The 72,089-nt window shown below is 35.9% G+C and overlaps 4 protein-coding genes, 1 non-coding gene and 1 pseudogene across 5 annotated transcripts; 2 read left to right on the forward strand and 4 right to left on the reverse strand.

The window, feature by feature from the left end:
* Window positions 1-4,329: 4,329 nt before the first annotated feature.
* Window positions 4,330-5,256, reverse strand: LOC122748047 (annotated as a pseudogene).
* A 6,430-nt stretch (window positions 5,257-11,686) lies between these two features.
* LOC122748049 (olfactory receptor 51G2-like) lies at window positions 11,687-12,691 on the forward strand. Its single transcript, XM_043993778.1, has one exon. It carries the CDS (start codon window positions 11,687-11,689, stop codon window positions 12,689-12,691), a length of 1,005 nt encoding a protein of 334 aa, XP_043849713.1.
* Window positions 12,692-33,493: 20,802 nt separating this feature from the next.
* On the reverse strand, window positions 33,494-34,480 carry LOC122748050 (olfactory receptor 51G2-like). The gene has a single exon (XM_043993779.1). The coding sequence runs from the start codon at window positions 34,478-34,480 to the stop codon at window positions 33,494-33,496; it is 987 nt and encodes a 328-aa protein (XP_043849714.1).
* Window positions 34,481-57,095: 22,615 nt separating this feature from the next.
* Window positions 57,096-62,881, forward strand: LOC122748051 (olfactory receptor 51I2-like). Its single transcript, XM_043993780.1, has 2 exons — window positions 57,096-58,024; window positions 62,836-62,881. Exons 1-2 carry the CDS (start codon window positions 57,096-57,098, stop codon window positions 62,879-62,881), a joined length of 975 nt encoding a protein of 324 aa, XP_043849715.1.
* Window positions 60,304-60,410, reverse strand: LOC122752297. The gene has a single exon (XR_006356065.1). It is a non-coding gene; the product is annotated as a U6 spliceosomal RNA (small nuclear RNA).
* A 271-nt stretch (window positions 62,882-63,152) lies between the features above and the next one.
* On the reverse strand, window positions 63,153-64,109 carry LOC122748052 (olfactory receptor 51F2-like). Its single transcript, XM_043993782.1, has one exon. The coding sequence runs from the start codon at window positions 64,107-64,109 to the stop codon at window positions 63,153-63,155; it is 957 nt and encodes a 318-aa protein (XP_043849717.1).
* Window positions 64,110-72,089: the final 7,980 nt, after the last annotated feature.

Consider the following 72,089-nt stretch of genomic DNA (forward strand, 5'->3'; position numbering starts at 1 on the left):
GTATGAAATTCCACTTTGGTAATATACTGATTTTCTACATCTGCTTTAGGCTCATTCTTTCTGAACTTGCCCTTTGCCATCTTCTTTAATTCCTCAATTTCCATGAATTTACAAATGATTCTATAATTAATCATTTCAATAAGAAATTTTGTCCTTTACAATCCCTTGCTATCTTATCACTCTGTTATCCCAACCTACTAATCTATAATTCTAGTACACTCCCACCATAAAGCTGTTCTGGTATTACTCCTGGGCTGCTAAGCACTGCAGAATGAAGCAATACAATTATGCAGAAACAGTTCACCCTAAATTATATGGCCTCATGGGGGTTCTCAGTACTGTTCCACAACCTTTTTATTTATCCTTGGTTGATTCTCCATCACATTGTACTCAAAAGTTTTCCCTAACTTTTTCGCTCCTTGATCTGCTCTCTTTTGTTCCTCTGAATTCCTTGGTCCATTGATCATAATCATTCTCATTCCTTTTCATTCCCATCTCCCTCCTTTCTTTCTCTTTCCCTCTTCCTTGCATATAAATGTGTCTATTTCCCCATACTAAAACAATAAAAAAACTAATAATTTGTGCTGATTATCACTCCCTCAAACTATCACCCTCTTTCCCCACCTTTGACACTAAAGTGAAAAGGAAAGTCTATATTTGTACCTTCAAGTTACTCATCATTCATTTATTCCTCAAATCCACGCGATATTGCTTCTGTTTCAACTAGTCTCTTGAGAGTACTTTCTCAAATGTCACTCTTAAGCTTCACATACCCTAATTCAATGGTTCTTTCTTGGCTCTCATTCTTCTGGACCTCTCTGAAAGAAATTTACACTATTGAATGAATACTGCCTCCTTCTTAATATTTTTGTCTCACTAGTCTCCCATGATACTCTTTTATCCTTGTTCTCTTCCTATAAATGTATTGGTTCTTCTATGTTTCCTTAACTGATTCTTTTATTTTATCTGTTACTCTAATTGTTTTCACATGTTAATGCCCCATCTTTGCCCTTCTGTCCCTGTATCTTCCATAGTTTACACAATATGATTTACTAGAAAGGATCCTGATCCATGAGTCACAAGACATGGGTTCAAATTCCACCACAAATGCTTATTTCTTTCTTGTGTTAGCCTGGGTATCACTTAAATGATCTGTACCACTGTTCCCTTATTTCTAAAATAAGGTCATTTGTGTGATGGCCCTCAATTTGTCTTCTATATTCTAATCTATAAGTATATGATCACATCTATTATTATAGCTTCAATTATCACCCCATTCAAACTACTCCCAACATCTTTTTTCTACCTCTTCCCTAAAGTCCAATGCTACATTTCTTATTGCCTGTTGGATATATACACTAGAATACTTGGCTAAAAGTGAAAACATTACATATTCTAATTTGAACAAATCATTCCCTTCCTAAGTCACTTGCTGCTTTTTAGAGGCCCATAGTAAAGGAAGATTTGAGTTCAAATCTAGTTTCAGATGCCTTCTAGGTTTATGACCCTAGACAAATCACTTAAGCACTTTTTTATCCCAATTTTCTAATTAATAAAATAGATATAATAATGACCCCTACATCCCATAGTTGTTCTGAGAATAAAATGAGATATTTATGAAGCATTTTATAAACTTTAAATAATTATATAAATGCATCATTATTCTTTTGGCTTCCTTGTAATTGCTGATGACACTAACATCCTGTCGGTTTCTCATGCTCAAAACTTCAGCATTATCAGTTCCTCATCTACCACAATCTAATGGTTTCAAAGTTTTATTGATTCTTGCTCTACAAAATTTCTTTATTGATTCTGTTTTTCATTCCTTACTGAAACAAAAAAGATTTACAGGCCTATAAATTCCATGATTCTGACACCCTTCACTGTATTAAAAGGCCAGTTTTAAAGGAAAAAAAAAATCCAGGCAAAGTTGGAAATCATCCATTTCTTTATATTGGCAGGGATCCCTAAGTTTGTAGTCTAAAGCCACAGCTAATCTGGAATCCTTGCTACAACATCAATGATAACTGAGCATATACCCTCTGCTGGAAAACTAGCAATGACAATAAAGTCACTGTATTCTAATGTAATCCATTCAAGTACTAGATAGCTCTCACTGTTACAGTTTTTGTTTTTTTTGTTTGTTTGTTTGTTTGTTTTTTTTGTATTTAACTTGCTTTGTCCTCCTAATTTACTTCAGTTCTTACCTCTAAGATCAGGCAAACAAATTAAATAATTTTTCTACATGATGGTCATTCAATAGTTATCATTTCCCTCATCTGACTTGGGTTGTCCCATCTACATATCACAAATTCCTTTCAGCTACTATGTGGATACATCATAAGTAGTTGGAAAAATGCTGAGTCAAATTGAATTATTGTTGGATTAAATCCAATTCAAATTGATGTATGTTATATTTAGTTTGCATTTTGTGTATATACACAAAAAATTGCTGTCTCTTTTAATAGAATGTAAACTACATGAGGGAAAGAATTGTTTCCTATTGTCTTTATATGTCCAGCACCTAGCACAGTGCCTACCACATACTAATAAATACTTATTGATTGATTGAATAGTTTTTTGGATTTTTTTCAACCAGTATCTTCTCATATTCACTTTGTATATATGTCATTCATTATTCCCCTATAACACAAAGATATTCTGGAAGCCAGAGGACTTGTTTTTTCCTTCATTACATACATCTAGTATATCATAGGTAGCCCTATTAACAGTGCCTACATTCTGTAGTGACAAATTAATATAAAGACAAATTTTCTTTAAGATAAATTTATTTCATCACTCCTGTTTTAGCCTCCCTACTCTAGCCCTTATGACAGCAGTATCATCTATTGATAGTATCACTGCAGAATCTAGAACCTAGATTTCCTGAGTAAAATTCCAATATTCTTTGCCAGTTTCCTGACATTTGACATTTCTTAGTGATTACTGAGTGTATATATGTTGCTTTTTTTTGATAAAGTTTAGTTCCCTATATACTATTCCAATATAAATCTTTGAATTAAAGTATGGTGGTTGTTCTTCCTTCCATGGCCCTCTGAATTAAGCGCTTAGAAGAAATCAGTTGGAAAGAAGATCTCAGAGTAAAATAGTCACATACTAAGAGTGTATTCTGCAAGTTGACAGAGTTCCTGTACGAAAAGCTTGGCAAGAACAGAACTGGGTTTATGCCTGCTTATATCAACTGTGTGTTTCAAGTAAATACTTTGGAAAAGGGAGTGTTCTACTGATCCAGAATTATGGATAGCAATTTGGAACTATGCCCAAAGGGCTATAGGGCTGTGAATACCCTTTGAACCAGTAATACCACTACTAGGTCTGCATTCCAAAGAGATCATAAAAAATGCAAAGGACCCACATGTGCAAAAAATATTTATAGATGATGTCTTGGTGGTGCAAAGAACTGGAGATTGAGAAGATGCCCATCAACTGGGAAATGGTTGAACAAGTTTTGGTATATCGATGTAATGGGATATTATTGTGATATAAGAAATGATGAGCAGGCAGAGACTTTAGTGGACTGATGCTGAGTGAAGTGAGCAGAATGAGGAAAACATTGTACACAATAACAGCAACATTATGCAATGATCAGCTATGATAGACAGTTCTTTTCAGCAAAACAATGAACATGGGGCAGCTAGGTGGCACAGTGGATAGAGCCCTGGCCCTGAATTCAGGAGGACCTGAGTTCAAATCCGGCCTCAGACACTTAACCCTTACTAGCTGTGTGACCCCGGGCAAGTCACTTAACCCCAATTACCTCACAAAAACAAAAACAAAAACAAAAACCAATGATCCAAGGCAAGTCCAAAGAAATCATGATGAAAAATGCTCTCCACAGCCAGAAAAAAAGAACTGTGGAATATGAATACAGATTGAACCATTCTATTTCTCCTTTTTTGTTGTTTTTTGAGGTTTTCCCCTTTGTTCTGATTCTTCTTTCAAAATATGACTAATGCAGAAATATGTTTAATGTGATTGTAAATATATAACCTATATCAGACTGCTTTCCATCTTGGGGGAGGGGAGAGAGGGAAAGGAGGGAAGGAAAAAAATTTGGAACTCAAAATCTTATAAAAACAAATATTTAAAACTAACTTTAAATGTAACTAGAAAGAAAAAATGATACTAAAATTGAAAAAAAGAAAATTACACAACAATCTCTCTCCTGATTTTATGTAGTTCCTTAATTAATTTCTCTGAAATGAACTCTGAGGTTTTTTACAGGCCTATAAATTCCATGATTCTGACACCCTTCACTGTATTAAAAGGCCAGGGTCAAAATCCTTAGAATCATAGTTTGTCAATAGTTCAAAGCCTTTTTAAGGATAACAACTTATGGATTCTTATTTTTATCCATTGAGTCTTGATACTTTATATGATGGAGTTCATAAGAGGTGGGAAGAGGATGTAGATATTGTCCATAAGTACATATACCATGAGAGAGATGTGCTTCCCAAGTCAGTGCATGATTGTTAGAACAATGATGGGGATGTAAAAGACCAGCACAGCACAAAAGTGGGACACACAAGTCTTATAGGATTTGAGCCAAATTTCTCAGTATGCAATGGCCAAAACTGTCCATGAGATCATTACTTAGAAGATCAGAATGAGCACAGAGTTGATCTAAATAATGCAGATCACTAGTGCCAGCACATACAAAGTGTTAAAATGGATATCAGAGCAGCCTAGTCAGAGCATGTCCTGGTTCATACAGAAGGAGTGAGAGAAAATGGGGATGGCAGTAATGAAAGAACAACAAGTAGTTAATGGAAGAAGTGATAAATAGGAAACTCTTTCCCAATATGACCACCCAAATTTTGATGATCATAAAATCGGTCAAAATGATTGTATACCTCAGTGGGTTGGAGATTTTAATGAAGTAATCAAAAGACATGTTGAGGAGTACAGAATACTGATAGACCATGAATGAAGAAGGTATGGGTGACACAGACATCTAGGCATATCTCTTGGCTAAGCCCCCAGAGTATCTCTAAAATTGTGTGTATGGTAGATGCACAGATCAGCGAGGACCAGCATGGCTAGGAAGTAGAACATGAGTTCATACAGGTGTTCTTCTGTTTGGATCACATGGAGAACCATCCAATTCCCCAGAAGCACCATGGTCTACACTGAGTAGAACAGAATGGCAATTCAGGCATAGGATTGTTCTAGGACAAGGAATCCCTTGAGGAGGAAGGTAGAGGAAGTGAAATTGGAATTTGAGTAAATGGACATAAGTGATTAGAGGGTCTGAGATTATGTCTATAGGGGAAACTCTCAAATAACATTTTAGGGAAATTAAACAGAAAGTCTATGTGAATGTTACTGACCCATTTTATGAATTCTGCTATTTCATAGGATAGGATTTACTTAGAAGCAGAGACTATATTACTTGCTTTATGGGTCTTCAAAATCTGCAATATTGAGACTTTCTTGACTACAAGAAAATCAGCATCCTAATTCGCAATTAGAATAATCTCCCATAGTACAGATTTATGATTATCCAAAACATTACAACAATAACCAAACTTCCATAGGAAGGATTAACAGTGAGATGTGAGCAAGCTGAAGATAGCTCAGCAAATGCAACATTCAGGAACATGGAGGATCCTAAATTAAATGAATTGGAAGGGTCCAATTTGATGTCATTCTTGGATTTGGGGTGATCCAGTCTTCAAAGGAGTCATTTGTCAGCTGTTTATATTTTAGTATAAACTGTCTATCTAAGCACAACTTTCTTGTCTATTTTCAACATATTTTTTTTTTACCAAGAAGCAATTGTTATTAAGGAAAAACCAAGGATGGTTCACCCTAGTGCTAATGATGAGAATCAACCCTGTATGCTACTTAACTTTCTCTGTCTTGGCAGAGGTGGAGATATATGAAGGAATAACTGCAACCCGTTTCACTGTGACCATCCATAATTTTCACTAGATTGCATTTCTTCTGAGAGTACCTGGTCTAATAGTACCTGGAGATCCATGTGGTCATTCCCTGAAGCACAAGAAGCTTTTAACTTCTGATAGAGTATACCTCTCCTTTCTATGGAAAGAGCTGCATACTTATTATTTGCCCCTAGATGTTAAGTGAACTTTTTTTAATGGGGCAATGAGTGTTAAGTGATTTGCCCAGGGCCACACAGCTAGTAAGTGTCAAGTGTGTGAGGCTGCTTTTGAACTCAGGTCCTCCTGAATCCAGGGCCAGTGCTTTATCCACTGCACCATCTGGCTGCACCCTCAGTGAACATTTTTTAATCCTTTTCTTACTCCTTAGTTCCACTTTGACTTGCTTTTCACATTTCTGACAAAGGTCATCTTCAGATCATTTTCCTCCCCCTCCCCTGCTTTTAAATGCTTCTATTATTCAGAGGCTTCAGAGGTCTCTTTCTCTGGCATGGCCAGGGGCTGGATCTGTGTCAATGTATCAGGGTCTGGGCTCCACTCCCACCCTGGTACAGTAGACCTTTCCTGCCGACCTTCTAAGTCATCTTTGGCTGGAAAACTATCTCACCACATCGCTTTGTGGGTTTTGCTGCTCCAGGAATTGTCTTATGGCATTATTTGGATGTTTTTGGTATAATCATGTGGGGAGCTCTGAAAGGTTACTGCCTTTCTTCCAGCATCTTGGATCCACCCCACTCAACTGACTTTTGCCAAATGTTCAATACAAACAAAAGCTGACCATAACTATTTTTTGAAAGAGGGGTAAAGGAGGGGTTAAATGTATCCTTTCTTTTTTTCTCTTTCAATTTCTTCTTCTCAAACACTATTCTCTTGGGCAGAAGGGGATATAGAACAATGCTATAAGGAGAGCAGAGTCCTAAGCCTATTTGAATCTGAAGCAAAAAAAGCCAGCAAAGAAGAATAAATGCACGCATAGGATGCAGAGTTAGTTGATACTTTCTTAATTGACAGACAGATACAATAGCCTTTTCTCAGTCTTTATCATCCTTGACTTCTTCAACATTAGACACTGTTAACCACTCCCTCTTTCTTGACATTCTTTCCTCAGTTTTCCTCACATTGTTATCCTGTTTCTCCTCCTACTTGTATGATCAAAACCTTTCTGTCTCCTTTATTGAAACGTTTCATTTTTCTACTCCTTGGTATCCACAGTGCTGTGTTCTTTTTCTAAGCTTCCTCTTTTTCTAAGCTCTTTTCTTTTTTTCTTTTTTTTTCTAAGGTCTTTTCTTTAGTGAATTCATCTCTTATAATGCCGTTTGCATTACTATAGAGTTGATTCCCAAATCTGTATTTTCATTCCTATAATCATTGTTCATTTCATAAATATATACACACAGGCAAATTTATATACACAGAGACATATATGTATGCATGCATATACACATGTTTTAAGTTATACATTGTTTATCCTATGTACTCCATTTCTGAACAATAACATTATTTGATTTTATATTGAAGTCTCAATAAAAATCAAGTTCTAAAATGCCATTTTCTTAACCAGGTATTTAATTCACAAATCTTCCCTTCTTGTTATAGGTATGTATATGTTTATGAATGTTTATGTGTATGTGATTATGTGTATATGTATACACATGTGTGGTTCACAATATGGTACATGCATATGGTGCATGTATATTGCATGCATATTGTATGCCTATGACATGTCTATGTGCATGCACGTGTATAGGTATGTGTGTGTGCATTTATGCATGCAGATGTGTTTATATGTGTATAGGTGTGTACATACAAATTCATGTATATGCATGTGCATGCAGATGTCTATGAGTGTATATGTCTGTATACATATAGATATGTATGGGCATAAATGTATGCATGCACATGCAGATGTATATTAGTACATGTATGTACATTTGCACACAATCTACATAATGCATATATACATATATAAATATATGTATACATATGCATGTATACATACACACATGCATTTACATATCTCTAGAATATTGAGGATCTCATCAAAAGTGATGGAAACATAATTTTACTTCTTCAAAAATTTAACATATACATGTGTATATATATGGATGGATGTATATGCCAGATATCATAGGAAATAGTAGATAATCCTAGTTCAAGAACATCAATGGAAAGGAATATTGATTCCCATGAGAAAATGTGCCAGTACTAATACCAAGATATACATATACATACATGCATATATTTGGTTCTTCTTTCCCATTCTTGGGTTCTTTGATGCTTGTATACTGGGATTAGAAGCAAACCCAAGAAAACAAACAAATATCACCATACCCCTCTAATCTCAATAGAAAAATCACAAATCAATGTCAAATGTTTATGAATAGGACTCTAGTTCATCAAGAAAAGGCAATTAATGGAAATTGAATGGGTGCCTATCCATTGGGGAATGGCTGAACAAGTTGTGGTATATAAATGTAATGGAATATTATTGTGCTATAAGAAATGATGAGCAGGTAGATTTCAGAAAAATCTGGATAGACTTAAGTGGACTGGTGCTGAATGAAGCGAGCAGAACCAGGAGAACACTGTACACAGTGACAAGAACATTGTGTGATGTTCAACTGGGATAGATTTAGCTCTTTTCAGCAATACAATCATCCAAAACAATTCCAAAGGATTCATGATGGAAAATGCTCTCCACATCCAGAAAGAAGAACTGTGAAATCTGAATTCAGATTGAACCATACTTTCTCCTTGTTTTTTTCTTTTTTGAGGTTTTTCCCTTTTGTTGTGATTCCTCTTTCACAACATGATTAATGTGGAAATATGTTTAATGTAATTGTGTATATATATATATGTGTGTGTGTGTGCATGGGTGTATATATATATATATATATATATATATATATATATATATATATATCTCAGATTACTTGCTGTCTTGGGAAGGAGGAGGGAAAGGAGGGAGAAAAATTTGGAATTCAAAATCATATAATATGAATGTTGAAAACTATCTTTACATGTAACTGGACAAAATAAAATACTACTAAAATAAAAAAGAAACAGCAATTAAAGAAAAGGATATTCAGTATCTTCTGTGTGAGAAGGGAGGGGCATAATCAATATAATTACAGAAGACTTCCATCCAACATTCTTAAAATAAAAATGAATAGTGATTAAAGAGATGCTTACTTATGTGAAATAACTTCTTATAATTCTGTTTTTGTTTAATTGTTACTCCTTGATGATGATAAGTTCATAAGGTAATGTGGGTGAGAACAGCTGTTAGAAGTTTTGAGAAGAAGGATATTGGAGTGAGCTGGAATTGCATTGGCTTGTTTGGATATTTTATTTTGTTATTGTTATTGTTTATTTTTCCTCTGGTAAATGTTCTCCCAAGAGCAAGTTTTGGAGCTAATGTTCCCTCAGGTAGTTGGAGCACAGCTGCCCCTCTGTTTCATCCATTCCCCATAGCCATAAATTAATTGCTTACACTCTGGTACTCTAAGTTGTGGCTCTTTCAACCCAAAGAACAGAATTTGGAGTTGGAGAGAGAGGTTCAGCAGCTAAGCTCCCTTGATCAGAGGGGGCACAAACTCCATATGGTAAGTTTTGTCTGTCTTTGAGAAAGGCAGAATTAGATTAAAACTGAGGAGCATTGAAGGGAGAAGAGGATGGAGAGTATAGGGACAATAGAAAGATGGAGGGTTTCTTTTGATGTTGGAAGTGAGTCTGTTGCTGGAGATTGCGCAAGTCTGAGGAAGTGACTAGTCAGAAAGCAAGCTAGATAAAGTGGTCTTTGTCCAACTCACTCCTAATTTTGTTTCCAATTCTTCTGGGTTCTATCTAATATTGGTTCTAAGTTCCATCTAACAATCATGGTTCTATCTAATCTAGGCTATATCTAATAAACATGCAAGGAATCCTTTTCCCCCCCTCACCTTTCTTTCTCTAAACACTCACGCTTGTAAAACACTACATGCACATGCACACACTACTGTAGTAAGAAAAGAAATCTTCTTTCTTAGGTATCTACATTTAAATGTGGTATAATCTTTAAAAAATTGTTTATTTTTTTGAACAAATATGAAGCTTGTTTCTGCTTTAGGATAAGCTTGGTGATTCGTTTAATAAGTATCTCCTGAGAACCTATTGTGAATCTAATACTGCTAGGTTATTCTAGTGGTAAAAGGAGAAGACATGGAGAATACCTTTGATATTCTGTATGAAGAAACAGAGTTAGGAAGGGTGTGTGTGTGTGTGTGTGTGTGTGTGTGTGTGTGTGTGTGTGTGCATGCATGTGCAAAACCATTCTTTTATAGACATGACTAGAATGGGGCAGCCAGGGCATTGGAAAGTAAGTGACCTTTTTTAACCACATTAACTCCTATCTTCCACCATACCATGTCTCTTCCCCATCAAAAAGGCTCTTAATCAGAGCTTGAGTTGCCAGAGTTTCCCCTCATGTAAGGGGAAGAGCATATCCCAGAATCTATTGCCCTCCAGTGCAGTAGGGGTCCCAGGATTTCTCTTTTAAGCTTCATAATCTGTCTCCATATCCATAAATTATTTGAGAGGACATTTTATATTTATCATGATGTTAGGCCTGGGTAACAAAATTGTTAATTATGGTTTTGTGTTTATTTGTAATAGCCATCATGCCTCAAATATCTTAGTATATTTTATACCTTTAAAGGAACATACTATTTAACATCATTCATTTTCTCTATGCAAAAGGCTTATGTATGTATAAAGGGATGTGATGTTCTACTGATTATCTCTCAGGAGACAGTAATAGAATTGATGGCCTGAAGTTGTAATGGGGCAGATTTAAACTGTCATATTGAGGTCTAAAATTCTAGCTAAACTGTCTAAAATATCTAATGAGTGGTCGCCAATAAATTATAAGATTTAGCAGGAGTTAGACTTTTAAGCATTTATTAAGGAGAATAAGAATTTGGTAAAGAGAGAGAAAGGCCTAGATTCCTATCTATTAAAGGGAGAGCACATTTCTAGCTCCGCTCTCCACCAGAGTCCAAAGGAAAAAGCCAGAGACCGAGCGCCAGTCTCTTCCTTCTTCCTCCCACTACCCAATGTCACTTCCTGATGCCAAAGAAAAGACTCCTGGTCTTGCCCTCAAAGACCTTGGCTTCATGGGTGGAACTCTTCTACAGTAAGTCTCCAGCAGGTGGTGTCATTCCAATCGTTACAATATCAAGAAAATTGTTCTAACAGTTAGAGCCAACTTAAAGTAGAACGAGTTGCCTCAGAAGAATTTTCCTTTACTGAATGGTCTCCAAGCAGAACTTGTACCATAATGTTTTTTTTTTTAAATGCTGTAGAAGGGTTTCTTATATAGCTACAGGTAGGACTAGGTGATATTTAAGTCTTCTATAATAACCACAAGATTCTGTGACTGGTCTTTTTGATTCCTGTAAGCCTTGGAATAACATCCCTTGGCTTGTGTTTGTGGATACTTTTTACCTCTTGACCTCTCTACCTTTGTGTTGTTTCAAAGATTTTACCCACAGATAGTCTCCTTCCTATTTCACCATTCTAAATCTAAACAAACACCCCCAATGACTGAGCACTGTTAACTTTTCTGTCCTTGAACAAGTTATAGACAATTCTTTGAATCTAGTCATTTTACTTGAAAAATACTGGAGTTTAATATTCTCTATTGTGGAGTTAGACACATGACCTCCTTCTAAATCATTCATTATGTTGTTCCTTCCTGATAGGACCATGGCCTGGCAGTTTATATGACTCAGCTCCCAAAGAGTCACTATGCATTAAATTTGAACAGTAGCCCATTCCAGCCACCCTTCTTCCTCCTGACAGGCATCCCAGGATTGGAGGCAGCACACATCTGGATCTCTATCCCTCTGTGTATCATGTACATGATTGCCCTACTTGGGAACTCAACTATTCTATTCATCATTAAGACCACTCCCAGCCTTCATGAACCTCAATACATCTTCTTGTCCATGCTGGCAGCTACAGATGTTGGCCTGTCTATATCCACGTTGCCAACAGTGCTCAACATCTTTCTTCTAAACCACCGGGAGATAGAGTTTCACTGCTGCCTAACACAGATGTTTTTCATCCATACCTTTTCTTCCATGGAGTCTGCTATCCTCTTGGCCATGGCCTTTGATCGCTTTGTGGCCATCCGAAATCCATTACACTATACCATGATCCTTACTCATACTCGAATTGTTGTGATGGGACTAGTGGCTGTGGTGAGGGGCATGGCACTGATGGTACCCTTGCCTATCTTGCTAAAACGGCTACCCTTCTGCAAAAACATCATCCTTTCCCATGGTTATTGCTACCATCCTGATGTCATGAAGCTAGCCTGTGGACCTGTCAGGGTCAATATAATATATGGGCTGGCCCTTGTTCTTTGTTCTTTTGGTGTTGACTCTGTGTGCATTGTTGTCTCCTATGTCCTCATCCTGAACACGGTTGTAAGCATTGCTTCAAGGGAAGGCCGCATTAAGGCTCTCAACACTTGTATCTCCCACATAGTCACAGTCTTTATCTTCTATGTGCCACTTATTATTCTGGCCCTAATTCACAGATTTGGTACATTCACTTCACCTCTCTTTCATGTCACTATGGCCAATCTTTTCCTCTTCCTAACCCCAGTCCTGAATCCACTCGTCTATAGCTTTAAAACCAAACAGATACGCTTTGCCATACAGAAAGCATTTATGACAAGAGTCACTTGCCCCCAGAAGTCCAGTGTTGGCTTTGGAACATAAGCAATGTACCTGGTTATCAGTCCACTGATGATGTATACTTTCTCTCTGTGGTGTATACTTCCTATATTTGAGTTCCTGAGTTTAAGTTTCATGAGTTTGCTTATTTCTTCCTACATATTTGATCTATTTAGAATATGCTGCTATTAGCTGGATGTCTAAAGGTTGCTTGTGTCTGAAGGTAGTTCTTACCTCTTAGCCCTTTGTTATGGTCTGAAAAACCAGTATTCCCATGAGTAAGATCCACTTTGAAACATGGATTATAGAATGTCTTTCCATTTAATAATACTTCTTTAAAATTCAATTAAAATATTTAAAGCAGTTAATAATTTATTAAAGACTGATACATTTTGACACATGTTCATTTTAGAGCAAGATATAAATATATGCCAAATAGATCAAGATATAATTATTTTAAATTATTTTTTTCTATCATTGCTTAATGTAATCTTGGTTTTCTTCATATACAAATTGATTATACTTGGAATGCACAAAAGAATCAGAAGACACTCAACTATTAATCAAAGTTAAGCAAACATGACATACATACATACACACAAAAAAAGAAGTTGATTTTTTACCAAACATGAAATGAATTACTACCAATAGAAAAATTATTCCTGAATCAGCTGCCCATGGATGTGAATAGAATACCAGCTTATTAAAAGGAAAATAAGAATGGATAAGAAAACAAAAAAAAAGGTACAGCTTGTTATTAAAAATCATTCTAATGTATTCAAACAAATTATTGATGGATAAAAATGAAATATGTTATAAAAGTTAAAGGACATAGATACTGACTATAATAATTTCACATAGAAGTTTAAGTTTGCCAGTATAAATTAAATTGATGTAACAAGAATCTTTAAAATGACCATGGTCATGGTAAATGTAAAAAAAAAATGTTTTCTTGCCAAGTAAGTAGATTTGGCATCCAAGGACAACATGTTAAAAGAAAAATTCATTTGTAAATTTTATAAAGAAGCATTTTGGAAGATGGCAAGCATTATTGTCTCAAAGAACACAGAGAAGCAGTGGCTGGTTAAAATGTTTATTTTTAAATTTCTATTGATATATTTTTCTTTTAAAGTTACCTTTATTTCCTAGTATATTCCTTTACCAGCAAAATATCCAGGGGGCAGCTAGGTGGAACAGTAGATAAAGCACCGGCCCTGGATTCAGGAGGACCTGAGTTCAAATCCGGCCTCAGACACTTGACACTTACTGGCTGTGTGACCCTGGGCAAATCACTTAACCCTCATTTCCCTGCCCGCCCCCCCCCAAAAAAAAAACATCCAAAAGAACACCTTTAAAGAAAGTTCAAGAAAGCTCACCAACACGTCAGTCATACATGAATTTATATCCCATCATATTTATGCAAACAATTTGTCAGCCATTCCCAATCTATGGGAAACTCCTTTTTTCCCCTTAATTTTTTTTGTTAGTAATATTATAGGGCTTGTTTACAAATTCATTTTTGACTATTTTAGGGCAACTTTGCATTGATGTCCCTCTGTGTCAAAATCCACTGGCAGAAAGGCATCATTACAGGCATGGAGATATTAGCATGTATCTGTGAAAGGAAAAGTCATGATAACTGCTATTTTTAGTTTTGGCTTTGGATCCTTGCCATTTTGCAAAGTAAATCCATAGAACAAGCATTTGATTCATTGATTAAATTTCCTTGGAGTGGAACAGACTATGTTTAATTTACTGTTTATGTTGTTACAATAAAAAAAGTATGCAAACGGAACCCATGTCTCTTTATAATTTGTCACAACACAGGCTTTTGCCCAGGATATTGAATCACTATTTGGTGAATGTTCTCAGGAAAAGAGATCAATGAATAAGAGAGTGGCTGCATGAGGAGAGCACTTGGGAGAAATTCAGTGGAGTCATAGACAGAAATGGTTTTGTCATTAGAGCACACTAAAGATTACCTGGACAGAACTGGGCAGGGGTTGTTTGTTTCACTAATTACAAACTTGCTGCAGGCAAATGATGTTGTAGTGGTGGAAAATTACAGAAATTTCTATTTCGGATTTATTCTTCATCCAAATGTTGCATTATGCTTTTAAGTTTTCTCCTTCTGTTTCATGGGTTTCTTCATGTTAATATTAATATATGTGTTCTATATAATATTCAATGCTATTCAACTATTCATTTAGGTAATTTTATATGATATTGTTAAAAATAGAAGTGTTACTTCCATTGGGATATACTACATACCACCAGAAGAGAAAAGAAAAAGGCTGAGTAGTTTTTAAGAAGGATAAGAAGCCTGACAAAGAGGCATAATTATAAGCATGAAGATGTAAACGGAACCAGACCTCTTCTGGAACTTCTCTCTGTCTTTTTATGTATCTCTGTTTATGTTTCTATCATTTTCTCTCTCTCTCTTTCTCTCTCTCTCTAACACACACACACACACACACACATGCACAGAAGCAAAAGCAAAGCAGCTCATAATTTTTTGCCTTATCTTATTGACTATTTAATTCTTCAAAAGTCAGAAGAAAAAATGATGTTTCATACCACGGGGAAAAACTGGATACCAAAGTAGGCATAATGGAAATCCTGAGTGGAAATAATTATTCTGTCATATAATTTGTGATAGAGGAAAGGAAAGCTCAGGATATCTTGACACATATCCTAGATTTTGGAAGATATAATTTGAAATTATTAAAAGAAAGGATAAGTAGGATTGTAAGACTTAAAATTCTATAAGAAAGATAGGACAAGCTTGAGATATGAACCTCTTAAGAATGAAATTGTGTAACCTAAAGATTATAATTCCAATAATCATGAAAAAGAAAGACTTTCAAAAATGTTTAGAAGATAGAAGCATAGGGAGACAATAGGTAAAATTAAGAGTATCAGGAGTATTAGAATGGAGAATGGTGTAAAGCTACTGAGAAAAGTTAAAGATATATTTTTAAAAAATATTTATTTTTGTTCTTAAAGCATAGTGGGGAAAACAATGCAGGTTGAGAATGAACTCTTCCCAGAATTGATTAAGTGGAAGTGTTCAATTTGGATATTTTATAAAATGTACAATGTTTTAAATGAGAACAAATGATTATTTTCTTTTAGTCCTTATCTTTAATATCACTTATGTCTCTGTAATTCTATATGGCTGTGGAAATTGTAATACATTGATCTTAGATGAATTAAAATTACAAATAACCCAAAAGACAGAGGAAGGTACATGGTGGTTATAAATAGGTTGTGGGATATAAGCAATAATTACACATAGCAGGGATTTTAAATTAAATTATTTAGAACACGTATAACTGGAAAATGAGGTAAATCAATGAGTTGCAAGTGAAAGATGATAGGCATATTACCTAAAGAGATATTAAAAGAAAGTGAAGTGGTTATTTATGTAAATGATGGTAGTAAATATGTTGTTAATTAGAAGTTACAGATGCCCCAAAATTTGATCATTATATTGTGTTCTTATTCTCAAAATATTTTTCTAAAATTATATTCACATGCGAATTATCTAAGTTTATCTTTATAACAAAATTAGTTTATTCATTAAATATTTGTTTTACAAAGAGGATTGTATAGAATTCTCTAACCCTTACATCTTAAATAGATCATAGGTCTAGTACTACTGAGTACTGTATGGTACATTTAATGCACAGCATAGACCAAAAGTCACAAAGGGGTCTGATGTTTTAGTAAATTTTTGAAAATTATTTTTTTCTTTATTTCCTATGTTTGTATATATCCACACATATGTATATTTTTATACATATTTACATATGTATATTTTTATACATATTTACTATGATGTTATGGTATTGTAAATTAAAAAGAAAAAATAAAGGAGTTATTAAATATTGAAACCCCATTGTGACTTTATGATATTTGGCCCACCTTGTACTTCTTGGGCACCATTAGGATATTTGGTGCAAATCCCAGTTGAATTGAGTGCATTTAAACTAAAAGGATTATACTGCATTATTATAAGTTACATGAGGGCAAGAACTACATTTTAATCACACATAGATCTTCACCTTCATTTAGTATGGTGTTGGATGCATTGGATGTGCTTTAATAAATTGATTGATTGAATGAATGAATCAATGAATGAATTAATTCATGGATGAATGAATGAATGAGAATGACCAGGGTTGAATCCAATAAAAGCAAACAGAAATTATGGCTCAGATTGGGAAGTAGATAACTATTAATAGAAGAGAATTCTGTGTGAACTCAAGAACAGAAGAAACATCCTGAGAGGCTTGAGTTGAACTAGGTCCTTTTTTACTCTGAAGTTCTGTATTTTAATAATAGTTGACATTTATATAACACTTAATATGTGCCAGGTACTCTGATTAATGCTTTATAATCATTATCTTATTTGATCTTTGCAACAACTCTGGGGAGTAGGTGCAATTATTATCCTTAATTTAAAGATAAGAACATTGAGGTAAACAAGGGTTAAGTGATTTGCCCAGGGTCATACAGCTGGTCTGAGGCTGAATTTGAATTTAGGTATTCCTGACTCTATGCCTAGCACTCTATCTACTGTGCTACTTTGATGCTTATTTAAGAATGGAAAATCCAGTCCTTCATGAGAGAAAGGGGGAAAAAGTATTAGGGGAGGTTATATACTAAACATTTCTTCACTTCTCTTTACAATACTGATCACTTTCAGCTCCTTGATACTCACTCAACATACTTTTTTGGATACTTTCCCAGGTTTTCATGACAGTTGTATCTCCGAGTTCACCTATCTGATGATTTCTTTTCAATTTTCTTTGATGATTCTTCATCTAAGTCATGCCAACTAGACATGGGTTTCCCACAAGGTTCTATCTGGGGCCCTCTTTTCTCTACATCCTATCTCACTTATTGATCTCCTTAGCTTTCATTGGTTTAAGTATTATTTTTTTTCAGATGATTCCTAAATCTAGTTGTCCAGCCCTGCTCCTTGTGGGAGCTACTTTTTGGACACCTTGAACTGATTATCCTATAGTTTTCACAAACTTAAAATTCCGAAAGGAGAAATTATTATCCCTACACCAACCTAAATATTCAAAAGTGGGAATATTTAGGAAAATTCAGCAGTCCTATGTCATATACCTCCTATAAGATTTTGAGCTCCTTGAGAGTAGGAACTAATCTATGTCCATTAGCTTTTATCTTGTGTATCTCTTCTCTTTTGCAGCTAAAATCCTTGAGAAAGCTGTTTGCAATCAGTGAATCTAGTTAGTCTCTTCTCACTCTTAACTCCTCTGCAGTCTGACTTCCAATTTCATTATACTGAAACTGATTTCTTCAAAGTCATCAAAAATCTCTTGACCTTGATCTAATGATCTTACTAAATCCTCATCCTTCTTGACCTCTGAAGAATTTGGTACTGTCCATCACTCTCTTCTCCTAGACATTTTCTCCCCTCTAGGTTTTCATTACATTGTTTTTTTCTCAGTTTTCCTCTTTCCTTTCTGATCACTCCTCAGTATTATTTCCTGGATTTTCATCCAGGTCATGTCCACTTACAATAGGTGTTTCTGTTCTGGTTCCTCTTCTGGACCCTCTTCTTTTTTGCTTATGCTATTTTGTTTAGTGATCTCATCAACGTCCATCATTTTTTTTGGGGGGGGGGGGGATGAGGCAATCAGGGTTAAATGACTTGCCCAGGGTCACATAGCCAGTAAGTGGCAAGTGTCTGAGGCCGAATTTGAACTCAGGTCCTCCTGACTCCAGGGCTGGTGCTCTATCCACTGATCCACCTAGCTGCCCCTATCATTTTTTTTTAAATTATCGCCTCTATGTAGATGATTCTTGTATCAAGGTTATTGGGATAACCTTCTGGTTTGTCTCCCTGCCTCAAGTCTTTCCCAAATCTAATCTATCCTCTTCTCAGATCGCAAAACAATCTTATAATTTTATGGCTCTACTGTGTGGAATGACAACTACATGGCATATGAGGTAAAGGCCTGGACTTAGAGATAGAAAAATCTAAGTTCAAATGCTGTCTCGTAAATTTATTAGCCATGTGCCCCTGGCTAAGACACTTAATCTCTATCTAACTTAGCTCTCTCATTTGTAAAATTGGAATAATAATAATAATAATACCTACCTTCCAATATAGTTGTGAAGATAAAATTAGGTAATATTTGTAAAGTACTTTACAAGTCTTTAAATGCTACATATGTTCTAAATATCATTACCATCCAATAAACTACACTGGCTGCCTATTATATTCATGATCAAATTTTCTTATCCCCTTTTTGCCTATTAAAGGTCTTCATAAGATTTTACCTTTGTATTTAGGAATTTTTCTGGGGTAGGGGAAGGGTCCTCCATGACAGAAAACTCAGAGAAGCAACACCATTTGACTAAGCTCTTAGCCTTAGGAGGAAATCCCTCAAGGCAGATCTCTAGATAAGAGGATTCATTGCTCTGACTTCTCTATTCTCTGAATTTTTACAGGTATTAGATGTCCATCTATACCTCATATCACCATCATTATCATTACCCACATGCTCAGATACTCCAATTCATAGACTAACCTGTTATTCTAAGGCCATATGACTTACCTTTGACCACTTCTGGCTCCTGCTAGGGTAATTTATCTTACTTTGAAGTGAACCTCCAAGATCTCTTGGTCTCAAAGTGTAAAATTTTATCCACTGGAAATTTTGGAACTTGGAGAACTACTTACCATGTCATGCCTTATGTCATTCACAAGGGAAAGGGTTGAATCTATGCATCTCCAGGGTACATATGGTAGGAGATATGAGCTATAGTAAATTATATGGAGGTAAAATATTTGGGTCTCCTGAGACAACACAGGTGTCTCCTGGGACAACTCAGGTACAGATAGCTTGTGGAGAAGATGTTGGAGGGAGGAGAAACATCACATGAGAGACTAGCAGAGAAAGGTGGTAATAAGTAAATTAATTAGTTGAAAAGTATTTTGGAACCCTATTAGGTTATGTATGAAATCTCAGACCTGATAAAGCCCCTAAGAACATTATTCCATCAGCCAACAGGCCTTCTCTAAATCTTGGTGGTTACAGAAGATAATGGGCATCCTCCCAGTAACTATCTTCACAATTAGGCATGATCTCAAAGAACAGAGAGTCACCAATTAAAGTATCCTCTTGGGAGACTAATAAAAATCAATAACTATAGAATTCTTTCCCCTTAGAGAAAACATGAGGGGGAAGTAGGAATTCAATCAAGAAAGATTCTGAAAATTCAGATCCCTGAATTAGGATCCAAAAAGACTGTGGCAAACTTGAGTAATGAAGCAAATCTACTAAGATGTCATTTAGTGGTGATAAATATAAAGTCTCATCTCTAATGGGTTATAAAAAATTCATAAGTACAAATATGGCCACATTACTTTTCATCTTTGTAAACTCAGTATGAGTCACTGGTGGTAGAAAACAATTACTACTTCAATCTTGGGCTGCTTGGAGAGGCCCAGTGTTTATGCATTAAAAGCCATACTCTTTTTTTTGTCATACCATGTCTAGAGGATTATGTTCATTTTTGTACTCTATGTTAAGTTGCATTTTACAGTAGATGTTGATAAGCTGAAGACTATGGGTTCACAAATCTAGAGCTAGAAAGAACCTCAGGGGTTATGTAATCCAAGCCCCTCAAACTACATGTAAGGAAAAAGAGGGATTTATCCTGTGTCACATAGATATTAGCCATCAGAAGTGGAATGTGAACCCAGGTCCTTTGACTCCAGAATCGGTGCCCTTCTTACTGTAAAACATTCCTTCCCTTGAGAGTGACGAGGATAATTTCAGACCTTGACAGAATGTCGTATGACGATCACTTAAAGGAACTACAGCTGTTAAACCTGTGTAGAGGAGGCTTATGATAGCTGTGTTTAAGAATTTCTAGTCTCAGGGGCAGCTAGGTGGAGCAGTGCTTAGAGCACTGGCTCTGGATTCAGGAGGACTTGAGTTCAAATTCCACCTCAGACACTTGACACTTACTAGCTGTGTGACCCTGGACAAGTCACTTAACCCCAATTGCCTCACCCCCCCCCCCCAAAAAAAAGTATTTCTAGGCTCATTAGATGGAAAAGGTAATCCATTTTTTCTACTTCTCCACAAATGAAAGTTCAGTAATACAAAATGTATTTCATTGTAAGGAAAAATTTCCTAAGAGAGCTAACCAAAGGTAGAATTGGATTTTTGCTTGGTAGTTGGTGCTCCCTCCTTAAAAGTATGCAAGTATGAACTGATGATGAATGAGATGAGCAGAACCAGAAGAATGTTATACACAGTATCATCAACATTATGTGTTGATCAACTGTGATAGACTAGATTCTTCTCACCAATCCAATGGTACAAGAAAGTTCCAAAGGACTCATGAAGGAAAAGGCTCTCCAAATCCAGAAGAAAAAAGAGGTACTGTGGAATATGGATGCTGATTGGACCATACTACTTCTTTCATTTTTGGTGCTGTTGTTTTTCTTTTTTGAGGTTTTTTCCTTTTTGCTCTGATTCTTCTCTTATAACATGACTAATTCAGAAATATGTTTAATGTTATATATATATATATGTATATATATGCATACACATACACATACAACCTATATCAGATTGCCTGCTGTCTGGGGGAGGGGGGAAGGGAGAGAGAAAAATTTGAAATTGGAAATTTTATATCAACAAATGTAGAAAAAACTATCTCTAAATGTAACTGGAAATAATAAAATACTTTTATTTTTTAAAAAAAGTATGCAAGTAAAGGATAGATAAATGCTTTGATATTTTTCTTATTCAGGTAAGGGCTGAACTAGATGATGTCTGAGATGCCTTCTCTAATCAAATTGTTTTATATACCTGTCTCCTACAGAAAACAGAAAACCAGATAAAAGGCAGAAAGGAAATCATCATACCAGTTTATTTGTCCTCAAAACAATCAGCACGATCATGGAGAGACTCCTTCCAAAGAAGGACGTCAAAGAAGACTTTTTGTGTGCGTGAAGGTATATAAACTTTCTCTGCTCACTGGTTATAGAGCTTAGTTTAGATGTCTATTAGTACAGTATGTTATCAGTTTTATTAGCATGATACAAATCAAATTAAAGGCTAACACTATGACAAGAATGTATGAAATATAAATCAGTTTAATAAACTATAACAAGATGATATGAAATGTGTATCAGTTTAACAATTTCAACTGTAACAAGAATGTGTAAAATAAAAATCAGTTTGACAGTTCAACTTAAAAGCAATCATTATGATATTATGTGATTCAAAAGGGGTTTGTCAAGGACAAGGAGGCCCAGATGTTTTTACAAGATAAAGATTTATTATGCCAGAGAAAGAAGTCAGTGATATGAACTTATCTGCTACCTAACTGGGTTCAGTTTGGAGTTCGGTTAGAGAGCATGTTGATCTTATTAATTCAAGATTTTATAAAATTATTTTGAATAATAAGACAACTCCATCAAACTCAGGTGGTTCATACATTCATCATAACACTTCCAATTCTGGCATTCTTTTTGATTCTGTGAGTTTAATTCTAGATGATGAACCTACAGAAGGATTTTTATCATGTTACCTAAATTATTTGTTCTAAACTGTACTTTCTAAAATTATTGCTGCTTGTAAATTAATGGATATTTTACCCATTTTGCAGTATTTATTAATAATTAATATTACACATTAGTAAAATATTGACCACATGTCTCCCTGACTTCCCCACTAGCCACAAGCTTATAGGCCTAAACAATTACATACCCCTAAGAGACAGAACTCTGAGCCAAGAGGCCGAGGAGAGAGAGAAAGTAGGAAAGACTCTCATGGTACATGCTTTTTATCCTCTTTTGGTAGAGGCAGGTCACCATACATTGATGTAAGCTAATAACATCATTTAGCTCTATTGATTGACATGACTTGAGGGGTGATCTAGCGAGGGTAATTTACTGAGTCTAGGTGTGTGAGGTTTTGTTTTGCTTTCCCCTAGCTAAACAAGAGATTCAATCTGCATTCCTTTTGTTCACCTGAGCTCATCCCAGGTAAGGACTCAACTTTTTGGGGTGAGAGGGAGAGAGCAACCAGACTGATGTCTGGGTTTCTCTTAGAGATTTTTTTTTCTAGGCAATGAGGATTAAGTGACTTGTCCAGGGTCACACAGCTAATAAATGTCAAGTGTCTGAGGCCAGATTTGAACTCAGGTCTTCCTGAATCCAAGGCCAGTGCTTTATCCACTGTACCACCTAGCTGCCCAGAAATCCATTATTAATAATTATTTTCTCACATTATAAAGTATATACTATCTAAGTAATTTTTGAGATGTCTAAAATCTTTCCCAGGACTTTTCCTCATGGGGATTCTTCAGAGGGAGCCATGATTACTTTTAAGGTGGCATTAAATCCTTCTCTCTGAGCTTTCATAAATGAAGTTCTATTCTAAGTAACTATTGCTTTATTTGCCACATTTCTCCATTCAGCAAAAGGCAAGAATTTGCTTCCTGTGGCAATTTCAAGTTTCCTTTTATTTCTCTTCTATGGCAATTGATTCACATCAGCTAAACTCTCTTTATGAAATTATAATAATCTATATGAAGATCCATTTTTCCCATCTATTTCTCATATTGGAGGTATTTGGCAGAATGATAGATATTATTGTTAGACTATTCTTTCAGCTCTAAATTTGACATGCCATATCAAATACACTAGTGACTATACCACTGGATGAACAATATATTATTTATCTTGGTAGTTTTACAATAAATAAAAATATTAGGTAAAAGAATGTTGAAGCTGAGTGGAAGGATGGCACAGTAGTTCACCTTTGTGGGGTAAGTAGAGGAACAGACATATTTAATTTTATTATTGCATCAAAGGGCATGAAAAAGCATTATTTCATGGAACATTTAATAATCTTGGATGACAGGGTACATGATAAGTATTTGAAAAATACCAATTTGAAAATAATTGTGGCTACCCAGCCAACATCTTTTCAGAGGATGGGGATGAGAATAAAGTGTTGAAGATTTACAATGAACTTGAAGAACAGTCCAAATTATATAAGCATATACTCTTAGATATGTTGACTTCAATTCACTGTTCTGAGAAAAGAATTATAAGGTGCTAGACAGAAGAAGCACCAGATATCATCACATTCACACACATATCAAAAAGATTCTATTTTAAGGGACAGGAAATAACTTGTTAATCATGTAGGAGTAAGTCTTGACTCAGCTGTAAGTATACAGTTAGACTACTAAATGACTAGGGCAAAAGTAAAAATTAATATCATCTTAAAATACATAAAAATGAGGAAAAAGAATATGGTCTGTATTTAATGCATCATCAATATAGCCTATTTGAATAAAGTATTGCTATTAAAAATTAGGAAGAAACCCAGAAAAAGCAAAATTCCCTAAATTTATTTAAGAATGAAAAGGAAAGAAGTATTACAAACAGGAAAAAAGAAAGAAAGAAAAAAATTTGAATTTATTTTTGTTTTGTTCTGTTTACATCATGCATGTTTATTTTTTTCTGGGTGTATGCAGTATTCCAGAAGTACAGTACCTTTGTTGTGAGGGCCAGTTGAGCCCTTTGGATGACTGTTCATTCACTTTTGGTGTCCACCTAACTCTCAGCAGAGGTTCCAAGAAGGTGGAGCATGAGCAATGATCACACCCTGGTAAACCATCTCAGCAGAAGGGTTAAAGAAGATTGTGGCTGACCAGCAGGCCTCAAAACCATTGGTAAGTTAGGGGAATGTCTACTACAAGAGTATGAAGAATTCCCTAAACAGAATGGACAGATGAGAAAAATGTATTCCAATTGCCATGAAAGTGGCTTTAGTAGACACATGGCAAGGTCAGATCTTGGTCAGATATAAAGATGCCAAGGTCATTCCTTGAATACCAGGCCATCACCAATTATCCTGACTTTTATGTTGTTACTGGAATTTGATGACTCTGGAAAAGAAAGCACGACTGATGACTTTGTGCAATTCTGTCTCACTTAAATCCAATTCACCCGTGAATCAAAACATCACTTGTGAAGTCATTGCCCCTCTTTGAAAATGAAGGAATAGGGCACAGCTAGGTGGCACAATGGATAAAGCACTGGCTCTGGATTCAGGAGGACTTGAGTTCAAATCCAGACTCAGACACTTGACACTTACTAGCTGTGTGACCCTGGCCAAGTCACTTAACCCTCATTGCCCCACCAAAAAATAATTTAAAAAAAGAAGGAATAACAACAACAGCAACTTTACAACATGTTTCTAGCTGTTGTAGATAATTTCCTTCCATTATTTTTTGCTATGAAACAACAACACATAATGGCTACTATAATGGCACAGAGGTAGCCTCATGGACAGGGAGACTGAGTTCCATGTCTTACCTCTAACACAAATGTAGGCTGTGAGATACTGGAAAAAACAAACAAACACTACCTCCCAATACCCAAGGCAAATTTCTAAGGTTATAACTAGCTGATAAAGGGTCTCTCCTTATTAGGAGTTCTGTATAGTAGCAAAATTTAATAGTTTTTGTTTTTCCTCTCCCTAAATAATTCTTCAGTATGGTATTCAGACATTTTGTAAAACTATATGACATAGAGGGGTCAGCTAGGTGGTGCAGTGGATAAGGCATCAAGCCCTGGACTTAGGAGGAGTCACATAGCTAATAAGTGTTAAGTATCTGAGGCTGGATTTGAACACAGGTCCCCTTGAATCCAGGGCCAGTGCTTTAACCACTGTGCTACCTAGCTGCCCCATTGAGTGGCTATTTTCACAGGATGTTTAAAGAAAGAGGCAGTGAGACATAGCTGATAGAGACCTGGCTTTAGAATCAGGTAGACCTCAGTTCAGGTCTTGCCTCTCACACAGACTTACTAAGTGACCCTGGAAAGTCATGTGAGTTTTAAATACTTCAGACAATTCTCTAAGATTTTAAGTTCCAGAATGGATAAAGATCTACATTGGTAAAGGAAATTTCCCCATTAGGAGTTCCCCATAGTAATGAAATCACAGGTCTGCTATAAATAAAAAATAAGTATGATAAGGGGACATATGCCCTTAGGGATGTTGAAAGGCCATATTTACATATCAAATAATCTTTGTGTGTATATGTATTTAGAATATGTGTTTGTATGTTAAGGGTTAAAATTCTAGCTAAACTGTCTAAAATATCTAATGAGTGGTCGCCAATAAATTATAAACTTTAGCAAGAGTTAGACTTTTAAGCATTTATTAAGGAGAATAAGAATTTGGTAAAGAGAGAGAAAAAGGCCTAGATTCCTATCTATTAAAGGGAGAGCACATTTCTAGCTCCGCTCTCCACCAGAGTCCAGAGGAAAAAGAGCGAGCCTGAGCGCCAGTCTCTTCCTTCCTCCTCCCACTAGCCCGCGTCACTTCCTGACTCCTGGTCTTGCCCTCAAAGACCTTCCCTTCATGGGCAGAACTCTTCTACAGTAAGTATCCAGCAGGTGGCGTTATTCCAATCGTTACAGTCCCCCCTGTTGTTCCTCAAGAAACAAAATATTTCCTTGACGGAACAGTAAAAAGAATATAATAACTATTGCTAACTAATAATATGTGAACAACAATATAGAAAAGGAAGAGAGGAAAGTTTTGTCCAGAGGGGCGATTTTTTTTTGTCCTCATGAACCGACGCTTTGACATTAGTCTTGCAAAGGGAGGGCCTCTGCAGAGAATACATGTTACAGATGGTGTATATTATAACAGAAAGAGAAAAAAAAACAACAAAAACAACAAATCAAAACTGTTCATTTAAAGTCTCTGAAAGTCTTTTCTCAGATGTCCTCTAGGTGTAGTCGTGGAATGGAAGTCTTTTCAGGGGTTGATGTGTGGATGCTGGTAATCAGCCAGGAAAATTTCCTACAAAATTGAGCTTAACACAACTTTAAAATAGCTTTGTCAATAATCAAATCAAACAATGAAAGTTCTCAAAAACATGTCTAAGGGAATTCAGAATCTTAGTTGTTATACATGAAACATATAATAAAACAAAAATTAAAACATTCTTTAAAATTATAATATTACCATAGTCACCCCTCATGGAGGGTAATTGAGAAGACAATTGCTGCAATATTAATTAATAAAAATAATTTTTATCTTTGTTTTATCACTTTTTGCATCATCTGCCTAATTATCCTCATGCCATTATGAGAAATTTAAAAATCTAATATAATTGGTAACAGGTGTCAAGGCCAAATTCAACACTGTATTTATCATGACACCTGAGATAATTATGGGGGTTACCATAAAAGAACAGAGAAATGATGGGATATGAGCATTCCCACACTTGAGCAATATATACTGCCCATGCAGTATGCCAGGTCTAAAATAGGTGGATGGAATATATGTCCATGCCACCGAACATATTGGAGGAAACTGAGTCAGACTTAATCAGATGCATGGGATTGAGATGTCCATGGCATCAGGCATATAGGAGGGAGCATAGAAGCCAGGTGTAGGAGCGAGATGGGTGGGATGAATACTTCCAGCCATCTGTACAATATTGTGGGGAAAAATAAAATAAAATATTAAACCAAGAGAATCCAACCTCAACATTTGTCAAAAGCCGTTCCCTCGGCCATACCTTGACTTCATGCATGTCTCCCCTCATGTGACAGTTCAGTGTCTGCTCTTGCATGTATTCCTCTTGTGATTGGATGGCATCTTGGCCAACTGGCATCTGATAACTCAGAATAAAGGCAATTAATGTCTTAAATGATAAGTTCCCATAATCCAAGTCTCATATGGATTTAAAAATTGAGGATAATAAATGATTGCAAAAAATGTGAATACATCTTGACTCAGAACACAATATATAATTATGCAACAATTTCAAATAATACCCCTTTTTTTAACTTAGTATACAATTACTTTTTTGAAAAATCTGAACATATTTAAATACAAGTTAAAGCACAACAGAATCTCAAAGAAAACTTTTTTTTGAAAAAAGAAAACTTTTACAAATGTTCCCCTCTTTTTTTTTTTTTTTGGAATGTGCTTATCAAAAATAATACTTCTAGAATCAATTTACACTTGCCATGGCAACCAATTTGCCAAGGAAATGCTTTAAAGAGTTTGATCAAATAATCAGTTGAGAAAAACAAAAACAAACAACTCAGAATATGGGACCACAATACTCCTAGAATTAACATTGTATTATGAAATCAAAACCATCTTGCAATTTTTTAAAATTAGATAGATAAAAACGAATAGAAGAAAATACACATGGAACAATAAAAAACAATGAAATTCAAACTAGGACTAAATGAATGTGAACTTAATATTAATAAGAGTATTATAAAATATAAACTTGATCACAAGACTATAAAAAGCTTTTACAAATATTCTCCTTGTTTTAAAAACTAAGTATAAGACACAATCTCAAAAGCATGAAAATCTCTATGAAAATAAACCCATTACCATTAATTTCAAAATGTAGATGTAATAGCATAGAAATCCTATGTAACCTCTGAACTGATACAATTACTCTGAGTGAATTCAGAACACTTTTGATTCCGATATCTAAAATCCCCAATACTCATATCAATACCTTGCTGCTTACTTCTACATTTCTGTACAATATATATCCTTCCATGCCAAAAGAAGCATTGTCTTGAACTATGTTGATGATTGTCATTCTTATTCAGCTTAAGTTTTTCTTCTTTAACCCCTCTATATTGTCTGTCGGGCTTTTCACCATACAAATGCTTTATAAGATTACTAATGAAAGACAAAAGCAGGTTAGCAAAATTATGAACAAAACGAGCATATCTGGAATTTAAAGAGTTTTCTAAGATTGTCTCAAAAGCACAGCCAGGATGGGGAAGGGCTGAGCCTGAAGCTGCAAATGCAGGTAGAAAAAATTGAGCATGCGCATCAGATCTCTGGACTTCCCAGGCAGGGGAAGCAATGGGCTTGGCCATGTGAGGAGTAGAGGGTGGGGTCTGGAGAGGAGGGGAGGGACCAGAGCAATTTGAATCAGACTTGATTTTGAACTCAGGCCTGGATTCCTCTTCCCCCACTTTGCCTCCAGGTGCTAGGGGATTAAAAGCTTCTAGAGGGTGGGTCATTGCCTCCAGGCATGCAAAATTAAAGCAACAATTACTGTTAGAACTGGGAAAAGCTGCGGGAATCTCTTCAGGCTTCTCTGAAAAAGCATGGTTGGGAGAGGGAGAGATATTTCCTTGTGTGAGTAAGTTGCTGGCTCTTTTAACAAAAAGAAAAAGAAAAATAGAAAATCCACAAAAACAAAGCATTAACATGATCTTATCTCCCATTTGTCTGGTTAAACAGACTAAAATCAAAAATAGGCTAATTAGGGAGTTTAAAAGGTCCATTCGAAAAAATTTAAAGGGAAAACACAGCCAGTACGCCAGTACTTAGCAGTTAAAGGGAGAGGGAGGGGAAATTTCTTACCCAACCAGAAGATCAGAAGACAGGTTTAGCTTTCCTCTTCGTGGTCAGCCATCTGTTAAGGGTTAAAATTCTAGCTAAACTGTCTAAAATATCTAATGAGTGGTCGCCAATAAATTATAAACTTTAGCAAGAGTTAGACTTTTAAGCATTTATTAAGGAGAATAAGAATTTGGTAAAGAGAGAGAAAAAGGCCTAGATTCCTATCTATTAAAGGGAGAGCACATTTCTAGCTCCGCTCTCCACCAGAGTCCAGAGGAAAAAGAGCGAGCCTGAGCGCCAGTCTCTTCCTTCCTCCTCCCACTAGCCCGCGTCACTTCCTGACTCCTGGTCTTGCCCTCAAAGACCTTCCCTTCATGGGCAGAACTCTTCTACAGTAAGTATCCAGCAGGTGGCGTTATTCCAATCGTTACATGTATATATATGTATATTTATGTGTGTATACATATACACATACACATATACATACATATATATATGTATATAAGGGCTTTACAAATACCATATCATTTAATATGATATACCTAATGTATACTTGGCACTGTGCTAATGCCAAAACCACCTGGTGTACCTAAAATGGAATGTGTATTGTAAAGAATTAATTGCTATTTGAGATTTTTATGCCTCAGCGAGCACTGGCCTGGGGCTCCGCAAACCGCATGGTGCTCCACCCACTGGTTGTAGCCATTGCCAGGGCTCTGGCACCTCACATCATTACCACTCGCTGACGCCTACATGGGCCTGGATTGTCTGAATATGTCTTCTGCTCATTTATATTAAAGGAGAGGAAAGACTTAGAGTTTAAACCCATAGAATCATGATCCACAGAGTTGCTTGGTAATATTTCAGCAAATGGACATTGTTTTGTTTGTAAGACCTGTAGAGCTGAAAGCTTGGGAAGTATATAGGACAGTTGTCATAATCTACGGTGAGGTCCTTGAGCAAAAGGAATGATCTCCATAGAGCAGTAGAAAGAATAAAAAAAAATAAACATTGATCAATGTTCAGAGGAAGACAACATATGTCGTGGGGAACTAGGATATTTGGCCTAGAAAAGATCTGTTGTCAGATATTCCATTAGTTATCATGTAGAAAAGAGATTAGATTTATTTGGCTTAACTCTACAGCATAAATCCAGAAGCCATGAAAAGTAGTTGTAGAGAAGCATGTTTCAGCTCTGTGTAATGACATTTTCTGAACAACTAAAGCTCTCCAACTCTAGATTGAGAGTTAATGATATTCCCATTATAAGCCACAAATAATAGAGGATGGATGACCCCTTATCAAGGGTCATTATATCTTAAATTATAACTTGGAAATCTCACAGATGATGTATTCTATCCCTTCATATTATACAAAGGGAAACTGTGTACCAGAAAGATTAAACAACTTTCCTAAGGTCACACAGGTAGCAAGTAACAAAGCTAAGATTAAAACCCAGAATAACTGACTCAAAATCCGGTGTTCTTTCTAGAATAAATTTCCCATTATATTATGGACAAGATAACCTGTGAAGTCCCTTTCAACTCTAAAATGCTATGATTCCACATGATTTTCAGGCAGAAAAGAATAATTCAAAAGTTTAGTGTATTAACAGAAATCTAATATGTAGGACGAGGCAAATGAGAGTCACCTTGCCTCCTGCCTTGGTCACACATCAAAAGTACTGTTTTTATTTTTGCTGTAACTTTTTAGAAATGAAATGGACACTAAATCATATTCAATATATGATGAAAACCATGACACTAGTGGAAGATTTAAGAAAATGAGGATGAGGGTCATGGTGTTATCTTCAAATGGATATAGAATTAGAATTTAGTTTCTTGGTCTCAGTGACTAGAACTAAGATAAATAAGGAGATGCTAATGAAAGAAAAAATCAACAATGTAAAGAAAAATATTTAACTCTTATAATTTTCTAAAAATAAAATGGAATTACTTGGAGGACAATTAATTCTCTATGATTGATTAGAATCTATATGTGAAAATGTGTTTTCTATGACTATACATGTCTAACCTATGTAAATTGCTTGTGGTCTCAATAGTGGGAGAGGGGGAGAGGAGTGAGGGAGAGAATTTGGAACTCAAATTTTGAAAAATAAAGATTTAAAATTATTTTATATGTATTTGTGAGGGAAATAAAATATTCAATAAAAATAGGGCCTGTATGATCCCATCAAGTATGAATATTAATAGGTTAACTCTTTAGCTATTACTAATTCGGGAGATTCCATATGGATGACAGAAGTGTTAACCTCAGGAAAGAGGAAACTCCTCTACAATGAGAAGGAAGGACATTAGAACAGGTGGAGTAATAAGGGAGTTTTGAAGTGAGGAAGCAGATAGGTAAAGAAGCTTACATTGAATAGCTATAATATCTGTGATATGCTCTGCTGAGAGCTCCAGGTGTTTGTAAAGGTGAGAATAGAATCTTACAAAGACTGGGCATAGTTTGTAACATTCACTGAGGACTCTAATAGGAAATTAATACAGCCAGGTCCAGAATAGTGTGAATAAGGAATCCTCTGAAGTAGTCAGATGTATAAATTAAAATTCACACTATTTGAAGTAATAATTATATAAACTATAGTCAATGATTCCAGCCCTGTAGAAGTATAGATTGTGAATACAAATAATCTAACTACTTCAGTATAAACATTATTCTCACTAATCAAGACACAGCTGTAAAATGTCTTTGTCCTAGAAGAAATGGGACTAGCTTTATTGTTTCATTATTTGATAAATGGGGCTTAAGCGGCCTATTTAGGTTAAGGAAGATTAAGTAGTGTAATCTAAAGTAAAGATCCCTGGAAAAGGTGTCAGGATATTTGGGTTAGATATTCTGGCCTGTCTAGATAAGTACTCTGTGACCTTGGGCAAATTATTGTTTTATCTGTCAGGGCCTCAGTTAATTATCTTATCTGGAAAATGGGAAAAAATACTGATGTTGCAAAAGAATAAATTAAATAATGAACAAAAAACTAATACTATTTTTTCTCAAAATGTATCAATTTATACAATGAATAAATTGAATGAATGAATAAAAAAAAATCACCAAAACATATTATGGCAATCTATCCTAGGGACTCTGAGAGATACTAAGATGAATGGGACATGGTCCTTTCATTTCAGTAACTAACAATCTAGAATAAATTTTGATTCATAGCATTGAAATTCCACATGGACATTCTAATAAGTTTTACATAGTGGAGTAGAGATGGGAAGGGAGTATGAGAAGTGTATTCTACTAGGTGAGCTAGGGTAAGAGATCCAGCCCTGAACCCCAGAACAGAGTATATGTAGTCTTCCCACTTGGCCAGTCAAATCGGTCTTCAAGCCATTTCCAATATGTGATGTGTGATTTTTTTTTTAAAGAAGTGATCCCACATGTCTGAAATGTACCCATTCCTCATCTCTGCCAGAAAGCCAATCAACCAACATTTAACAAATCTCTATTATTTAATATGGGTTGGGTATACAAGGAAATGCAGAAATAAAGCAAAACAAAACAAACAAACAACAACAACAAAAACAGTCCCTGCTTTCAGGAAGCTCACAGTCTAATGGGAGAGACACCATACAAACAAGTATATAGAAATGAATATATGGACAGAATAAAATGAGTATAATCTCTGAGTGAAGGCATTGAGATTAAGGAGAGCTGGGAATGACTTTCTACAGCAAGTAAGACTTCAGCTGAGACTTCTGGCTTCCTTCAATACACAGCTCAGTTATCTCCTCCTACATGAGGACTTTTCTAACCCCACCTCATTTCACTCTCTCCCATTTATTTAGTACATGATTCCTCATGACATTAGTTTCTAATACTTGGTATATATTTTATTTACATCCCTGTGCCTAAGTTATAGCCTTTAGATTCAATTTAAACGGGGACTGTCTGATTGTGTTTTTGTATTTCATTGATGGCAGTGAATACCTAATTTTTACCTTTGTAAATGGTAATGTAGTGTCTGATACACAAGAGGTGCTAGATATATGTTGAATTGAATCACTTATTAGTCAGGAGAGCTTAATGTTTTCCCCCATGCTTTCCTGCAAAGGCAGAAAGGGAAATATTTATTTGATGGAGCTTTGGAGCTATGTGCCACAATGGGGCTAACACCCAGTCCCAATATGGTACAAAGGAGAGCAGATCAGAAATGTCATAGTACAAAACTCTGGGGCAGATCAACAGTGGAATTAGGCCCAGGAGTGGCCACTTTACTTCTAGCCCATATAAGACAAGGAAGCACAGTCCAAGTAAAATAATAATAATAATAATAATAATAATAATAATAATAAATAACCAAGGACACTCACTCTGCTTAAGCCTATGATCCAGAACTTGGTTTCCATTTCCTAGGTCAGACATATTTCAGGAAACATTATACATTACACCCTCAGCTTTTCCAACTTCCAAAGGATTTCTGCAAAGCAGCACGTATTTGCTTAGTTTTCAGACTATAGATAATTGGGTTGAACATGGGAGGCATGAAGAGATAAATATTGCCTAAAACAGCATGTGTTAGAGGGGAACTCTTTTGATTGATCCGATGTAACAATGTAATTGCTAGGAGTGGCATGTAGAAAATGAGGACAATGAAGATGTGGGAAAGGCAGGTGTTCAGTGCTTTCAGTTGACCTTCTCTGGAAGCAATTCCCAGCACAGATCGAAGGATTAGGGTATAGGAGAGGACAATGAGCAAGGAGTCCACTGCAAAGGAGCAGATGACCAGGACTAGACCATAGAAGATGTTGATCTTGACAGGACCACAGGCCAGCTTCATGACATCAGGGTGGAGACAGTAGGAGTAGGAGAGGGTCTGGCCTTTGCAGAAAGGCAGTCTCTTGAGGAGGATGGGCAATGGAGTCATGAGTGCTATGCCCCTCAAGAAGGCTGCCAGTCCCATTTTGGTGATGCGAGGGTGGGTGAGGATGGTGGTATAGTGCAATGGGTGGCTGATGGCCACAAAGCGGTCAAAGGCCATAGACAAGAGAATACCTGATCCTGTAGAGGAGAAGGTATGAATAAAGAAAAGCTGGCTAAGGCAACCATCAAATGCAATCTCATGATGACCAAAGACAAAAACCTTAAGCACTGAGGACAATGTTGAGATGGACAGGCCAATGTCAGCTCCTGCCAACATGGAGAGGAAAAGATATTGGGGCTCCCAGAGGCTTCGCTCAATTTTGACCAGATATAACAATGTGCAATTGCCAGCCAGAGTGATGGTATACATAAGGCTCAGGAGTGGGCCTAGCCAAATTCGGGCCCCTGCCAGTCCTCGGAGACCAGTCAAGATGAAGACAGATGGTTGGAAGTCAGTGCTATTGTATGGCACCAACAGGTCATGGGAGGGGTCCTTCTCGGAGTAATTCCAAGGCATGGAAACTGGGAGGAAAATCAGAGAAAGAAGTCAGATGTGAATAAACCCTAAAAGATTATGCCAAATAAATATTGAGGACCTACAGAGCCACCACAGAATGGTGGTTTGAAGTGAGATGCTACTCAGGAAATAATGGAGAGACAACAGATTGAATACTGTAAGAAATTTAAAAAAACACAAATTCACATTATAGAGGCTTCTTGAAGGTCCTTGAGATTAGGTATCATCTTCTGTGAATTCAACTGAGTTTTATATTTGTGGTGAGGTTACATCAATCAGACTGAATAGTCCTAACCCTAAGCAAATATCTAGGCATTTAGATGGAATAGTGAATGTGGATTCAGAATGACTTACTTAGCTGTATGACCTTGACCTTTAATCTAGTTCATTCTCAGTTTCCTTAACTGTAAAATGTGGATAATAATAGCTTCTATTTCACAAGGTTGTTGTGAGCATCAAATAAGATTATCTACATAAAGCATTTTACAAACTTAAGTGTCATTTGTTAGCTATTATTTTGAACTTTTGGAGTTAGTCTGGTAATGCTCAGTAAAAGAGACAAGAGATTTGTTGAGTTAGTTCTCTAGATAACAGGAGAAATCTTTGGTTCACGTTGCTAAGGGAAAGAGACCTGGGAAAACATTGTTCCAAATTCACAAGTAGGATCTAAAGAAGTAGGCAATAGACTGCTTCCAGAAGAACAGGGACAGTTAGGCAGAAGTCATAATGGACTGGGAGCCAGATAGGAAAACAGACTTTTGGAGAATTAAGGAGGAAAAGGACAAAGTTTAGAATTGGGTTGGATTCATGAGGTAGGCAGGAACATGCATCATGGAAAGAAACCTATATAAGACTTGTGTCTTCAACTGGACAAGGATGAGATCTGAATATCCTTTGTTTCTGTTTGGGAAAATGGGAAGCTGGAAACATTAAACTTAATCTTAATCAAGTGGTATCTTCACACCATAAAGAAAGTAGTGTCTTTAGCTCTCAAGGTGATGAGCCCAAGTAACATTGTTATTAATGGCTCATTACTGAGTTAAAGTCCAGTGAGGTTACCTGCCTCTACTATGATTCCCATGTCCTCCTTCTCAAGACATGATACTTTGTCCTACACTTCCAATATTTGATACTCTTTCCCTCCTTTTTTTGGAGGGAACTAATATGATAGAAAGTTTCTGAACATGTGCCTTCAGGGAGTAGAGTTACCAAATAATATTTTCAGCTTCAATTATGTTCAATGTATTGATTTGTCGTCCTTGATTGCAGTTATTTGCTATAGTGGAGGGATTCTATTAAGGGGGATGTGATTGTGTAGATATGGGTATGTGGTGGCAATGAGGTGGTAATGGAGAGTAGTAGTGGTGGTGAGTTGTAGTGGTGAGTAGTAATAATGCCCCCAAAACAAAGGAGGCAAGAAGAAAAGATTAGGTAGCAATGGACTCCATTTCTGTGATACAATGGCGATTTGAGCTGAGTGCAATATTTTCTTGCCAGGATGTTGACCCCCAAGGAACAATATATTTCTCTATGTGTATATTTTTATTATACTTACAATTTTATTGGTGCAGAGATTCCCAGAAAGGAAATTCTCTTTGCCAATATCAGCATTTTATCAGTTGTGAAATGATGTTGTTCATCTTTCATTTTCAAGGAGGATCAATGACAATGTGAGGGTGATGTTTTGACTTGCACATAAATTGTATTTAAGTGAGGCAGAGATCAGAGATGTGCAAAGTAATCAGCCTCACTCTCTCCTCCAGAGTTACTGAAATCCAGTGGCAAGACAAAAGTGAAGATAACGATATGAAAACTGTTGGGTTAAGTGATTGGCAAAGATTTACTCAGAATTATATGACAGAGTAGGAACTCTCCTTGACTCTGTGGCTATGTCTTTATACACTATGCTATGCTTTCTTTTGGTGACTTTTATTTTAAAAATTTTAAGTCAAAATACATCTATCATTCAGGATAATGTAATCCCCTTGGGAGCAGAGACTGTTTTTCATCTTTTATTTTTGTTCCTAGAACTTAGCATAGTGCCTTGCACATAGTGGGCTTTTATCAAATAATTATTGAAGGAAAGCCAAAATGGTTTAGTAGAAAAGCACTCATCAGAGCTCCCCCAAATTCCCCTCCAAGTAACTTTAAAATAAAACTATAAATCAAATTCTGAAGTGGCAGAACCAACAAAAATCTGGGTGAAAAATTTTCCCAGCTCAATAAAACTTAGGAAATCAATAGAAAAGGTCTCACCAGTATCATCAGGTTGGTAGCAGGCCCTGGAAGGGCAACTCAGGCAGCATAGGCCATGTCTAGAGGGCAGCTGCATTGGTAGCAACAGCAACAGCAGCAGTTTCTGTCGCTCTCAGCCTATAGACCTTGGGATTGGGGGAAGGAGATTGGGGAAGTGGAAGCTAATAACTCCATCAGACACCAATAAATAATAAAACAAAATTAAAAGGATGAAAAAAAGAAAAAAAATGCAAAATATTCCATTGGAAAAACAAGTGACCTAAAAAGTAGATCCAAGAGAGATATTTTAATAATTATTGGACTACCTAAAAGTCATGACTAAAAGAAGAGCCTTGACATCATCTTTCAAGAACTTATAAAGGAAAACTGCCCTGATATTACTAGAACTAGAGGGTAAAATAAAAATTGAATGAAACCATTAATCACCTTCTGAAACAGATCCCAAAATGAAAACTCCCAGAAAGTTGATAGCCAAATTCCGGAGCTCCCAGGTCAAGGAGAAAATATTGCCAACCTCCAGAAAGAAACAATTGAAATATTATGAAACCATATTCAGGATAATGAAATATTTAGTAGCTTCCACATGAAAGGATTAGAGGGCTTGGAACATGATACTATGGAAAGCAAAAGAACTAGAATTACAAGAGTTACTGACCCACCAAAATTGAGTGTAATCCTTGAAAGAAAAAAAGGATATTTAATAAAATAGATGAATAAATTCCTGATGGAAAAAAAAACAGAGATGAATAGAAAATTTGACTGTCATATACAATATTCGAGAGAAGCATAAACAGGTACATGAGGAAGAGAAATCATAAGGGAATCAATAAGGTTAGAATGTTTACATTTCTATATGGGAAAATGATAATTACAATTCTTAAGTACTTTATCATTATTAGGAAAGTTAGAAAGAGTATATGTAGACATACAGCAAATTGATTATGATGGGAGGATTTAAAAAAATAAAAGGTGAGGAAGAGGGATCTACAGGGAGAAGGGGGAAGGAAGAAGAATGACAAAAATAATTATCTTACATAAGAGGCAGAAAAGAAAGGGTTTTTTGTTTTGTTTTGATGTTTACAATGGAGGGTAAGGTGGAGGGGTGGACAATGCTTAAACTTTTTCCCCATTGTAATTGACCCAAAGAAAGAGCAACATAGACTTTCAGTTGGGTATAGAAATCTATCTTACCACACACCACCACACCCCCCCTCCAAAAGAAAGAAATCTGTCTTACCCTACTGGGAAGTTGGGGAGGAAGGAAATGAGAAGGAGACTAATAAAAGGGAGAGTAGATTAAGGGAGGTAGTAGTTAGAAGCAGAACAGACTTTTGAGGAGAGGCAGGATAAAAAAGAGAGAAAAAGAGAGAAAATAAGATGGAAGGAAATAGAAGTATTCAGAACCGTGAATGTGAATAAGATGAACCCACCCATAAAATGGAAGCAGATAGCAGAATGCATTAAAAATCAGTATCCAAAAAATGTTGTTTGCATGAAAAACACTTAGAGAAACAGAGTAAAAATAAGAAGATGGAGCAGAATATATATTTGCTTCAGCTGAGATTTAAAAAAAAAAGAGTGGGTAGCAACATGATCCCAGGCAAAGCAAAAGCAAAGAGAGAGAGAGAGAGAGAGAGAGAGAAAGAGAGAGAGAGAGAGAGAGAGAGAGAGAGAGAGAGAGAGAGAGAGAGAACAGATAAGCAGGGAAACTGTATTTTGTTAAATAGTTATTATAAGCAATATGCATCAAGGGGCATAGCATCCAAATTCATAAAGGAAAAGTTAAATAAGTTATATGAGGAAATAGGCTATAAACCTATACTAGTAGGGTACCTAAACTTCCTCCTCTCAGAAATAGATAAATCTATCCAGAAAATAATCAAGAAATATTATAAGGAGATGAACAAAATTTTAGCAAAGATAGATATGATAGGACTCTGGAGAAAACTGAATGGAAATAGGAAGGACTTATACATTTTCTCAGCTGTATATGGGACCTTCAAAAAATTGACCATGTGTTAGGACATAAAGGGACAGCTGGATGGTGCAGAGAATACTGTGATGCACCTGAAATCAGGAAGATCTGAGTTAAAAATCCAACTTCATATACTTACTAGCTGTGTGACTCTGGGCAAATCACTTAACCCAGTTTGCCTCAGTTTCCTCAATTTTAAAATGGGTTACAGAAGGAAATGGCAAACCATACCAATATCTTTGCCAAAAAAATTCCAAATGGGGCCATGAAAACTTGTACTTGACTAAAATGATTAAGAAAGAAAATTAGGGCATAAAAACCTCACAACCAATGGTATAAAAGGAGAAAAATTAATGCATACATTTAGGACCATAAAGCTATAAAAATGTATTTGAAAGGGAAACATATTAAAATTAATTAGAAACTGAATAATGTAATCCTAAGGTATCAGTGAGTCAAATTTTAGAAACAATAAATAATTCCATTAAAAAGAATGACAAATAGAAAACAAACCAACATTTAAATGGTGTAACCAAAGCAGTGTTTAAGTAAAATCACTTAATATTCACAGCATTAAAATATAGAAAGAGCATATCAAGGAATTGGGTATGCAACTTTAAAAAAAAATTAAATCCCGAATTAAACACCAAATTTGAAATCCTGAAAAATCAAAGGAGAAATTAATAATATTAAAAGTAAGAAAACCATTAATCTAATAAAACCCGCTACTGGTTTTATGAAAAAGAAACAATAAAATAGATAAACCATTGGTTAATTTGATTACTAAAAAGAAAGACAATTACATTTATCAAATATCAGAAGAGTGAATTCATCACCAAGGAAAATGAAATGAAAGCAATTAGCCAACAAGTATGACAATCCAGGTAAAATGGGTGAATATTTACATATATATATATATATATATATATATATATATATATATATATATATATATATATATGTAAATGCTCAGATTAACAAAAGAGGAAATAAAATACCTAAATAACTCAATCTTAGAAAAATAAATTGAACAAGCCATAAATGAGTACCCTAAATTAAACAACAACAACAACAGGGCCAGATGGATTCAAAAGTGAATTCTATATAGCATTTAAATTACAGTTGAGTTGGGCAGCTAGGTGGCACAGTGGATAGAGCACTGGTGTGAAGTCAGGAGAAGCTGAGTTCAAGTGTGACCTCAGACACTTGACACTTACTAGCTGTGTGACCCTGAGCAAGTCACTTAACCCCAATTGCCTCAGGAAAAAAAATTACAATTGACTCAAACCAACAGCAAACATTGTCTACATTGGGATAATTCAGAAGCCTTTCCAATAAGATCAGGAATGAAGTATGGATGCCCATTATCACCACTATTATTCAATATTGTACTACAAACATTAGCTAGCAAGAGGAGAAGAAAAATAAATTGAAGGAATTAGAATAGGTAATAAGAAAGCAAAGTTATTGCTTTTTGCAGATGATATGATGGTATTCTTAGAGAATCTACTAAAAACTCACTGCAATAAAGAATAACTTCAGAAAACTTGCAGGTTATAAAATAAACCCATATGAATCAGCAACATTTCTATATATTACCAACACAGTTCATCAGGAAGAGATAGGGAAATTCCCTTTAAAAGAACTCTAGACAATATAAAATATTTGGTAGTCTACCTGCCAAGGCAAATCCAGAAACTATATGAACACAATTACAAAACAAATAGTGTCAGCTTTAAACGATTTAAGAAATATAAATTGTTTATGTGTAGACCAACTCAATATAATAAAATTACAATTCTACCTGATATTATTTTATTTATTCTGTGCCATACCAATAAAACTAATAAAATATTGATAGGCCTAGAAAAATAATAACAAAATTCATCTGGTAGAACAAAAGGGCAAGAATATCAAGAGAATCAATTAAAAACATATGAAGGAAGTTGGCTGTACAGTACCATATGTCAGACTGTTTTACAAAGCAGTAATCATCAAAACGATCTGATACTGGCTAAGAAATAGATGATGAATGAATGGAATTTATTAGGTAAACAATACACAGTGCTAAATGACCATAGTAATCTAGTGTTTCACAAACCCAAAGATTCAAAATTTTCAGACCAGAAATAACAATTCAATAAAAATTGCTAAGAATGCTGGAAAGTATTTCACAAGAAAGAGATATAGAGCAACTTCTTATAAAGTATACCAATATAGGGTCAAAATATGTGCATGATTTAGGCCTAAAAGGTGATCTCATAAGCAAATTATAGGATAATGTAATATTTAACCTATCACATTTATGGATAGAGGAAGAATTTATGACTAAACAAGAGATAGAGAGGATCACAGGACATAAAATAAGTATTTTGATTACATTAAATTTAAAAAGTTTTTTTCAAAACTTAGAAGGAAAACAGGAAAGTGGGAAAACATTTTTATAGCAAATATCTCAGATAAAGGCCTTTTTTCTCATATAGATAGATATAGATAATATAGATATAGATATATAGGTATATGTAAATAGAGACAGAGATAGAGAAAGAGAGATAGATATGGATATATTGAATGAAATTAGTCAGGCTTATAAGAATATAATTCTCAATTGTTAAATGTTCAAAGAATATGAATAGGCAGTTTTCAGAAGAAATCAAACCTATCTCTAGTGATATAAAAATGCTCGAAATTACCATAGATCAGAGAAATTCAAAATTAACATCTCTCTAAGGTACCACCTCACATGTATGATATTGGATAATATAACAAAAAAGGGAAATGCCAAATATTTCAGGGGATGTGGAAAAGTAGGGAAATAATGCAGTGTTGGTTGAGGTGTGAATAGATTCAACTATTCTGGAGAACAATTTAGAACTATTCCCCAATGGCTATAAAACTGTGCATACTCTTTAATCCAGAAATATCACTACATATATATATACACATAAATATATAAATATGTATGTGCATATATTCCTATTTATATACACATGTGTGTATATGTCTATATATATATGTGTGTATGTGCGTATTTATATATGTTTTATAAATTCTATGTTATATATAATATATGGAGAAACAAAAAAGGAAAAGGACCTGTATGCATAAAACTATTTATAGTAGCTTTTTTGTATTGGCAAAGAATTAGAAATTGAAAGGATGCATATTGATTGGGGAATGGATGAATAAATTGAGACATAAGATTGTGATGCAATATGATTGTTCTATAAGAAATGGAGAGCAGGATGCTTTCAGTAAAACCTGGAAAGATTTAAAACAACTGATACAAATTGAAATGAACAGAACCAGGAGAACATTGTACACAGTAACGGCAGTATTTTATGATGATCAATTGCTAATATCTTAGCTATTCTCAGAAATACAGTTATCCAAGATAATTCTGAAGATCTTATGGTGAAGAATGCTACATGCCTCCAGAGAAAGAACTGATGGAGCATTAATGTGGATTGATATGTATATATTAAACTTTATTATTATTATTATTATTATTATTATTATTGGGGGATTGTCTTCATTTTCTTTTGCAACATGTCTAATATGGAAGTGTTTTACATGACTGCAATATAATCTATATCAAACTGCTTGTCTTCTCAAGGAGTGAGAAGGGAGTGAAGTAGAATTCAATTTTAATTTTTTTTTTTGGTGAGGCAATTGGGGTTAAGTGACTTGCCCAGGGTCACACAGCCAGTAAGTGTCAAATGTATGCTGACACATTTGGACTCAGGTCTTCCTGAATCCAGGGCCAGTGCTCTATCCACTGTACCACCTAGCTGCTCCCTAGAATTCAACTTAAAAAAAAAAGAATGATTTTTTTTTAGTTTACATGTAATTGAGAAAATTAAAAGAAAAATAAGATATTGATTTGAACTTTATTAGATTACATTATATTAAATCATATTGAACAGGAATTTACTAGGACATGAAGGCATTGCTAGCTTTGTTAGTGAAGGAAGGTCTTTCTAATAAAATCATGAAACTTTCGAAGTACTGAAAAAGAAAGAACCTTGTTCTTACTGTCAACAAAGACTTATCCTCTAAACTTGAGTCTCCTCCTCTGTAAAATGTGGAAAATAATACCTTACTGTACCACCCTCATAGAATTATTGGGAGGATCAAATGAAACAATGTATGGACATGTGCAAACTTTGAAATCATGTAAATATATCTATTAATATTCTTTTAATTATTACATACCTATCACTGGAAGTCTGGATGTTTCCCAGCTAGGAATGACTGGAAGTTAAGGGAGGATTCCAAACAATCTAGATAATACCGCCTTTCCTTAATTATATGGAGTCAGGAAATCATATTACAGCCAGGAACTAGACTAGATAGTTTCTGAGATCTCTTCCAGCTCTGAGTTTCTCTGTGTCTACAGCACACAAAACTCTTGTGTGTATAAAATTAAATAATGTGTCAATTCTTCCTCCAGATCATCTTCCCTCTTCCTTCCACTCACATATACTACCCTCAAGGTTCAATCCCTTTTCACCTGGAACATTATAATACTTGGTTGTTTTGCCCTGTTATTTTATCTGATCCCAGTTTCTTCCCATTTCTAATCCATTCTATACAAAATGACTTGCAAAACACTTTGCCTACATAAGGTTGAACATGTCATTTGCCTTTTCCAAAATATTAAATATTTCCCTATTGCTTGGAGGATAAAACACAGAATCTTGAGCTTGGCATTTAAATCTCCTCATAGTCTGAATCCAATTTAGCTTTTCAGATTAAATTGACATTAATTTTACTTGTTCATTCTCAAATAGCCAAATTGTCTTTCTTGGACTCCATCTCCCACCACCATGATTTTGCATAGATCATCCATTATTCCCAAAATGTACTCTCTACTCACTTCTTAGAATCCTTAGAATCCTTCAAGGCTTAACTCATATAATGCCTCACCACCTCTTTCGAGAAGCCTTTTCTGATCTCTCTTGTTATGGCTCTGTCCCTCCAGTTCTCTTATATATACTTATCTGTATCTCCCCAAGAGAATTTAAAGTTCATTAAGAAGAGGGACTATTTTTCATCTCTTTCTTTGTTTTTACAACCTAAAACAGTGACTTTGCAAGTCTATCACAATGGAATTGAAGATAGAATATGTGTGTCCAATCCCCAGCTCTGCTGCTTACAAACTGTGAAACATTGGGTAAGTCACTTAACAATTCTTGACTTCAGTTTACCCTTCTGTAAAATAAAGTGTTGGACTAAATACTTTAAGGCACCTTCTGGCTCTGAACATGTGAAATCTAATAGATATTTCATAAATACTTGTATACTCACTGTAAATGTGACTTATATAGTATAGTGAAAGGAACCCTAACCACACTTTGATTCAGAAGGCTTGTGTTTATATAGTTGTGTGACCTTGTGCAAGTCTTTTAAACTTGCCAAGCCTTAGCTTCCTCGTCTGTTAAAGGGGGCTAGTAATAATTATATTGCTTCCCTCATAAAATTGTTGTAAAGATTAATAAGGGTCAAATCACATGATTTATATATGTAGAGTACTTTGTACTTTATACATCGTAACAATACACCATCTAAATATCATGCACTAACATTAGCATGGTATCTTAGAGAATCCTTGATTTCCTTCCAAATTCAGCTCAAATGTTGTCTCCTACAGGAAACCTATCTCACCCCACCACCCAAAGATGCTAGTGTTTCCCCTCTCCAATTATATGCATTTTGTGCATTTTTGTATGTATATATGTTTCTGCATATATGTATGTGTCCACACACATATATACACACATATATACATATACATACATATATATGCATGTATGTATATTATACAGGCTGTGTCACCTGATAGAATGTAAGCTCCTAAAAGAAATAATTGTTTCTCTTTTGTCTTTAAATCTCTGGTGTGTTCCACAGTTCCTGGAACATAGTGAGCACTTAATCAAACTTGTTGATGGATTGATTGAATTGGCCAGTGACTAAAAAACCTTCACCTGTCCTCCCCTGCCCCCAATCCCATGAATCTGAATAGCTAGAAATAGTTAATTCAAAAGACTCAGTCATTGTGACTTTATGCAGGATGATGGATAAGTGGTGCTGAATAAATTCCTTGATTTTCTAGGTGCCTCTATGATCAACCACTTGCTTTCTCTGGGATGCAAATGATAAGCCCTGTCAACAGCCACTGGTGGTAGGAAATTCCCCTGCCCTGGGATTAGAAACAAAACCTGCAAGACTATCAAAGGAGTTGGAAGTGGCTGAAGTCCTTAGAATCAGTGATTTCCCATCTGTATACAAACCCTTAAGGAAGTTGCTTGGGACAGCTCTCCCTATTCCTAGTTCTCACTTCAGTAAGGGTGGTCCCTACCCTCTGTCACCCATGCTTAGATATTACAATACAGAGAATTACCTGCAAGTCTTACAGAGTATCTCAGTCACTTTTGCTACTTCAATACATTTCTGAAATCTATTTGAAGGATTTATTAGGTTGGATGATGAAACATTTGTTTTTGCTTCTCACTAGCTTAGATCCCAAGGGTATGCTATAGAGGAAAGGAAGGGGCAGGGAGATCAGGATTAGAGATGGCAGCAATGAATCCAGGTGCAGCAATCACACTGGGGATTCTACTAGCAGTCTGGGAAATGGGTAAAACAAGAAAATACTTAAAATGAGACCACCTTAGTGGAGCATGGGGGGAAGCAGGAAAGAAAAAATTAAAGGCCCAAGGGAAAAGAAAGAAAGAGCTGTATCTGGTTGAATCCTGAGAGAGTATGGTATGTTACATCCTTATGAACAATTAAGTATCAGTAAATACTGATTATCTGGCCCCTGGTGTCAAGAGTCCATTATGTTATATCTAGTGAGGGGAAAATGCAAAGTTCCAAGGAATCTTCTAAGTTGGCTCTTGTCTTCAAAGAAATATAAATTTCCTGTCCCTGATCACCTTCATGCTTGTTGGGAATGTTTAGCCTAGGAAAGAAAAGACTTAGAGAAATCAGATCACTGTTTTCTAGTATTTTCAAGAATAGTTTATAGAAGAGGAATTTTGCTTTTCTGCTTAGCTTCAGAGGGGAGAAATAGGAGAAATGGCTAAAAGTTGCAGAGAGGTGGGATTTCATTCAATGTAAAGACAAACTCCTTTCTCTTTTTCTTTCATTCTTTCCCTTCCTTCCTTCCTTCTTCCTTCTTTTACTCCTTCCTCCCTTACTCTCTCTCCCTTCCTTCCTTCCTTTCTACATTCCTTCCTTCCTTTTCTTCTTTCCTCCTCCTCTTCTTTTTCCTCCTCCTCTTCTTCTTTTTCCTCTTCTTCCTCCTCCTCTTCTCCTCCTCCTCTTCCCCCTTCTCTGCCTTCTTCCTTTTCTACTTCTTCTTAAATGGTTGTTGGAATGGAACTATAGAGAATTTGGTCTAAATAACCATACCATTTTAGATTTTGTGATAGAAAAAGAAAAGATAATGCTAGTATGATACATAATCTAGAATTTGAGAGATTTTAAGATAGGGTACATTGTCAGCCCAGGAGGAATGAAATTCTCTCAGTAAAGTTCTGAACACAGAAGAATAAATAAAGAAGGGGTGGGTAGTCATAGTAATTTGAAGAAACTAATATGGATGCACAAGGAACTTCACCAACCAACTTAGATTGAAAATAGAGGGAAAGACAGACAGATAGATGTACATAAGATGGAAAAAAGGTCAAGCAAAAAGGAGTGATTGCCAAGTATGGTCACTGCCATAATAGTGTCAGGAGTACCAAAGATCAAAATGAGCATTGATTGGAGAGGAAGAGTAAAGATGACAAAATATTTTCTTTCAATTATATCAGTGAAGAGACAAATATCAAAGAAGGCTCAAAACATTGGCTGGGACAATGATTTCTGAAAACAACTGCTCAATTATTGCAACTAATTTTCCTTCCATATACTCAACTAAAAAAGAATTATCTTTAAATTAGAATGATCAAAATCAATGGATAATAGAGTTGTTATTCAAATGAATCAAATGATACTCAAATTATCTCCTTCATGTGGCTATTCCCTCCACTGATGGAGATTGAACCCATCCATGCCTGGCCATCCTATGGGCACCTTTGTCTGTATCTTCCATAAATTTGCCCCAGAGGGTCTGCCCAAATAGCTAGGATGATTTTCTTGAAATACTGAAGATTACAGTAAACATTCATTATCCCTTGCTCTTGCTACATAACCAACCCATCTTTTTTGATGTACTTTTTTGATGCTATCATTTATTATAGTTAAGTCATTACTTGTTATATATCATAGCATGTTCACACCCATCATGTACCTTTCCAGTTAATTTTGTGTGATATATCTCTGAACATAGAGGGCTCCATGACTCACAGTTTTAAGAAAAATAACATTCCTAGAATATTATTATTAAAAGAAAAACCTTTCCTTATTTCTTGGAAAAAATAAACTTTAGGGCAATCAAATAAGCTTTGTAACTTACTGAAATTGTTACCCAAGTTAAGTAGGGAAATATGAAGAGATAACATTGATGTATTCAGGTCACCAAAATTTAAAGGCTAAAAACAATTCTTTGCAATTATAGTTATCCCATAGTGGAATGGTATGCTTTGGAAAATAATGGTATTCCTTTCAGTGACAGGATTTAAGAAAGGGTTCAATGCCCATGTAGTGACTATAGTATAAATGTTATTTAGGGTTAAACAAGAGGTTCTCTACTGTACCTTCACATTTTGAAATACCATTATACTGTGATTCTTCTATACAGGGTTTCTTCACTTGGTATCATTATTCTCCACACTCCTAAGGCCATGTCTGTAAACACCTGTCTATTGACAATCCCTTTCATCTATACATGAGATTATTCAACCTATGTTTTAAAAAGCAGCATTTTGTAGTAAGAAACATACTAGACATTGATTCTGGAGATCTGGATATATGTTTTGATTCTGATATTTACTCATGCCATCCTAGATATATATCCTAATATTAAAGTTTCTTCATCTGGAGGGAATAATATGTTACTTGTATTGCTTAAAACATGGGATTATTGGAATACAAGTCTTTTATGACCTTTAATGCCTCACATTAATATTTGCTGGTGTCCTATTGGCCAGGATTCCCAGTCTTTTGCATTCCTTCCTGGAGTGCCCTCCTCCAGCATTCATGCATATTTAATTCCTATCCATCCTTCAAGGAAAAGATAAGTTCTCAGATTTCAGGGAAATCTTTCCTAAGAGACAGGGTTGGGATTTTTACCAAGGTCCTCTGACTTCAAATCAAGCATTATTTTCACACTGCCTTGATGTCTCTGAGGTCAACCAACTAGTGAGTGGCCGCACCATGTAGCATCTTGGTTTGTATTCCAGTCCTAATTTCTTTATATTAAGCTTCTTCCCATGCTCTTCTTCATGGAGCCTTTCTTCTTCACCAGTCCTATCTTTCCTAACAACTCAGTGGTCCAATATAAAATGAAAGTCATATCCCAGTGGAAAATTGGTCAAATAATATTAACACATATTTCTCAAAAGAAAAGTGGAAAAAAGTAACAATCATATAAAAGATTACTTCAGTCCTATATAAGCGACATGAAAATTGAAACCATGCACACTTCACTATTCCCAATTCAATTTGGCAAAGATGATAAATGATGGAGGCATTCATTTAAGAGGGCTGGATGATATGCTCACTACTGTAGTATTAGGAGAGCTTTCATTTGATACAAACTTTCAGGGTAACAATTTGAAATCATGACAAGCATGACAAGCATGACAAAGATCCACACCCTTTGACTCAGATTTTCTACTTAGAATACATAGAATTCAGTACTGAAGAACAAAAATATTCATAGCAGCACTTATTGAAGTAGCAGAGAACTGAAACTGAGGTAGTCTAAGCAAACTGCTTTTCAGAAATATAATGGAAACTAATTGTAAGAATGGTATGTGAAGAATTCAAAGAATGCAAGGATATTTTCCAGCGATTTCTTATAAACAATAAGAGCCATAGACAAGGACTTAATCTCCATAAACTCTCTTCTTGCTTGGGATTAATTTGTTAGGAAAACAAGAAGCAATAAGATACATTGAAATGTTCTTGACATAAGCCTACCCAACCATATCTAGTCTTCCACCTTCCTTCTCATCCTCTGGGAATTCTAGCTGGCCTGACTACCCTTCTGGGGCAATGGGGAGCTAGAAAGCACAGGGGAATATCTAAGAGAAATAAATCCTCCAAGATGTAGGGGATCTTGGTAGATCTTGCCATCTCCTTGGAGTTCAGTGGTAGGTTCCAGGTGTGACCAGAACTCTGTGGTTTGCACAAGCTGGGTGAGTGAGGGTCATGGAAACTGAGGGTCTTGAGAGAAGTTGGAAAATGATTAGAAATGAAATCATTTGGATTTTTGATAGAGTCTAAAGACAAACATAATTGAACATAGGATCTAGAGCTATAAAGAACCTTAGAAATTGTCTAGTCAAAGTCTTCTATTTTAGAGATAATAAATGAGGCTTAGAGAGAGATAAGAACTTGCCAAAGGCAAGACCTTTCTCAGGAGTTATAAGCAGGTGAGTCAGCATTCTAACTCAGGTCATCTCACAAGAACATAAAATTGTTTTTATATTATGCTGTTCTGCCGGTATTCCTCCTCCTCCTCTTTCTCTCTGCTTTGTTCTAGATCCTTCAAGGCCTAGCTCAAGTTCTACTACTTCCATGAAGAAAACTCACTAGGAGGGCATTTGCCTTTATTTCTTTCCCTCTCCTCTTAAGTACAAAAGTCAATATTCAAATGCAATTATGTACTATTTTGTATGTGCATCTTTCACAAGCATATACCTCAGTTCCCAAGTAAAATGTAACCATCTTTACTTCTTCATACCTCAGAGAAGACTTTACACAGTACTCATCATATAACAGATGCTCAGTAAACAAATGCTGATGAATCAGCCTTCTTTCCTCTTTTTTCTCTACTTAGGACTCCTTTGTGATCTTATGCAAAAGATGTGTTTATTCTTTCTTTCTTTCTTTCTTTCTTTCTTTCTTTCTTTCTTTCTTTCTTTCTTTCTTTCTTTCTTTCTTTCTTTCCTTCCTTCCTTCCTTCCTTCCTTCCTTCCTTCCTTCCTTCCTTCCTTCCTTCCTTCCTTCCTTCCTTCCTTCCTTCCTTCCTTCCTTCCTTCTTTCTTTCTTTCTTTCTTTCTTTCTTTCTTTCTTTCTTTCTTTCTTTCTTTCTTTCTTTCTTTCTTTCTTTCTTTTTTGTGAGTCAATGAGGGTTAAGGGTTAAGACTTGCCCAGTGTCACACAGCCAGTAAGTGTCAAATGTCTGAGGCAGGATATGAACTCTGGTCCTCCTGAATCCAGGGCTGGTGTTTTATTTTCTGTGCCACCTAGCTGAACCCCAATATGTGTATTCTTGAATGAGCTCTCCATATCTTTTGTTTCTAAAGCTTTCTGTCTTTACTGTCTTTATTTTCTCTTCCCTTCTTTGATAAGAATGAGTGGATTCAATACTAATAACAATAATAATAAATAAGTAGCATGTATAGTTTTTTAAGGTTTGCAAAGAGATTTACTTCTGTTATTTAATTTGATCATGACAATAATAATCCTAAGAGATAGGTGGTGCTATTATTATCTCTATTTTAAAGATGAATGAACTGGGGTAGAAAATAGTTAAATGACTTGTAAGTGTCTAAGGTCTTTCTGACTTGAATTTTGTTGCTTTATTTACTTCACCACCTAATTGTTTCCTAATATCTCTAAGAGTCGTGTGATCCTAAATCTATTAGGCAACATAAAACAGGGAAAAAAGTACTAGATTTGAAATCAGAGGACATGGGTTTGAAATCTATCACTGCCACTTATTACATAGGTTAAACTTAACCTCCCTGTACATCAAATCTACAGTTGGACTAAATGGCTTCCAGGTTCTCTTTTGGCTCTCATTCTCTGTCCCTAACTAGCTGTGAGATTTTGGGTAATCAACTCATCTATCTGAGACTCTTGCAATGTTAATTACAATTAACCAATTATACTTTATGTATATGTATGTAATTACTTTATGTATATTACATTATTAGTTAGGTTACTATTATTTGCTTAAACTGATAAGAAATTCAAATGATGCGACTATCCTCTGGAATGAAAAAAAGAACTATGTATTTTTCTTTTCTTTTTTTTGGTGAGGCAATTGGGGGTTAAGTGACTTGCCCAGGGTCACACAGCTACTAAGTGTCAAGTGTCTAAGACCGGATTTGAACTTAGGTCCTCCAGACTCCAACAACAGTGCTCTATCCACTGCGCCACCTAGCTGCCCCCAGAACTATGTATTTTTAAGAGTTATTAATATTAGTGTTAGAGAACTGTTACAGGTGATGGAGGAGGAGGAAGTGGCACAATGTTTATACAATATGTTGTGTCAGATCTCATGGAAGTTATGGTATAGTAGGTGGATTTCAAATATGCACAGATAATTATAGCACACAATACAATGGGATGAATATATGAAAGATGAGGTGGCATTTCAAATGGGCACTGCAGACATAAAGACTCATTCAAAAGCAGGGAGTGGGGAATTTGCATAGTGTGTGCAAGCGACATCAAGTAGCCCAGTTTCATAAAGTGGAGAAGACACAGAAGATAGTAACATAGAGCTATGGCTAGAATGTAGCATTGTGTCTGATTGCAGAGAATGTTTAATTCCATTTAAATTTTAGAACTATTTTTTCTGAATGTAATATTTTCTTGTCATGGCTCTGAGTCTCAAATTACCCTGGATGCTTTCTCTTTGATTTTCTTAAATGTAATTCAACTCAAATACCCAATTTATTATGAGATGTATTGTGGCATAATAGATAGGGGGCTCGCTTAAGGATAAGAAGAACAAGTTCTGAAATAAACTTATACTGCTTTGTGAACATAAACAACATGTTTGATTTCTCATTGTAGAAGAAAATTGTCACTCAGCATTACTATGGGTTTTTTAGAAATCTCTTTCCTGATTATGTGATATAATGGTTATGATGCTGGAACTGGAGTCAGGAAGACCTAATCCAGCCTTAGACCCTTGTTGGCTCTGTGACTCCAGGAAAATCACTCAACCTCTCACAAACTCAACTGTTTATTATTTATAGGAAACCTTTTTGCTATTTATACTAATTATTATTATGTATCATATATAAATCATCATAGTTTCAGTTTATTATTCATAAAATAAGGATAATCATAGTACCTACCTTACAGGGTTGTTTTGAGGATCAAATGGAAAACAATGAAAAGCACTTCACAAAATGTAAAAATCTATATAAATTTAGCTATTATTATTAATAACAAGCCTGGGTTCTTAAGGAGAAAAGGAACAGTCACTGTATGAAGTCCAAGAGGGAGCTAATAAGAGCAAAATGTTTATTGGGCAGCTGAGATTATACACTAAGAAAATGTATTACCTGTTGGTAAGCCCTTTTAACAAGATGTTTATTACATCTTGAAATCCTTGTATGTTCCCCAAGTATGTGAGAAAACACTGATGTGGTCATTTCTTGATCTTGGTTCTGAGTGTTTGGAGAAGACAGAATTAAAACAACACACTTGCATAAGAGATCTGGATGTGGCTACCTGCATTATCTTGCACAAATTGTTTATCCTATTTGGGCCTCAGTTACTTTTCTTGTGGGGCAGCTAGGTGGCACAGTGGAAAGAGAACTGACCTTAAATTTGGGAGGACCTGAGTTCAAATGTCACCTCAGACTAGCTGGGGGACCCTGGACAAGTCACTTAACCCCAATTGCTTTAAAACACCCAGGGACATCTCTAATCATGCTGCCACTGGACCCAGGTTTGTGACTTTTTAAAGCCTGCTTCACTTAAATTAAATTCACTGCAAGTAGCAACATTACCCTGATGTCATGGTCCTCTTTGAGAATGAAGGATATATGACAACAACAAGAAGTATAGCTGGTAGAGTATAGCATTTGGAATCAGAAGGATCTGAATTCAAATTCCAACTCTGGCACAGTTATAGAACCCTGGGCAAATTGCTTAATCTCTCTATGCCCCATTTTCCTCATATGTGAAATGGGATGATAATGATATCAACATTATATAGTTATTTTAAGGATCAAATAAAATAAAATATATAAAATGATTTAAAACTTTTAATAGTATTTTCAATTTATATGTAAAGAATGTAAATTGCATAATTTTTTGTCAACAAGTATTTATTAAGAATCTATTATATGCCAGGTACTGTTTTTTACTTCAAGGTTCTATGAATTCATTATTATGAGTACCCTCTTTACAGATGCAGAAGACAATCCTCCAAAATTCATCACCTAATCCCTAACCTTCTGATGATGAATTCCTCCATACATAGCTGAGTTGGTCCTCAGAGAAGATCCAGTTATTCTCTATGCCCAAACTTAAAACCTGAATGTTCTTAATGGCAGGCAGGATGTCTAACCATCAGCAGCCTCCATTACAATAGCCATTAAGAATGTGGAATAATCTCCCCACCACAATATGGAATCAAAAGTCTAACATAAGCTAAAGCATCAAAATAGTTCCCTATTCCATAGTCTGTGAAGCTTTGTTTAATTTAGAATTTTATTTTCTCCAATTATATGTAAAAACAGTTTTAATATCCCTTTAAGAAAGCAAGCAATTCAATATGTTATACCTGTGTAGTCTTGCAAAACATTTCCATATTATTCAGCTTGTGAAGGAAAACAGACAAAAAATCCTCAACGAAAATAAAGTAAAAAAAAATTATTCTTCTATCTGTATTGAGACATCATCAGTTCTTTCTCTTGGGATGGATAGCATTTTTCATCATAAGTTCTTCAGAGTTGTCTTGGATGATTGTATTGAGAATAGGCAAGTCATTCACAACTCATAATTTTATAATATTGCTGTTACTTTGTACACAGTACATTTCACTTTGCACCAGCTCACGTAAGTCTTTCCAGATTTTTCTGAAGGCATCCTGCTCATCATTTCTTGTAGCACAATAGTGTCCCATCATAATCACATACCACAATTTGTTCAGCTATTACTCAATTGATGGGCTTCCCCTCAATTTCCAATTCTTTGCCACCAGAGAAGAGCTGCTATAAATATTTTTGTACAGATAGGTACTTGAACTTTTTGTGTTGTTTTTTTAAATATATTTTTGGATATCATCTTAGTAGTGGTATTGCTAGGTCAAAGAGTATGAATGGTTTTATAGCCCTTTGGCCATTGTTCCAAATTGCTCTACAGAATAGTTGAATCAGTTTACAACTCTAACAACAGTGCATTAATGGCTCATTCTCCCTATATCCCCTACAATATGTCATTTTCCTCTGTTGTCCTATGATTGAATCTGATAGTTATGAGGTAGTATCACAGACTTGTTTTGACTTGGATCTTTCTAACGAAGAGTGAATTAGAAGGGACAGCTAGGTGGAACACTGGATAAAGCCCCAGTTCTGGACTTGGGAGGATCTGAGTTCAAATCCAGCCTCAGACACTTGACACTAGCTGTGTGACCCTGGGGAAGTCACTTAATCCTCATTGTCCCACAAAAACAAATCAAAACAAACAACAAAAAATGAGTGAATTAGAGCATTTGTTTATATGGCTATCAATAGCTTTGATTATTTCATCTGATAACTATTCAACATTCTTTTTATAAGATTTTGATTTCCAAATTTTTCTCCTTCCCTTACTCTTTCTTTAAAGCAATTTAATATAGATTATACATGTGTACATATAACATGTTATTCAGTCTGTCAGTTGTGTCCCCATTATGGGGGTTTTCATGGCAAAGATACTTAAGTGGTTTACCATTTCCTTCTCCATTTGGATTGAGGTAAGCAGAAGTTAAGTGCCTTGCCCAGGGTCAAACAGCTAGTAAGTATCAGAGGCTGGATTTGAACTCAGATCTTCCTGACACCAGGCTTAGTAGTCTAACCACTGAGCCATCTAGTTGCCTCTAATAGGAAGAATAGGGTTGACAAAATGAAGAAAATTAATTAGATGATACATAAGATCCCTTCAGTTCATTTCAATTAAATTCAATAAATGCCCTCAAGGATCTTATATTCTACTTGAGGAAAATAACATGAACACAGATAAATATATACAGAGTAAATTTGGATGAAAATGAGAGTGAGAGGTGATCAGAAAAGACCCAAGCAATACCTGAGCTGTGCTTTGGGGAAATATAGGGAATGAGGAGAGAAGGCATTCTGGCTTAGAGCACAGTCATTGCAGAAGCTCAGAAATGAGGGATGAAATGTTGCGTGTAGGAAAAATCAAAAACAAAAACAAGAAAGTTGGTTTCGCTAGGCCATAGATATGCAGACAGAGAGCATGCAAAACCAGTCTGGAGATACAGAGTGAGACCAGACTGTGAACGGCACTCAGTGCCAAATAGGGGAGTTTGTATTTTATCCTAGAGAAAATAGAGTCACTGAAACTTCCTGAGCAGGGAGTGTACTAGTAAGAACTGAGGAATATCATTTTTGTATTGTGGAAATTTATTTTGATTTGGGGACCCTGCCTTTGGGCTGAGATTAAAAAGCCTTAGGCCCTTAGGGTTTTTTTTTCTGTGTGAGGGGCTGGTGCCTTCCCCCTCCACTTCAGCTGAGCCAAAAAAGCCCTGTGGGCTTTTCAGGACACCAGGTTGGATGGCTGGGAGAAAAAAAAGCCCCAGCTCCCTACAGCCTGAGGGGAGCTGCCCCAGAGATCCAGGCTTGTCTTGCCAGGCCCTAGCATAGCCCATGCAGAGGTGCTAGACACACAGCAGGGGGCATAGGCCCCTCAAGCCCTGCTGGGCACAGCCCTAGTACAGCCAGCAGATTAGCTTGGCATGTGCAGGGGTGCAGAGAGCCCGAGGTTTGAGGGGAGAGAAGGAACATATATACAGGGGAGCTAGCAAGGAGAGTGCTGGAGGACTAGGAGGACACAACAAGGCCTGAAGATTAAGAGGATGGACAGAAGGGGAGCTGCTACAAGGACGCTAAGGAGACTGAGGCTGTGTAAAGAGAGGGGCTGACAGAGATGGAGAAAAGGCTGGAGGGTGCTGGAGGACTAGGAGGATGCAAGGGAGGCCAGAAGATTAATAGAACAGAAGGAGAAACAGGTTTGAGAGAGAGTGAGGCAGGGGTTCAGTGAGGCAGTACAGAGAGGAAAGTTAGATAGTAAGTGGGGTCGACAAAGTGAAAGGTGCTTAGAGTTAGAAGAAAGCAGCTGAGCAGTAAAAGCAAAGCAGGGGACTAGGAGTGAAGGAGAAAAAGAGTGAAAGTTAGAGAAAGCTGGAGCATACCCTAAGGCAGGAGGCAGCAATGGCCCTTATTGTATTAAAAACAGACAGGTTGTATAATTTGCATTTCTTAACCCTTATGGTTTACATTGATTTTTATAAATAAACTATGCTTTGGTTATTTAATTAAGAGGCTTCTTAATCATTTCCTTATCAATTTAGGAGCAGTGTGGAGAAATTTTTAAACGGCCCATACTAAATTAATAGCAGCCAGATAGCCAGCCAGTCAAAAGTCCCCAGATTAGGACCTGCAGTAAGATTAGTCCCCCCAAATTAGGCCAAGATAGTCAGTTAAAATATTTCCACATTTGAATGGCGACTGTGGCAGGACTTACGGCCCAATTATAATTTTTCTAAAGTTATAATTTTTCAGTTATAGATATAATTTTTCATATAAGTACAGCTATAAGTTTTTTTCAGATTAGTTATAGTTAATTCTTTTACAGTATCTATGTGGAAATGAATAGAACAAGAGAGAAAATTAAAGCAAGGAGGACAATTAAGAGGCTATTTTTATTAGAATATCTCTAAATCCCATAAAACCTTAGGCAAGGTTTGAGCCAGGACACCCTTATTTTACTATCTTCTGAAGGCTTTTAGCCTTCACTATAGCATAAGTGAACAGTTATCACAAAATGAGACCCTAATTCTATGGAAAATTTGTTTTAATATTAAAATATGCACTTATTAAAAAATAGACATGTTTAAAAAACCATCATATTAAGAAATTATTCTCTTAGTGTCTCTGTAGGTTGACATCCTCTCCAATACACACACACACACACACACACACACACTGACTGCTAATTTGCTTAACATTCATATTAGAAATGAAAAAGTATCTTCTTTTGTGGATAATTGCATTAAGAAAACATTGGAAGAGGTGTTTGTTTCTATACAAACATGAAACAGACCAGAAATTTGCCTTGTTTCTAACTTTGGACACTGTCTTTGGTCATCCCCCTATGCGATGATACTGAAGGCTTCTTGGTCAATAACATTTCAATTAAAAAATACTAGAGTGAGCTCATGTATACTTATATTCTTCTACAATCTGCTTTTTTAAAACTTCTCTCTGATTTTTCTTTCCTTTTAGATTCAGTGTCATGCAGATGTTCAATGGTACCCGCTATCAGCCAATCTATTTCATCCTTTCTGGCATACCAGGGCTGGAGTCCATGCAAATCTGGATTTCCATACCACTGAGTGTCATGTATATGATTGCTCTTCTGGGAAACTGCATTATCCTCTATGTTATACAGAAAAACCCTAGCCTACATGAGCCCCAGTACATCTTCCTGTCCATGCTGGCAGGAACAGACGTAGGCATGTCTGCATCCACACTGCCCACAGTGCTCAATGTCTTCCTCTTTAATCATCCTGAGATTGAGTTTCATGGCTGCCTGGCCCAGATGTTCTTCATACACACATTCTCTTCCATGGAGTCTGCCATCCTTCTTGCTATGGCCTTTGACCGCTTTGTGGCCATACGCAACCCACTGCACTACACTATGGTCCTGACCCATTCTCGGATAATTGGAATGGGACTGGCAGCTGTCATGAGGGGCGTTGCTCTAATGGCACCTTTGCCCATACTGCTCAAACGACTTCCATTTTGCAAGAGCATCATTCTCTCGCATTCCTTCTGCTTCCATCCCGATGTGATGAAGTTGGCCTGTGGTTCCATCAGGGTCAACATTATCTATGGCCTGGCCCTAGTTCTCTGCTCCTTTGGCATTGACTCTGTATTCATCGTCCTCTCTTATGCCCTTATCCTAAAGACAGTTTTGGGTATTGCTTCCCAAGAGGGACGCCTCAAAGCCCTCAACACCTGTGTTTCACATATCCTCACTGTTCTCATCTTCTATGTGCCACTTATTGCTTTGGCCTTGATCCACAGAATTGGCAAGTACCACTCCCCACTTCCTCATGTCACCATGTCCAATATCTTCCTTTTCCTCACACCTGTTCTCAACCCATTGGTATATAGCATAAAAACTAAGCAAATCAGAGCTGTTTTATTCAAGCTGTTCAAGACCAGACAAGATGGGGGAAAGGGGAAAGGAGGCTTTCATTAAATTGACCATTATTCTTTACTTTCTTGGAATGCACTGAGAATTGGACAAGAAAAATGGAGTATATTTATCACTGAATATCATTTCTATTCCCTTTGAGATAAACTAGATCTCTTTCATAAGGTCACAGAATATTAGATCTAGAACAACATTTGAGATTTTCTAGTCTATGGGTTCTGAATTTGTGGTCTGCCAAGAAGTCTATGGATAGATTTCAGGGATCCCATGAACTTGGAACTTTAATATTTTATTAAATTAATTCCAAAATAATACTTTTCTTTTATATTTTATTTTAAGCATTTAAAATATTATTCTGAGAAATTGATATTTTTCACCTGACCTCAAAAGCAGTACAAGGTACAAAAATTTAAGTATGAGCCAGTTTGATTTGTTCATTTCATCTCTTGCATCTGACCTGCATATAATACCAACGCCACCTTTCTTTACGTCATAACCTCTTGTCTAGAAAATTACAACAGGTAATTATAATCATATTCCATAACTCAAGTCTCTCCCCTTGGCTACTCTGTTCTCATATATCTGATACTTTATTTTCCTTATGTACATATCTGACCATGTTGTTCCTCTGCTCAATAATCTCCAATAACTCCCCACTGTCTCTAGAATACAACCTAATTTCCACTTTTTAGGTTTTAAAGCCTGTAACTACCCAGCCTAACATACCTCTTCACCCTCATTATTCCTTACTCCATTTCCTACACTCTATGACCCAGCCAAACCGGCCTTCCATCTGTCCTTCACATATGGCACTACACCTCTCATTTCTGAACCCTTGAACTGCTTAATGAATGAAAAACACTTCCTTCTCACTCATGTGTCACTGAAAAACCCTTACTTCCTTCAAGTTACAGATCAAGAACAACATTTTACAGAAAGTGCTTCCTGATTCCCCTAATTGCTCAGGCCTGTTCTCCCTAACTAGTTCATATTTATTCTCTCTCTCTTTATTTTGTATATTCTTATACTAGGTGTACTTGTCATCTTCTCCATCACTATGCATGCTCCAGAAGGAAAGATTGTTTACCCAGCACCTCCCACCATTCCTGGGGCATGGTAGTTATTTAATTAATATTGGTTGGTTAATTGTTGATTACAGATAAAGAAACTGAGGCTCACACAGAGATAACTTGACTTTATCAAGGTCACATTATATTAAATAATGGAGTGATGATAAAATCCCAGGCCTTCTTTGTTCCATATTTTGTGGGGGGGTTTTCCCACTTTGTTGGGAAGATATTTTTGGTGCCCACAGAGATGAAATCACAGAAGTCTATAGCCCTCCTCCATATAACAGCAATTCAAATACTTGAAGATAGTTATTATACCCAGAGTGAGTTTTCATTTCTACAGGTTAAACACCATGCACAGTTCATTTAATCAGTCTTCATATGACAATGCTTCATCATCATGCGTGCCTATGTATGCGTTTGCATTTGAGAGTATGCCTGTATGCCTGTGTGTGTATGTGTACACTACATGTTCATAATGTCTTTGCAGAAATTTCACTTTTCATGAGAATCAAGCTCTTTCCCTTCCCCTGACAACATTTCGTCCATGCACCACTTCTGGTAGGAAACCCTATTCTGGATCCTCAAGCTGGGCCAAGGTCTGGCACAGCATTAGCTCCAGCATTCTTTCTATTGACTAAAAATCAGGGAAAACACCTGATCATATGTTGTTCTCATACCTTCCTTGACATAGCTCTCCCAAGGAAATGGACATAGCTTCTTGCTCTTTTCCTTGTCAGTAACCCCCCCCACCCCATACCATCCAAACTTAGAACTCAAATCTACAGAGATCAAGGATTAGAAGAATTAACACACTTACTCTGGGATTCCCAGAGAGCACTGCACATGTACACCCCTCCCCACCTCACTTTCCACCTCTGGCAACTGTAAGTAAATTAATACTGAAATTGATAGTGGAGAGATTGTATTGATCAGCTGTCTTATAGGTACACCCATGATCCCTGTAATTCCTCAAAAGTAAACAGCCTACCCTGACCATAGTTTCCTCTTTATTTGCTATTTTTCCTATTAAAATGAAAGTACCTTGGGTCAGAGAAAGACTCACTTTTATATTTGTATTTCGAGTTCTTATGTTATCTCTTGACACATAGTAGGGCTTAAATTCTCTGTCATTTATTTATTCATACAAAGGAACAGGTGCCTGAAGCACTATGTAGGCATTATATGGGAGGAAGGGTCTTTTTAATTGTCTTAATGTTGAATGTTTTGAGAATCTGCATGCCATCCTGGCACAAGGGCAATGGTAATCATCTCTGCATCATTCCAATTTTGGTATAAAAGCTGCGATAACAAGCATGAGAAAGGGTCCTTTAATTCATATATTGAAAAGTGAAAATTTCCTTCCCTTAGAAAACAGGGTGAAACTAAACTTCTCAAATCAAGCTTCCTTAAAAATGACCTTGCTGTGATGCAGTTTGTGTACTCATCTGTGTATATCAATATATACATATATGCACATAGTTACACATTTGGGCATGATTATGTTTCTGTGCACAGATAGCATACATATGCATATATACATACATTAAGTGTATTGTGTATACAGGTGGAAGATGTGATTATATTGTATTTACCAAAATATTATCCAAGTAGATATGTATGCACACATGTGCATGATTATCTGAGCATGTATATGTGATTATGTTTATGTGAGTAAAATGCATTCACATGCATATGTGTATACATGAGTATGTACATGTCCCTGAATGTATTTGAGTTCATTGTCCACATTGGTTATATATTCATATATGTAGCATTCATAGAAGAGGTTCCTGCACCTGTAGTTGTTGTCCTCGTTTAATCATTTTAGTTTTGTCCAACTCTTTGTGATGCCATTCAGGGTTTTCTTGGGAAAGATGTTGGGGTGGTTTCCTTCTCCAGCTCATTTTACAAATGAGGAACTGAGGGAGACAAGGTAAAATCATTTGCCTGGGGATACATAGGAAATAAATGTCTAAGGCTGGATTTGAACTCAGGTATTGCTGACTCTATGGTTGGTACTCTATCTATTGTATCACCTAGTTGCCCCAGGGTGGGTTAAACTAGATGGCTATCAAAATATCTTCTGACTCTAAGATTCTATGTTTCTATGTGTATTTGCATGTATATGTATATTTATGTACACATGCATGCATATATACTTATTCATGTAATGTTCTGAGTTTAGCTGTATTAATGTATACCTATACATATGCACTTGTGTTTAGTGTGCCACTATGCATGTATATACATGGACTACTATATCCAATAGATTTAAAAATTTTTGTGGGCAGGAAATAAGTCATTGTTATCCTTATTGCTCCAGTACCTGATACAGTTCCACATACCTAGTAAACACTTTAAAAAATGCAGAACTAAATATTTAAATGAGTACATGCATACTTACATATTCAAGTGTATTAAGTGTACTAACCTCTTCATTGTAATTGCATGCAATGCAATATTGTATACATTTGAATATACACATTATATATATATATATATTTGAATATATCATATACATATGCTTGAATATATCTATTTTTATATCTATTCAAATACATTTAGGTCAGTGAATATGCACATATTTGTGTACATATATTGTCATTTGACTATTCAAGTATACACCTCTGGTTTTATTTAGATGAAAAAGCACGTGCACATTTACAAGATCAGTATGTTTATACATGTTTATTTAAAGCACTCATATACATATATTCATACTTTGTGCATGTATTTGTGAGAAGGTTATATGCATATAAGTATCTTAGTCACTGGGTAAGCCACTGCAAGAAGGATCTCCCACAATTAAGGTGGCTCAATCTACTGCTTGAACTCCTAAGAGGAGTGCCCTCAGGGATGTCATGAGTTTTAGGCTTCCAATCTATGATTGGTCTCTGGATAACTCCACTAGGTGAACAAGTAAAGGAAATTCAGTAGTGAATTAATTTGTCCAATGGTTGTTTGCAGTTCATACTTACAGCCAAGGCTGGGAACCTAGCATGAAGGCGAGCCATGAATGTTGTGTTTTAACTTCATGACTTTCCTTTTCCCTTCAGCACACTTCCCTAACAACTCCTTACCTGTTGAACTCTTTATTCAAATTCCTGAGGCTTTTTTTTTCTCATTCTAGATGTCTTCATTCTTTCCGAAGCTCTGACTTATGTTATTTACTGTTGTTTTCTGTTGCCATTCTTTATTCCTAAGGAAACTAAGCTCCCTTAAGTCAGGTTCAATAAAAACTTTTATATTGATTATTTTTATCATATGTTTTTATCTGTCATAGTTCTGGGACATATCTCTATTTCCATAACATATTACTTCTGACAGGAGTAAGTTCCCATGCTTATTGCGCACTGTGAACAGCACAGCCCACTTCCCACAGATCAGTTCTGACTAATAATTTTAGTTAGACATTCTTCCAAATTAATTTTTAGATTTTCATGCCCTTTGATTGGCTTTTGTTGACCTTAATGTACTTTTGAAATTCTATACAGTCTTTATCAAGGAAAGGAAAGGCACTGAAGTCAGATAACCTATGTCCTATTTCTCCCCAAGATGATTAGAAAGAACCTTTAACTATATATGTTCAAAACAGAACAAATTACCTTTCCCATCAAATTCTCCCTCAAAAAGTAGTTGCATATGAGTTCTCAACCCATAGTAGGTGCTTAATACATGTGTATTTTTTTTTCAAGGATCAAATTGAGATACTTCTCTATCCACTGCCCCACCTAGCTGTCTCTTTGGGGATCCATTTTCAAAGATTTTACTTTCCTTCTTTCATGAACATAAGTGAGAAGATAGCTTTAATTTCTAGACTTTTTTTAAAAAAACAGTTATGATTTAGGATCCCATATCTGTCTGTTTTATTTATATAAAATATCAAAATCTGGTATTGTTTTGGTTTCTCCAGAAGACCGAGAGAAACTCTTCCTTCCTTATGCCAGAGATCCACATATCAGAGGCTATGGGTTCAAGCTTACTCCCCAAGTTAGACTGCAATGTTCATTCCTCATAAATTTTCATATACAGCTCCATCCCTCCCTCAAAGCTCAGTTCATTCTCCAGCTGTGACCCTCTGAACCCAAAGTTGTCTCTGTAGAGCAGCCTGGATCTGCTGGGACTTGAGACTATAAACCAGAGGGTTAAGAAGTGGTGTGAGGAGAAGATAGGCATTACTCATGGTAGCAAAGAGGAGTGGGGGTGTTCCATAGGCATAGCGGTGCATCACAGCCAAGCTGATGAGAGGGAGGTAAAAAATGATCACAGTGAATAGGTGGCAGGCACAAGTCTGCATAGATCGCAGGCCCCGGTCACTAGATCCTAGCTTCAAAACTGTGGTCAGGATTTTTAAGTAGGAGGCTATGATGAAGAGGGCATCCACTGCAAAAGTGCAAAGCACAAAGATCAGCCCATAGGCACTGCTGAATGTAATGTCCCCACAGGCCAGGGTCAGTAGGTCTGGGTAGTAACAATATGAGTGGGAGAGGATGTTATCTTTGCAAAAGGAGAAATTACTGAGGAAGAGGGGTAGGGGTGCCAGCAGTACAGTACCACGGATGAAGGCAGTCCCACCGAGGCAGGCAATGGCACGGCTAGTTAGGATACGGGAATAGCTCAGTGGGGAACAGATGGCTACCAGTCGGTCAAAGGCCATGGCCACAAGGATTCCTGACTCCACAGAGGAGAGTGTGTGAATGAAGAACATCTGGGCCAGGCAGGCATCTAGGCCAATCTGGTGAGCACCAATCCAGAAGGTGCCCAGGACAGTTGGTAATGTTGATAAGGAGAGGCCCAGGTCAGTGAGGGCCAGCATGGCTAAGAAGTAGAATTGGGGCTCATGTAGGCTCTGCTCAGTGCTAACAAGGAAAAAGAGAATAGAGTTTCCTGTAAGGGCCATGAAGTATAGGAGACAGAAAGGAATGGAGATCCAGATATATAAGCCTTCGAGTCCAGGGATTCCAATGAAGGTGAAGGCAGGGTGTTCATCAGTGGTGTTGTTGGGAGCCAGCATGGTGGGACGCTATTGGAACTGGAGCTTAAGAAGTTCCAAGACCTGAAAATAAGAGTAAGAGATCCAAAAAGATAATAAATTGAACCTATTTTGGAGACAATTCCAAATTGGAGGGGTGTCAGTGAGGGTATGGAATGCTATTCAGAGGGGTTTTAACCGGTCACTGAGCTTCTCAAATGTTATCAGATTGGCACAAGTATATGGGAAAGCAGTCAAAGACATATATTTTCCTATCTTCCAGGAAATCTTCTGCAAGAACCAGATAATTCTAACATTACATTCCAGGGTATTCCATTGTTTTGAGCTATTATTTCACTAAGTGCTGTCTTTATACACAGTACATCTCATTTCCCCAATAAAGCTATGAACTCAATGCACTTTTGCCATGGTAAGATTGTGACTAATTGGTTTGAATTATTGAATGAAAGTTAGGCAGGCAAACACGATTGTTTGGCCTAGCTGCACAGAAAAGGAGGAAAAGAGAGGATGAGCTCTCTCCATGGCTAAGATAATCAGCAATGCTAAGGTACAAAGTTGGAAAGCAACAGAGGGATCCACCTCCAGAGGTCCTTCACCTTGGTCAACTATGTAATCTAAGAATGTAGATGAGAAAGCTGAGGCCTTGGAGAGGAAGTCAAATATAGATTTGACATGCCTAAGGTCAAAGGCCTAGTCAGAACCAGAGCTAAAATTAAAATCTGGGTCTCATAAATATAAATCTTTTTTTCTTTTTTGGGGGGAGAGAGGGACAATGAGGATTAAGTGACTTGCCCAGGGTCACAGCTAGTAAGTGTCAAGTGCCTGAGGCTGAATTTGAACTCAGGTCCTCCTGAATCCAGGGCTGGGGCTTTATCCATTGTGCCACCTAGCTGCCCCCTCATGAATATAAATCTAATGACTTTCCCTTTCCCCACCCACCCACTCTAATACCTAGTACCTTTCTTCTGAGATCAGTTTCCATTTATTTACATTGTACATATCTTGTGTGTACAGTTATTTGCATGTTTTCTTCCCATTAGAATCTTAGCACCTTGACGGCAGAGAATGATATTTTTTCCCTTTCTTAGTACCCCTCAAGTTTTAGTAGGGTGTCTAGCACATATTAAGTACTTGATACATGCTTATTAACTGACTGTTTTCACTACAGCAAAACGTCTTCTGTGTTTCTAATGTATGTAGAGGAAAGTAGAGGAAGTGGCAACTACATGTGGGTTGGGGCAAATGGTTGTAGATAGAATTTATGTAAGCAAATGATATTTAATCTACTAGGACAAAGATCTATGAAAAAGTGACTTGTGAAGAATCTTTTGGGGAACCCTCATATTGAATCAGGCATTGGTATTAACCTATTATAACACTATCAACAAGCATTTATTAAGTGTTTATATTAATATGGAAGGAAATATATATCATTGTACATTGTGGTATATATTGTTGCCTAGTATTTTGAATTTAAGTATGTAATTCAATTTAAGTAAGTAATTTCTTGTATCTCCCTGCTAGACTGTGAATTCCATAAGGCTATCAGCCTTATAATTTTTTTTTCACCATCTCTGGAACCTGATATAGGGTTATGGATATTAGGAAGGAAGAAAGCAAGGAAGCATGAGTATATTAAGCATCCTCTATGTAACAGATATTGAACAAATTGTTTTACACATATTTTCTCATTTGATCCTCACAGAAACCTTGAGTGATAAGAGGTACTATGATTATCTCTAATTTATAGATGATGAAACTCAGGTAAGGGGAGGTTAAGAGATTTGCATTGGGTCACACAACTAGGAAAATATCTAAAGGCAGATTTGAATTTAGGTTTTCATCACCCCAGGTTCAGTGCTATCTCAACTGTGGCACCTAGCTGGATTTCATATACGATAATTAATAAAGGAATCTACCTTGAACTCAAACCTTAACTTTAAGCACAATAGCTCACTCTACTACAACTTTACAACTCTTATCTAATTCTCTCAATTATCCCATGAAAAGGGAAATCAGCAGTTACTAACTGATGAAGATAAAAACTTCAAAGAGTTTAAGACTTTCTTAAGACCAAGCTGTGAGTACATTTTGGAGCCAGAACTAGAAGTCAGGGTTTGGGGCTCTGAAATTATATAAAAAGTTACTAAACAGTTCATATCCTTCAACCCAACTACATCACTGCTAGGCTTATAAACAAAAGAGATCAAAGAAAGAGGAAAAGATCCTCTGTGTGTATGCATATATGTATGCATGTGTGTATACCACATCTCTTGTATGTATGTATGTATGTATACATATATATGCCATTGAGGAAATTTGTTTTTCTTTAATATTAAATATTTATCTTTATTTTTCTCCATTTTCTCAATGAATTAGAGATTGACATGGAGAATAATATACTATTGTATTTTTTTTAATAGAAGAGTTGAAGTTGTGCTATAGATGTGAATTGTTGTATGACCTTTCAGATGAGTCCACTGTACTCTTACTTTTATTTACTTATTATATATTGCTACAGGAAACCCCTATAAAGTGGGAACAATCCGTAAATATAACATAAAAATGAAATCTATTGAAAAAAACTTCAAAATTATATAAGGGATATGAAGTAAGGGACATATGATATTTCCTTTATACCTTCAAAACTGGAGATCTGTCTGTCCTTCCAGAGGATTACAACAACCATCAGTCTACTGGTGATTCCAGGTATATGGCTACTGGGAAGATAGATAACCAGAAGCAGGAAATTACTGTTTTCAAATTGCACTTCACACAAATACTGACTCTGTTGTCATATGGAAGTCACACAAGCTCTCAGAGCCTCATTTCCCCATCTGAAAAATAGTGATCATAATACCTACACATCTTGTTCCTCTGAAGAAAGAACTTTGCCCACTTCGAAGCACTACATAAATATATTATTATTGATTTTACTCTTCATTTTGCCACTGTTTCCAATGACATATACACATGCTCAGGTAGCCCTTATAGTTCATTCAGCTATCATCACATCCCTTTTGCCCCCTTCATAGCTAAATGTCTTTTAAAAATTGTCTATACTTAGTGCATATCCATCCCCATTAGCTTCTGCATATAATCACACTTGTGATCTAGGTTCTACTCCCAACACTTTTCTGAAACCAATTTCTCTAATGTTAACATGGATCTCCCTCTGCAGTATTTGACAGTGATTACCATATTTTCTCTCTTGCCTTTGTTTCAGAGACCACATATTCTCTATTTTCAACTCCTACCGACAATGCCATTATTTTCTCCTTTCCTGGATCTTTGCCCCCTTTCAAGCATCTTATTTGAGAATTTTACAACTGTTTGACCTTGATCTTCATTTATCTTTCTACATTATTACAACTGGCAATTTCATATGCTCTCATAGATTCAACAACCACCAATATAGAAGTCATTACAAAATCTCTATTTCTAGTTTTAACCTCTCTTCTGAATTGCTAGATCCACATCTCTGGCTGCTGATCAGATTTCTTCACTTTTATGTCCTACTAGGAGCTCAAACTCAAGAAAATGACAAGGAAAAACCTGATGCCATTCCTCTCAAACTTGCTTTTCCTTGTGACTCCACTTTACTCATATTACTATTTGTGTGCTCCTTTTCAAAAATCTTGTAGGTAATCTTTGATCCTTCCCTCTTTCTCTCATGTCCTATGTAGTCAGTTATAAGTCCTACTTATTACACCTCTTAACATCTCTGTCATTCTTCAAGATTTAGTGCTACTTTACCTTTCCAGGCTTAATTCATAATATTCCCCTTCATGTACTTCATATTTCAACCAAATTATGCAAAACTCTGCCTCTTGACCAAGAACTGTGAGATACTACCTTTATGCTTTTGTTTACATTGTCCCCAGTGTCAGGAATTCCCTCTCTTTTTCCTTTTTTTTTTTTTCGCATGATATGTTATTATCCATCCTTGAAAATTGAACTCAGACTTCCACTCCTTTATGAAGCCATCCTTCCTTTAGTCCCTCAGTCAATGATAATCTTCTCTTTAGACACTACACAAGACTGACTTTGCAAGTCGCCAAGGTATTTGTCATATATTGGAATTACTTGTATTGCTATCTTCCCAGACTTTAAGACCTATAAGATCAAGGATCATGTCTTACCCAAATTTTGTATCTCCCCCATTAGCAAAAAAAAAAACCAAAAAACTTTACACACAATAGGGGCTCAATGAACATATGTTGGATTACTGAATATAAATAGTTTCTCTGCTTTTTTGAGAGTTGCTTATAAAAAATTAATCCTATCCTAATCAATTGTTTTGGAATGGCTATAGACAATGTCATTAGTCATGACTGAGACCCATGTTGTCACTTACCTAGGACCTGTAGTGAGAAATCCCACTGAACTGTAGTGGCTTCTCAGAAGAATCACATGATTTCACAAAAGGTATATGCATGATAGTAAATGAATGTTAAGAGAAAAATGATAAACTGGGTCAATCAAGAAAAAGAATCAGAAAATTCTGAAGGAGGAAGTGAACTTATAAATCATCTAAAAATGCCCCTCACCCAACCTTAATGTTCTCCATTAAAAACAAAAAATAGAAAACAGGCCCAGAGAGGAGTGATTTACCTAATATCACACAACGAGGCAGTCCCTCCACTGGAAATAGTCATGACCTCTTAATTCTCACCCCATGCTCTTTCCAGATGAACAATTTTGGGGTGTAGCTCCCTAGACTGGGCACTAAGATTAGACAGACAAGAAGAGAGTCATTATCTCACCTCATTGCTCACCATCCAGATAGTAAAGCACTACTCACAGATATGTGAAGCAGTGACTGGAGCATAGTACAACATTGCTAGTTGCATAATGAGACACCATAGAGCAAGTAATTAAACCCAAGTGATGGTCAAGTAAACAAAATTAAATCATCCACCCCTGAAAAATTAAAACAAAGTATTCTCCAGAGAATAACAGTGTTGTGCACCAGCTAAACTTCCTATTCTTATCATCCTTCGCCCTTCTCTATCTCTACGCCTTACAGCAGATGTTAGTATTCAGAGGCATCTCCAAAGTGCCATTCTTTACCTCCTGAGCCCTATACTGTTTATTTACTCCAACTTCCTGGCTGGGATAGTACATCTTCTCACTTCCCACCTCTCAGATTTCAAAATCCTATATTCACTTTCTTATAGCCTCTTTACTCTCCTGTGTATCCAAGATCTGCTTTGTGCCAGATAGTATATCTCTATTAAGGAACTGATTCTCTACCCTAGATGCTCAGGATCTCACTTGAAGCTAAATGTAAGGCAGGATGGAGGGTATAGACAGAACCTACCCAAGAGATTTGGGGATTCTACTAAGATTAACAGAAGTCTTATTGGTACAAAGAGTTTTCAGCATTCAAATATAAGTTATTTATATTCAATTAATCACCCAGATATATGGTTGGTGGCGGGGGGAACCTTTTTTCTTCAGGGAATATTTTTTAGATGGGAGGTCCTTAGGGGATTACCATACTTGATGTCAACAGACATGGTTTTAGTGTCTAACTCCAATATTTAACAACTGTGTGACCACCTTTCCATACTCATTTCTGTGTGCTGGATTCCATATTCCTTTAAGTCCCATCTAAAATTTTATTCTATAGGAAGCATTTTTCAACTCCTCAATTCCAGTGCCTTTGTTCCATCTGCTATTTTATTTTTCTACTGTGTATAGTTTTTTTTTTAACATATTTGTTTCCTTGTTGTTTCTCCCATTAGATTTTAATTTTCTTGAGGTCAGGGACTGTCTTTTACCTCTTTTTGTACCCCCAGTACTTAATACAATGTTTGACACATACTAGACACTTGTAAGTATTAGTGGCCTGACTGACCTGGGGAAAATAATTTACCTTTATGGAGCTTTATTTTAACTATCTGTAATATGGGAATAGTACTTGTACTACTGATCTCACAGGATTACTACAAAGAGAACACTTTCTAAACTTTATGGTTCTCTTTAAAAATTGCTGTTATCCATCCACATGTACAAAAATATTTATAGCTGCTCTTTTTGTGGTGGCAAAGAATTGGAAATTGAGGGGTTGCCCATCAATTGGGGAATGGCTGAACAAGTTGTGGTATATGAATATAATGGAATTCTATTGTGCTGTAAGAAATGATGAGCAGGAGGAGTTCAGAGAAATCTGGAAGGACTTGCATGAACTGATGATGAGTGAGATGAGCAGAACCAGAAGAACATCGTACACAGTATCATCAACATTGTGTGTTGATCAACTGTGATGGACTAGATTCTTCTCAGCAATGCAATGGTACAGGAGAGTTCCAAGGGACTCAAGATGGAAGGGGATCTCCAAATCCAGAAAAGAAAAAAAAAGAACTGTGGAGTATGGATGCTGATTGAACAATACTATTTCTTTTATTTTGGGGGCTGTTGTTTTTCTGTTCTGAGGTTTTTCCTTATTGCTCTGATTCTTCTCTTATAACATGACTAATGCAGAAATATGTTTAATGTTATCATAAATATATATATATATATATGTATATATATATGTATATATATATATATATATACATATATATATATATATATATATATATATATATATATATATATATATATATATATGATTACCTGCTGTCTAAGGGAGGGGAGAGGGAAGGGAGAGAGGAAGAAAAATTTGAAATTGGAAATCTTATATGAACAAATGTTGAAAACTATCTTTACATGTAACTGGAAAAAATAAAATACTTTCATCAAAAAAAAAATTTCTGTTATCCAAGGTAGCCAAGCCCTTATGTAAATTCTATTCACTTTAGTTAGAGAACTGGGGAATGGGTGGAATATGGACATTAAAGAAAGTACTACACCAATATTGGTTTCCCCAATTTTATGATTAGGTTCAGAGAATTAAGACCTTTCCAATATATAGAGTAATATGACAAGATGCATAATTTGTTTGGGTCTTCACTGCCATTATAATAAAGAGAATAATTCAAATTAATTAAATGTCCAAGACAAGGGATATGCTACTTTTGCTAAGTTCAGCTTTGGGTACTTTATTTTGGGAAGAAAAGTTACAAGCCAGAATACTTTAAGAAGGGAAAATCTCAGAAAAATAAGATACCCAAAGATTAGAAACAAAATAGATGCCACATAATTGGGGAATGGCTAAACAAATTTTGGTACAAAAATTCAATGGAAAAACCATGTTATAAAAACAAAAACAACAGTGAATATCATGAATACATAGAAGCATAGAAAAATACACAAACTGATGCAAACTGAAGTAAGGAGATCAAGGATATGATAACAATGATAATTAAAAGAACAACCATAAAATAACCAAAACAGAATGTCGTAGAAGAAAAAAAGAAATGTGATCTCAAAGAAAAAATATTACAATACACTTGCTCCCACTCATTGTAAGGGTTGGGGGCTGTAGCTGTGGAATTTCATATGTTTTCAGGTGTTTTTTTTCAATATTTTAATTGTTTTATTTTTTCCAATGTTTTCTCTTTTTTTTTCTTTTTTCTTTTAAAAATATTTGTTTTAAAAGACAGTTGTTTGGAAGAAGAGGAACAGGATACAGAGGAAAATATAGGTGAAATATTAATTAGAAATATAGATAAAATTTATCTTGAAATAAAAAAATATAGAAAGCAAGAAAAATGTAATCAGGAAGATTCAGAATAATCTAATTTTAGCCATTTTCACAGAGTCATCATTAGTGTTTTGATGTCACGTTGGCAGAGGGTCTCCAGTGAAGTGTCAAACAAATGCTTGACCCTATTTATTTTTTTTTTATTTAAAATTTTGATTTAATTATTTAATATTCAAAAATATTTTATCCTTTCTCAATTACATATAAAAATGCTCTGAATTGCTCTTGATTAGAAAAATGGAAATCAAAATGAGATCCCATTTCTTATATATCAGATGTGGGAAAATTGGGACACTAACATAATGTTGGTGGAGTTGTGAATTGATCCAACCATTCTGGAAGGAAAA

This window comes from Dromiciops gliroides, chromosome 3 (genome assembly GCF_019393635.1).
Source record: "Dromiciops gliroides isolate mDroGli1 chromosome 3, mDroGli1.pri, whole genome shotgun sequence".
NCBI lineage: Eukaryota > Metazoa > Chordata > Mammalia > Microbiotheria > Microbiotheriidae > Dromiciops > Dromiciops gliroides.

Bases quoted from the DNA above. Each gene is read 5' to 3' on its own strand.
- LOC122748049 (XM_043993778.1), top strand. From the start codon at position 11,687: ATGACTCAGCTCCCAAAGAGTCACTATGCATTAAATTTGAACAGTAGC.
- LOC122748050 (XM_043993779.1), bottom strand. From the start codon at position 34,480: ATGCCTTGGAATTACTCCGAGAAGGACCCCTCCCATGACCTGTTGGTG.
- LOC122748051 (XM_043993780.1), top strand. From the start codon at position 57,096: ATGCAGATGTTCAATGGTACCCGCTATCAGCCAATCTATTTCATCCTT. The intron at 58,025-62,835 runs GACCAGACAAGA...CACCTAGCTGTC, and splicing joins GTTTTATTCAAGCTGTTCAA to TCTTTGGGGATCCATTTTCA.
- LOC122748052 (XM_043993782.1), bottom strand. From the start codon at position 64,109: ATGCTGGCTCCCAACAACACCACTGATGAACACCCTGCCTTCACCTTC.